The sequence below is a fragment of the Ctenopharyngodon idella genome, chromosome 3, assembly GCF_019924925.1.
Source record: "Ctenopharyngodon idella isolate HZGC_01 chromosome 3, HZGC01, whole genome shotgun sequence".
Classification (NCBI taxonomy): domain Eukaryota; kingdom Metazoa; phylum Chordata; class Actinopteri; order Cypriniformes; family Xenocyprididae; genus Ctenopharyngodon; species Ctenopharyngodon idella.
The window spans coordinates 823565-895653 of NC_067222.1; the positions used below are offsets into that span (position 1 = coordinate 823565).

Below are 72089 nucleotides of genomic sequence, written 5' to 3' on the forward strand. Positions count from 1 at the left end.
AAAGTTCCGCTACTTTAGTGTTGTGTTACAAATGAAGACAAATATAAAGCATTAATAAAACAATTTAAGAGAAGAAGAAAAAGATAAAAATAATACAAATACAGAAGGAAATAAACAAAAGTCAGATTAAATCAATAAATTTTTCACACCAGTTACACTAGCATCTGTAAAACCGCATTCTTCCATCTTAAAAATATATCTAAACTACGACATATGCTCTCAATGACAAATGCAGAACAGTTAGTTCATGCGTTCATGACCTCAAGGCTAGATTACTGTAATGCTCTACTGGGTGGTTGTTCCGCTCGCCTGTTAAACAAACTACAGCTTGTACAAAATGCAGCAGCTAGAGTTCTTACTAGAACTAGGAAGTATGACCATATTAGCCCAGTTCTGTCAACACTGCATTGGCTTCCTGTTAAACATCGTATAGATTTTAAAATCTTGCTAATTACTTACAAAGCACTAAATGGTTTAGCTCCCCAGTACCTGAGCGAGCTCTTAATGCATTATAGTCCTTCAGGTCTATTGCGATCTCAGAATTCAGGCCAGCTGATAATACCTAGAATATCAAAATCAACCGCAGGCGGCAGATCCTTCTCCTATTGGGCACCTAATCTCTGGAACAATCTTCCTAGCATTGTTCGGGAAGCAGACACACTCTGTCAGTTTAAATCTAGACTAAACACGCATCTCTTTAACCTGGCATACACATAACACATTATCAATTTATTTTTTCAAATCCGTTAAAGGATTATTAGGCTGCATAAATTACATCAGCCGGAACCGGGAACACTTCCTGTAACACCAGATATACTCATTACATCAGAAAAAGAATGGCATCTACGCTAATATTAGTCTTTCTGTTTATCCCGAGGTTTACCGTAGTCAACCGGATCCAGGCCGTATCCAGGTGAGATTGAGGACCTACGCCTTGACACGACCACAACGCACCCCTGAAGTGTCAGCAGAGATTGAGTCAACTAGATCATCCATTGTGAAGGCCTCATCGACACGACAGCCAGTGGCACAGTTCCTCAACAAACCGTCCATACCGGCGTGATGAATACGATCCTCAACTGAATTGAACTGGAATAAATACTTTGAATGTTGCGATCCTATCGGGCTTATGATAGCTACCTGAATCGTAACAAAGCACTGTTTGCCAGAGGAGAACTGGCCTCCCGACTAAGCCTGGTTTCTCCCAAGGTTTTTTTGTCCATTTTGGAGTAGAAATATCATTATGTAATTCTAAACTTTATTTATAATAAAAACACCATTGAGTGTAATTTAAGTGTTTGTATATAAATAAGTTAATTTAACCTTCAATATTATTATAGTAGTACCAACTGACTTACATGTGTAGTTTACAGCATTAGTTGAGAGATTTCTTTCCTCTAGAAAATTTGCCATGTACTGTAACTGAAATACCACATCCAAAATAATCGATATCGAATTGAAATCATAATCGAATCGAAAGCATGTGAATAGTAATCGAATCGAATCGTGAAAATTGTGTCAATATCCTACCAACAACATCCGATATACTTGTTTCATCGTAAGAAGAATGACATTTATGCTAACATTAGTCTGTCTGTCTCATTCCATATCCAGAACAGATGGTTGAGATGACCACAACAGCCCTGAATGTCAGCAGAGAACATGACAACTAAACGAGCTCTAGAGACAGATCTGCTGCGAAGACCTCGTCGACCTCGTCTTCGGCACTGATCTTCAGCAAAGACCACGAGAACCAGACGAGTCCTCTGCAAGGCCACTTCAACTCCTCCTCCCTCTACATGCCATTGTGCTATGTTCAATCTTCAAGAGAAGAAATTTGATAAAAAAAATTCTGAATGATATCAGTCCACAATCCAACTTCTGATGCACCTGAATCATAATCACACTGCATTTGTTTGGCCAGAGGAAAACTGGACCTTGACTGAGCCTGGTTTCTCCCAGGGTTTTTTCTTCATTCTGTCATCTGTTGAAGTTTGGGTTCTTGCCACTGTCACCTCTGGCTTGCTTACTTGGACACCTACTATTCAATAACATTGATCTGGCTGCACTGACACTATTGGATGAGAACTCAGAGCTGGAATCTGGATTACAACATTACTGTTTTCTGCAGAACTGCTTTATACAGTGCACAGCATAAATGAGTACACCCCCTCTGAACAAATACAAAAGATGTATTTTCTTTATGATCACTAAAACAATTCATGGAAAGATGGCAAAACTAAAATGTATTAAGCATATACATAATAAAAACTGAGAAATATGTGTCCTTAGCCATAAAATAAGTAAATTAGCCAATTTTGTTTAAATTAAGGATTGCAGAAATGAGTACACCCTAGATTTAATTCAACAAATGTATAATATTCTAGTACTTAGTATGCCCTCCATAATTTTGAATATACTGCTCTGACCCTTCTTGGCACAGAGTGTACAAGTTCATGACAAATTGTCACATCTGTTCTGTTTAACTCCTGGATGATGAGCTCTTTAAATGCCCTGAACTTTAATGGGGAATGTTGCTCAACTCGTCTCTACAGAATCCCCCACAGGTGCTCAAGAGTGTTAAGATTGAGTGCAATACATGTTCACAGAAAGTTTTTCACCTTGAGAAAATGCATATCCTTATTGTCATGTTGAAAAAATGCCCAACAATGCAGGAAATGAGGAAAGGGTAATATCTTCTGTTTCAAGTTTGTTATTAAATTACACAGCGGTGTGGGAATTCATGACAGCATTGATAAAGCACAACTCCCTCACACCTTAAGCACTCATACATCCCTATATAAGAGATTTACTACCACTTAACTTTACTGTACTCCTCCTCTAGCAACACCATAACATTTTGGATGCTGTTAGATCCAAAATAATTGATTTGGTCTCATGAGACCAGAGTATTGATTTCCAGAATCTATATTTTGTAAATATGGGCTTTGGAAATGGCTAACTGACTTTATTGTGCTTTAGCTACAGTAGGTAGTTCCAGTGAGAACAACATACATGCATGTAATTTCTGCAGGCTGCATCTTACTCTGTGAGATAAACAGTCACTCTTTTCATAGCTTTTGCTAGCTCTGAGACACTCGCTTGGTATTTCTCCTGCTCTTTGTCTAGCAAAAAAAAAATCCCTCATCACTAAATGAAAGCTTAAAATGAAGGCCTGATTATTTCAGGGGCCTTGTCACAATGTTACAGTACAGAAGGGTCGGAGACAGGAGATCACAGATAGGGATGTTTATTTGACACACAGCAGAGTATACAGTCGTGCAGGTGAGCATAAGGTGGACTTCAGAGTGAATGGTGATATGTAGATGAATGATACTGCCTTTGTGTTTGTAGAGGTGAAGATCCTGGATGACGGTGGAGATGAACAACGCTGGAGACAGGAGACACTCACGCACAGACTGGGAACACAGGAGGAGACTTGGAAATGCTGGAGACAGGTAAGTAGATCGCTGAGAGTCCTTGAGGTAAGCCTGTAGGTAAGTCTAGATGCGAACGAGACCGGACAGTGACTGAGTGAGTGTGAGTGTCTCTGCTGATTGGCGTGCTGATGAGGTGCAGGTGTGTGTGATCAGTACTCAGGAGATGGAGTGCGCTGTGATTGGAGGGTGTTGGAGCCTGGCGTGTCTGTGACACACAAGTCCATTGTTTTTGAATTTCTGTGTTACTTTTGCTATATTTTCACACTTAAAACAATGATTTGGTAATCCTCTTGTACCACTGTCCTCTTTTGTGCTAAGAAATAAGACAGTTCTCTCCCAAGTGCTTCCATTGTTGTCAGCATTAAGTCTGAGAATGATTCAGTGGGCTATATAACACTTTTAATTGTCAAGAAATTACTTCTCTTTAAATGTTTTGGTTCAACATTCTTACCAGTTGATCAAACATTGCCTTAAACTTACACCAGAAAAATTTTATTTCGTTTTATTCAGTAACTTTTAGGAGGGTGTACTCATTTTTGCTACACAACATTTTATCACCTTGATAAGAAAATCTTATTTTCCTGAATAATTCTGACATGCTTCTTTGGTAATTGATTAAGCAGACTTGCTGGAACATTATATCTCTTTATATACAACCACAAATCATTCAAATAATCTCCAGGTGGACTGCACAGATCCAGGATCAAGAGATCATTCATCATGAAGACCATGTTTCAGGAGAAGCAGCCTATCCTGGGTGAAAAACTATGCCTCATTTTTCCAATATCACTTAGGTAAGACTAAATGGATTTAAATTGATTTCAATCATGGGTTATTTGTTTCAGGTCTGCTCGATCATTTTGTTGTCCTGGATGTGAGAAAGGTCAAAAGGTTTGTCAATCAGCATCCAGCCATAAAAGCAACCTTCTCGCTAAAAGGCTCAGGAGGACAATTAGGAGGCAATTCACAGCGCTGAATTTCACAATTCAATTACTCACAGAGACATGTTAATAATTCTGAATTCGAGGGGTCAGTAATTTTACTATTTGATATGTTTACATTTACACTTTGTTTCATTCAGAATGAAATTGTGATTGATGAATCTAAACATAGTTGATGTGCACATTTATTTATAAATCGGTTTTGATATTTTAAAATGACTGCCTGTCCAAAATTACAGACTTCACGCTGTTGGTGCATATTAACCATCATCCTGTCATTGCTTCTTTTCTGTTTCAAAAAGCAGACTTTATATTTATCATTCCAGGTCCTGATTAGGAGATGCCGAGAACAGGAAGCTATATGCCGTGCTGCTTATATTTATCAAGCAGTAAAAATGCTTAAAACTAAAAACAAGCATTTTGAAATTTTATGACAACAGTCATTTATTACACTGCATTCATTCAACAACGGTTAGTTTTATGCATCATGCATCATTGCGTCATTTCTACATCATTCCACTTGCTTTACCTTTCAAATTTCAGTTTTTAAATCAGATCAATAGCTCACAAACTCCTGAGTGTTCGAACTCACATAGTGTATGCCTGCCTAAAGGGTTAGTTCACACAAAAATGAAAAAATTACTCACCCCCATTCCTAACATTTAAGACTTTGTTGTTCATCTTTGAAATATAAGTGAAGATATTTTAATGAAATCTGAGAGCTTTCTGTCCCTCAGTTTACAGACCATGCAACTAACACTTTGACACTTCAAAAAGTTCATAAAGAGATTGCAAAACTGACCCATTTAATCAAGCAGTTTAGTCCAAATTTTCTGAAGAGACACAATCGCTCAATACAATATACAGACTGAGTTTAGACTTATTTACATATAAACATTAATTAGCGAACATAAATGGAAGCTCAAGTGCACTTGTTTGTATATGCACTTGAGTATTAAATTTGTACATTATATAAAATGATCGAGTTTATTCAGAAAATTTGGACTAAACCTAAATTCATATGGATTAGATTTACAGTCTGTATGAACTTTTGTTTTAAACATCAAAGTGTCAGTTTAGCAGACTGTCAATGGAGGAACAGAAAGCTCTCAGATTTCATTAAATTATCTTCAGTTGTGTTTTGAAGTTGAACGAAAGTCTTAACAGATTTGGAACAACATAAATTCATGTCATGATAAAAACAAATAATGTTGTAACTTACAATATATACATGAAAATATTTTAATGATTTCAAAACACTTTCAAAAATTAAAAAACTTCATAATCACAATTCATTTTGGCTACATGAAATATGCCCTTACTGTATTTTTTCTTAAATTATTTTGTTTCGTGTTTTCGTGTACAGGAAGATATTTTTTTGGGAGGCTGCTATAATAGACGCTAGATTAATGGGAAAGGTGAAAAATCAGGAATTCTGACAACGACTAAAGCCAGGGACACACTTAACGACTGTAAGGCCGATTATGAATGTAATTTAATACTTTTGACTGATCTTGCTCAAATGCGCCGAGTCAGAGCCAGTTGCGTTCAGTCTGTGCTTAAAATCTGTAAGTATTTAAATCCGCTTCAGTCGAAGGAAACAGTTTTTAAGTGTGTTGACTTCTAACAATGTAATCCTCCCTTTCAGCTGCCAGAGGAGCAGGATGATGATGGCAGTGGTGACCAAGGTTGCAGTGCAGCTCAGGATGAAGAAGAGGAGTAACATGTAAGTTAGACATGCTTTTCTCATACCACCGTATATTTGTAGCAGCTGCCTCATACAGGACACTTAGGAAACAGTTTAAAATATTTTTTGCAAATAAAGTAATAAAATATCTGCTGAATCTTTTTCATATCTGTCATTTCCGTGCCAAATTATGGAGAGTAGTAATCATAAGAGTATCTATAAATATCAGTGATAAAATCCTTATTTATCTATACCCATCTCTCTAATGAAAAAACACTTTTTCAATAAAAATAAAAAAATATTAATCATTGGTTACATTTATTCATTGATTGTATTGTTTGATCTATGAATGTGTTTGATTTATGAATTCATGTGTTCAATTTTCTGTACTCATAACTTGATAACATTTACATGGTTAAAACATGGTTACATGGTAATGTTCAAATGTATTGGCTTAGTAATTGAACAAAGTAACAATGCTGATGATTAAATGGGTGTGTGTTTCTAACCATTTTCTATCAGAATTTAATGAGGGTTTCTATTGGTTTCCATTACCTATTTTGATCTGCAAATGTATTAACCAAAGCAATACAATTCCCTATAACAATTAGAGTTTAGTTTTATAGCAGAGAATGAAATATTTTAGTTCTGCATGGATTTCAACATTTTGGACCAAGCACATATCCATTCCCCTGAGTAAAGGTGAAAAGCAGATTTTAAAAATAAAGGTCAAGGTGGTATTTTGGTCGTTAGGACGTACACGTTCCAGCAACGTACCACTAAAACGTTGCCATGACAAATACGAAAATCAAAGTTACGTCGCTGGAACGTTATTAGGGGTCGTCGTTGCAACTAATATGAGCCAATCTGGTTATGTTTTTACAACGTGCCAGTTTGGTCGTTGAGACATTATTGTCACGTTCCAGAGACGTACCGCTATAATGTTGCCAAGACGAATATGGGAATCACAAAGTTACGTCACTGGAACGTTATTTGGGACGTTGCTGCGACTAATATGAGCCGATCCGGTTATGTTTTTACAACGTGCCAGTTTGGTCGTTGAGACGTACTTCTCACATTACAGAGACGTACCATTATAACGTCGCCACGACGAATATGGGAATCACAAAGTTACGTCCCTGGAAAGTTACTTGGTATGTCGCTACAATGAATATGGTCCAGTCCAGTTACGTCGTCACAATGTAACTGTGTTAGCTGGGAACCTGCCAACCTACAACCCCGTTGCGCTGTTGATATCTGCGCAGTCGACGCGGGAAGTTGAATCAAGGCAAGCATCACAATAAACCTCACAAGAATCGAAAATGAGCTACTTTCCCATAAACTGGAGTGAGATCACAGACATCACATCTCTGTCGCAATCTTTCCTGGCGTTCTGTGGCGCGTAACAGTGCCATTAATTTGAGCAGAGCGCACGAACCGATCATCTCTTCCACTTTACTAGTTACAACATGAAATAAACATGAATGAACCTCTGAAGGTATGTTGAAAGATACAGTACAACTTAAAAAAAATATATATCAGTATCATGTCTCATATAATCGCTCAATGAGTGTTTCAACCGCGGAAAGACGTCAATAAAACAGATTGTAAAAATTTCACATTTAGCTACCGTCTGTTACAACACAGAAGGGGACAGCGACACAGGAATACAGGTATTGATGTTTATTGAACAACCAGAATGATGACAGAGTGCAGGTGAGTGAAGGCAGGTTAACACGTTGGCAGGTATAGATGTAGAACTGATACTTGTCTTGGTTTTGCAGGATTGGCAGACGGATGACAGACTTGGAGCTTGAGCAGACACAGATGAACTCACGAGGAGACAACGAGTCGAGGGAACACACAGGAAACAGTTAAGTATCTTCGGAGGAGTCCTTGAGGTAAGCAAACAGATAAAAAACCATGTGCAGACGAGACCGGACAGTGACTGAGTGAGAGCGTGAGTCTTTTGTGCTGCTGTTAATGAGGGTGCTGATGGGCTGCAGGTGTGGGTGATTAGAACTCTGGTGATGACGTGCGCTGTGTCTGTGTGAGTGTAGAGCCTGGCGTGTCTGAGACACCGTCCCATTTACCTCAGAAAATCCGTACAGTGTCCAAAAACTCGTCAGCTACAAAAATGAACAGAGGAGCATTTTGCTAAATGTATGCACTATAGGCTATTGAATATCCCTTGTATTTGTACTTAACATGTGCTTCAATATTGAATGTATGTTTGAATAAATCCGTTTTATGACAGCCACCATTTAAATGTTTATTGGCTAAAAAAACGAGTAGAAATTATTCATTAAAAATGTATTATAACGTTGTTATTAAATATTCTTTATGTTCTTTATAGCTTACAAATTAATTTTAACCTTTAATAATATAATGTACCAGCTGTCGTTCCCTGTATAGTTTATAGAATTAGTTGAGAGATATTTTTTTCTTTGAGGAAATTTGCAATGTACTGTACCTGATAGGCCCCAAATGAATCAATATTGAATCGAACGTAATCAAATCAAAATCAAATCGCAAGCTCCTGAATCAAAATCAAATCCAATTGTGAAATTTGTGTCAATGCCCAGCCCTAGTGTCTATATATATATATATATATATATATATATATATATATATATATATATATATATATATTATATATATTATATATATTATATTATTTATTTATTTTTATTTTTTTTTTTTTTTTTTTACTTGAATCAAATGTTTTTTTCCATTAATTTTCTTGTCAGAGTGCACCAAAACGCTTCGTTTACATGTTAAAATCACAAAAATTTTCTCATGGGGGACAATTCCCCCAGACCCCCCTACAATTATTTAGTTTATCACCTTTTTCACCTCTTCAGAGTTTGCAGGTTTACCTAGGAAAGTTGTATTTACGATAATTCAGAGAGCACATGAAGCCAGCATAAATCACAACAGCACACAGGCCACAACAGGCCATTTCGATCTTCAATGTAATGTTAATGTACAATGTTAAATACATGAAATACATGTGTTTTTGTTTCATGTTCCACAGTTATATTCACCACAGTGTTTCTGTTTATGTAATACAATTTGTAATACAAATAAAAATAAATATAAAAAAACATGAATAATTCATGTTATCATAATTACCGAGTGCAGGCAAGACAGGACAGGACAGAGAATTTCTAGAGCGATTTCACTGTTCTATATGATTTGTCCAAACATGGATATATTAAAATGATGCATGGAAAAGAAGTTGTCAGAATTTTTTTTTTGAGTTTGAGTCATACAATGATAGTTCTTATTGATTATATGATGCAATGAGCAGTTAGCACAGATGCAGCTCATATTAAAATAATTTCCTCTGAAAACTGATTAGCCATTTGTCAAATTCGACTGACGTTTTGGAAATGTTTGGAAATGTTGTATGAGTGAGTTTAAATTGTGTAGGTTACAGATTGTTCATCTGGTTAATTTAATGCACTTGCACTTCAACAGCAGAATGTTACTTTTTTTTAGAGACAAGAAAACTAATTCCAAGTACAGGGGTTTTCAAACCTGTCCTGGAAGACCAACCAGCATAGCATTGCACATTTTGTATGTCTCCCTTAACTGACACACCCAATTCAGGTCTTGCAGCCTCTACAAATGAACTGATTAGTTGAATCAGCCCCAGGACAGGTTTGAAAACCTTTACACAATACAGAGACATTCAGTGACAAAGTCACTGTGAACTCAGCATCTTAAAGCTGATTCTTTTGTTGTTGTTTTTTAGAGGGCCATTAGGGGGCAGAATAGCCTCAAAAATGTTGAAGTTGTCTCTGTATGAGCAATATTTGGTGCATAGGGAGGTTAACTCAGTGGTTGTTTGTGCTAGATGTCTTAAATTTTGATACATGGTAGCCACATTTGTCTGCTACAAATATAACTCACTCGGACGTGTACTACACAGTCACAGTTTATGTGAGTTAATGTCAAACACAAAGAGTTTTGTTGTTACAATCTACCCCACTACTGGGGTGAGTTATAGATGTAACACTGAGAGGTAATTTGCTGAAATGACACCCACACTATCCAATTTTTGCATAAACATTCTTTGTTTTGAAGAACAAAGAAAAAACAGTTTGAACAATGTGATAAATTTAAACTGACAAAAAACGTATGCTAGAACTTAAATGTAGTGAAAAACAATAGCCTTGCATGTTTGTATGTGTACTGTATACCTGTCACATAAGGGTTCAGTCAGTTATGTTTCCAAGTTCCATTTCACATTTTAATGAAAAAAGAAACACTGGATAGAAACATCAAGATGCACATAAATTCTAATAATGTTCACAAAACTTCAGTCATTTTGTATCTGGTAAGAAAACGTGCATATACTACGATGGAAACACATTTACTGAATAAATCCCTTGATACGCAACAAAAAACTCATGTGACTTTGCCTCAACAGAGGGTGTGATTGATAACTGGATTTATTGGAATCATTGGGGTTTTAATATAAATTATAGGTTACTTTCATTAATACAGGCATAATTACTTACATAGGCTACTGCTTTACAGATTTATGTACAATCAGTCTTAATATTATAAACTTGACTTTTAGACAATTTCAGATTTCAGTTGAAGAACCGTGTAGAGACAGAAAGTGATAGAGGAGGACCTAAAAACTTAAGACAAAGACAGTCATGTGACATTGCCAAACTTCTTGCATCAGCTTTCTACTTTCTTCCCTCTGAGCCTCTTATAAACAGGAAATGTTTGACAGGCGTGCATCAGTTTTCTCATAGTCTTTTACTTTTGATTTGGTGACTGATCTTCAGAAGTATGGAGTAAGTCCCTACAGGCCTCTCTTCTCTTTATTTCTCTCCAGGTAAGCCTTATAGAAAGTCTTACAACTTTTGAAAACTTTTTTTTTTTTTTCTCAAATTTGCACTAATATAATAACTGGAAGGACTGAAATTTATTTTATGAGATGTCAACTCACTTTCTGTAATAAGTTTAATGATAGCATTTGCTTGAGAACTTTTATTTCATAAAGCAAAAGAGAGAAAGTCCTGACAGTTAACTTTACAACCCCAAACAACAAGTATTATTTATTTTAAATAAATACATCACAAACACACTTTAAGCAAAATATTTCACAAAAAAAAAAAAAAAAAAAACCAGATAAAATAATATATTTATTGTTATAAATTAAGACAAACAGTATTTTTTTAATATTAGTGGAAAATGTTCATAGTTAATATTATAAACTACACCGTGGTTCACTGTATTAAAAAAAAAAAATTGTGTGGTAAAATAACAGTAAAATAATAGCAGATGTGGGAGTGTACTGTTAATTTACAGCTCTCCATTTTACAGTATGTTATCATAATAACTATACAGTCACTGCCTTTAAATAAAGCAAAACGCAGCATAACATCAACATTTCTTTGCTCATCCTTTGCTCAGGCTCAATGGTGACCCACAAAACTGAGACAATACAGAAACCCTTTAAAGGGAACATTAAACACTAGATCTCATCTATATTATTTTGTGCAAAAACATAAAATAACACTTCAGTTCAACATTTACTCTCCTTATCAGTTATTGACTTTTTTTCTATTAATTTTCAATTTTTAAAAAATTAAATCTTTGTTCACAAGACTTCTGGGTATTGGAGGTTGTAGACTAGAGTTTTTGCTTCAAAATGACGAAAAATTATCCTGCCCACTCGTTCATATAAAACAATATATTGATTTAGTTTTTGTAAGACACTTTTTGTCAAGAAACACAGTATGCGTGGAGGCATGAATCATCATGAATAATGAGGTAATTCACACCTGAGAAGACAAAAGAATTGCATAAAGACCTCTAATGACCTGCATAATAATGAGGCCTTTCAGTCAGGTAGGCTGTGAAAAAACCCTCTGTGATCATGTCTCAAGCTCATCATGGTGTATATCAAACATACAGAAAAAACAGCAATACTGTGAAATATTATTACAATTTAATATAATGGTATTCTATTATATACTTTAAAATATAATGTATTTCTGTGATGCAAAGCGTCTGAACCTTCACGTTACCTCTGTGGCATTTCATATGGCCTTTTAGCTTAAAAGCATGCACATTTGGAGAAGTATTGATGGATTCTCATATGTTTATGTCAGTTTTCTATACAGAGGAGTAATATTTATTCAATATTTATTGAATAAATATTAGCAGATAATGAGCTGAATCACGGACTTCTGACATGTGTCTCTTTTCATACAGATTACATAAACACAGAATTTTTGTTTTCGATTTGACTTAGACGATTTAAAACCTGACAATTTAAAGTTTCTTTAGACATAAGTCTATTTTTTTTGTGGTTAGTATTCACTAAGTTACAGTTCATTTTCTGAGAACTATCAGATTGGACATCGTTCAGAGGGAGACGACAGATCACGCATCATGTTAGTTTTCTTTATTTTGCAAAAAGCACAACATTTTGTTTTAGTGTACACAAATAAAAGAAGATATTCCACAGATTAAAATAGTGTATAACTCTTAATTGTATGTGCAACATTGACGGAGTATTTTGAGTCTCTTTCACACTCGTAAGTCAAGTCAAGTCACCTTTATTTATATAGCGCTTTTTACAATGTAGATTGTGTCAAAGCAGCTTTACATTGATAACTGGTACATTATTTGGCTGCACAGCAGCTCTTAAAAGAATAGTGTCAATGCAGGCAGATCAAAGCACTGTTGAATATCAAATGTCAAGTCAAATGTCAAGTGTCCCCAACTAAGCAAGCCAAAGGCGACAGCGGCAAGGAACCCAAACTAAGAAAAAAACCGAGGTGGTATCGCCGGCGTGACCGCCGACCCGAGGGAGTTAACACCACAGCAAAATCATCAGCGTTTAACCCTTTTCGCACGTAAGTTTAAAATATTCCAGCTGAGCCCCCCAGCGTGAGTTTTTCAAGGCGACCGTTATTTAGAACGTATCACTTTATTGTTTCCATGGTGACGCGTCATTGCTTGTCACGTAACACACCGCAGCGCTGTATGACTGATGGTCTGCTTATTTTATTTTTCCTTTTTTATTCAAAATATTCACAAATTTGTTAACTATAGCATGAAATATCTGATATTCTGATTGTCAAATATGTGCAAGTGGATGTGTTTTGCTGTTTAAACACCTTTATAACGATCGCATTAGTTGAGCTACATGCACGATGGGCACCGCCATGTTAATTTGCGCCAGTACAGAGAATTGGATCTGTTGGATTTACAACATGTGAATTCCTCCACTCCTCCCGAAATACATGAAAGTAAGTTAGTCAGTGAACTGGGGAAGAATAGAGTAAACTTTAAAGTTACTTACACAATGTGTATCTGATATGAATAAAACGTGTTGTCTAATTATAATGGAAAGGAATGTTATTGCCGCTTCTATAGACATCAGTGTGTATTTTACAAACTCTAAATGTATTGTTTTGCTAGTACTCATCTGTATTTAAATATCTGAAACCTCAAACATTATGTGGTTGAAAACACTGCATATTTGTGATATGAAAAGCGCTGAGCGTGTCCGGCTCTGGCTTGGCGCCAGCCAAAGCGAGCAAGCACATTTGAATTTGGAAGTTGATCACGTGATGCGCTGAACGTTCTAATCACACCGGTGTGATCGTACGCTCCAGGGACCAGCCAAGACTGATCACACCAGTGTGATCGTACGCGTCAAAGGGTTAATGAACACTTCTGTGTGTCCACACTACAGAGTGTTAAATTACCACTGAAGCAGTGAAGTTAATGATATGATTAAGTGATTAATCAAGTGATGATTGAGCATTTAGTGATGAACACCTGCTGTTAACAAGCAGAATAACTGAAGGAAAGGGAAACAACAAGAACAGAAAAAAAGAGAAGAGACAAGCAGAAACACAACAACTGACTTCAGCCACAGTTTTAGATGACATCAACTGCAAATAAAAGACATTAAATCTCTCAAGATGATTAAACGACAAAAACAGCATTACTAGCTTCACTTACTAGTAACCAGTTTGGTAATTATTCCCCTCACAAATAAATCTCTCAACAAGTAAAACTGGCTGTGTCTATATTATGATAGACTTCACAACATTATAATATTACTTGCAAATGTATTTTTAAATCATTATTATTGTCCCTGGTTCACATTAGGGTACTATTGTAAGAAAGTAGTGGCTGGGACAGACTTTAAGTATCACCTCTGCTTAAAAAGATGCAATCTAATCCTGTTTACATGAAATAAGCCTGCTCCCGAGCAGGTTTAAGCTTACGGACCCATTGCTATGACAGCAAGTCCAGGATGGGTGTCAAAGAACCAAACAATCCAAGATCATGCCAAATTGTCATCCATCAAATCCAGCTGAGTTAGCGACGTACGAAGAACAGACCCCAGGTCAGTAGTTGGCAATGTCACTTTGTAAAGAAAGACTATGGCCTGTGCACATACGCATTCTTTTACAGAGCACTCACACCAGAGGCACATGCTAAACACGTAATATGCATGTGCATGCCATCACCGTTTTCACAAATTCATGTTTTTGTACTTTACACAGAGTCGATAACAGTATAGTTTTCAAAAACTTGCACTTTTAAACCGTTTTCAAAAGTTTGCATTTTCAGGCCCCCAAAACACCCTTGTGTAAATGAATGGCCAAAACATGTAAAAAGTTTTTCATTTTTACTGATTTCATCTAGAGGCTAATCCCTTATCAGAAGTGTGTTCATTCAGATACACACAGACATCAACCATCAGTATATGAATCTCAACCAGTGAATATTTAAGTGCATCAGTAAGTGCCTTCAATATCCTGCATTTATTGAATTTTATTTATTTTCCATTTCACTTTAAAACTGTACATTTAAAAGGTCACATAGTAAAGTGTACAGTTATTAAGCATGTTATCAATTTCTCTGAACATATTTATTATTACTATATCAGTGCTTTGAATTAATAACTGTTTTTTGAAAACTGCAGACTGACAGACCCATTGTCACAGTGACCAGCTCAGTCAGCTCAGTCACCCTCAGCACAATTCCCAAGATCCTCCCTGCTCACCACCTGCACACACTCCAACATCACCCACACCTGCCAGCATTCATCCTCGTTAATCACACCCTCTATATTAACAGTCACCCTCCACCTCACAAGTGTCTGCGCACAGTGAACGACCATGATTAACCCTTTAGAACCTAAAGCTAAAATAGCCTGTTTTCACATATTATGTTTTTTTTATTATAAAATTCTCTAACAATGTGCTATCTTCAAGTGCAAGGTGTCATTTTTTTCAGAAAACAACTGGCTTTCAATAAATTACCGTTATTGAGCATTAATGTATATGGTGAGTTTGTAAATAGAATTTAAATAGACGAAAATAAAAAAAATAATAATAAATTTTCTGCTTTTTATTTAGAAAAAAAGAGAAAAATGATGATCGAAAGAATCTAACACTTCAAACTTGAAAATTAAACTATATTACATATATACAAGTCATTTTGTGACACTTGGTTGCACAGTTTTCATTCAGGAGAATTTTTTTTCATACACGCATACATATACTACATATGCACGCATCAGCACGCATACATTTACCGCACGGACACGTTATACAGATGCACACACCAAATGAGTCTCGAGTCTCACTTAGCCTCCTCCCAAGTCTTATAAAAAATCATCCCAATTGACTGTGTACTCCTTCCGCCATGTTTTTGTTTGTTTCTTCTATTATTTATGCGATCCAAAACTCCCTAAACTGCCGCGCTCCATTTCTCTACGTTCAAATCCTCCTTCCACCCGCTCTCCCCGAAAGCGGCTGCCATTTGCTGACGGAAGGAACGAAATTACCGTAATAACCCTTATATTGCCGAAAAGCCCATGTTGTCTACTATCTGTAGCAATTTGAATTATTACGATGGCGCAAACGGTTCAAGAGTTACAGTAACATAAATACAGCTTGGTTGGATGTGTCGCCGACGACACATCCGGTTTTAAAGGGTTAAAGTCACAGCGCAGGCCCCCGGCCAGACGATGTCCACCTTGGCGGTCCAGAAGAGCCCCCTGGCTACGTCATCAAAATGTGCTTTCTCGATGCTCCCATCTCACAAGGTTTTTTCGGCGACACCGTCAAGGACTGTGCCCAGCAGTTCTCTGCAGTCAGAAGCAGGCTGAGGCAATCAAGAGCTTGCCCCGATGTGCTACCAGAGTCTCTCTTGGGCTGACCCTCAGTCTGCTCGTTGCCAAGGGCATCTGTCCCCTTCGGCAAAAAAAAAAAAAAAACTCCACACAGCTTCCTCTATTGTGATGTCGAGCCCCCCACAGAAAGACAATGCCACCCGTCTCAGCCGCCATTAAAGCGGTCGGTGAAACATTACCCATGAGACAGGTGACCGAGAGATGAACAGAGCTGCTCTTTCCCTGGTGATGGGCCAGGCGGAGAATCTTTGAAGTCAAATTTATGTTCTGACACTGGCATCACAGCCAGCGGTACCCAAATTCTCAGTAGAAGAGCAGCTACCTCTCTTTTTTCCTCAATACTCGCCCGCCATCTCCTCCTATGGAGTAAGAAGCATCTGAGGTCGCTTCGTGCCATTTGCATTTCAGGCCTGCTCAATCGTGCAGCTGACGAGCTCTCACAACAGCCTGTGCTTCCGGGAGGTCCAGCTGATTTGGAGGTGCTTCAGAGCCGGACAGGTAGACCTGTTTGCCTCTCCGGACATGTCGCACTGCCAGTTGTTTTACTACCTGACCGAGGGGACACTCGCCATGGAAACCCTGGCACACAGCTGGCCACGGGACCCACGCAAGTATGCATTTCCCCCAGTGAGCCTAAGTCAGGGAGGATGAGGAGCAGGTCTTGCTAGTTGCGCTGTACTGGCCCAACCAGACATGGTTCCCAGAACTGATGCTCCTTTCAACAGATCCTCCCTGGCACATTCCTCTGAGGAATGATCAGCTTTCTCAGAGATGGGGTACCCCATGGCACCCGCGTCCAGACCTCTGGAAACTCCATGTCTGGTCTCTGGATGGGACGCAGAGGACTTAGGTGATCTACACCAGAAGATGGTAGACACCATCACTTCCACTAGAGCCCCTTCTAAGAGCCTATTTGTTGAGTAGGCTCACCGAGAAGACCCCCGGAGATGCCCGATCAGAGCTGTGCTTTCCTTCCTGGAAGAAGGGTTGAAGCCTCCACCCTGAAAGTGTATGTTGCCACCATTGCCGCACTTCACAATGCAGTAGATGGTAAATCCATGGGAAAGCACGACCTGATCATCAGGTTCCTGAGGAGGGCGAGAAGGCTAAATCCTCCTCGCCTGCACTCTATACCCTCTTGGTTTTTGTCTCTAGTGCTCATGGCACTTCAAAGACCCCCCTTCAAACCTCTGCAGTCAGCGGAGTTAAAAATCCTGTCAATGAAAACAGTACTCCTGATTGCATTGGCTTCCATCAAGAGGGTAGGGGACCTGCAAGCATTTTCGGTTGACGAAAATACTTCCTATAACACCAGATGTACTCGTTACATCAGAAGAAGAATGGCATCTATGCTAATATTAGTCTCTTTGTTTATCCCAAGGTTTACCGTAGTCAGCCGGATCCAGGCCGTATCCAGATCAGATGGAGGACCTGTGCCTAGCCACGACGACAACGCAGCCCTGAAGTGTCAGCAGAGATTGAGCCAACTAGATCATCCCCTATGAAGGCCTCACCAACATGACAGCCAGTGGCACAGATTCCCAACAAACCGTCCCATACCAGCGAGATGAATACGATCTTCAACTAGATGGAACTGGACCAAATATTTTGACTGTTGCAATCCCAATCGGACTTTTGACCTGTAATGCTGCCTGAATCATAATCATGCACTGTTCGCTGTTGGCCAGAGGAGAACCTTTGGCTTGCTTAGTGGGGGACACTTGATATTATGTTTTTGATCTGCCTGCATTGACACCATTGTATGCGAACAGAACTGAGCTGGACGATGACATCACTGTTTTCTCCAGTGCTGATATATAGATAAATGAACTAATTATTGATTTTTACAACCGAATGAATCAATATTGAATTTGCTTAAGCTGGACAATGACGCCATTTTCTTTAAGAGCTGTTGTGCAGCCAAAATTATTTACCAGTTATCACTGCATTGTAAAAAGCGCTATATAAATAAAGGTGACTTGGCTTGAAGCGTGCCTGGAATTCGGACCGGATATGTGTCCAAGGTTACTACCACTCCCTTCAGGGACCAGGTGGTGAACCTGCAAGACCCAGCCCTAGCTTTGCTATGTTCTAGAACTATCAGTGTTTGGAACTATCGGCTGCTCCACGACACGCGTTACTTCCACATTCCAAAGTTCCTATGGAGGTCTATGGGAGTGTCGCAACTCTGTTTTTCAACGGCTCTGGTGTGTGCGCTTCAGATGTGGGCGTGAAATCTGCAGGAATGAGTAGAATTATGCGCAATCTCGTGCTGAAATTCATACCCTGTCACACCAACACTATTTAACCTAAGTGAATGAGACAACTGAATGAGAGGACAGATAAATTACCGGGCGATATGGGTGAAAATTACGTCATTTTTATTTCTCCGATAAATAAATGAAATCCGATAACTAGATCCGATAAAATATGCTTGCTGGTAAATCAATGAATCAGTCCAAGACTCATCTGCTTTTCGAGTGCAAGTGACTGCAGCTTTAAAACTGTGTCGAGCTCATTACTTTATCATCTGTGAACATGTCTTCACCGGTCTGGAAGTTTTTTTCTGTGGCAGCAGATGACATTTGCAAATCATGTACAGCAAGGATTTCTAGGGGGGGGGGGGGGGGGGGGGGGAGTTTTAACATCTTATATCTCACTTGAATGGTCGTCATCACGGCGAAGCTGTATTAAAAGAATATGATGCAGCTGTGGCAGCAGCAGCTACTAGCATTAAAAATAAAACATGGAGCGTTGATGTCCCCATTCAGCAGGCATTTGAAAATTATATAAAGTTTTCCAGAGACAGCGAAAAGGCTAAAGCCATAAACAGCAAAGTAATGGAGTTTATAGTCCTTGATGATCAACCTTTTTGTGTGGTAGAGGATCCCGGTTTTCGCGGGTTAGAAGAGCATTTGGAGCCACGTTACACCCTTCCGATCCGCCGCTTCTCTGATGTTTCCCTCCCTGCCTTGTACGATTTGGTCGCCATACACATTCATAATTTGATCTACAAGAACGGACTAAGCATAAGTTTCACGATGGACATTTGGACATCTGATGTTAGTCCAGTCAGTATGCTTAGCTTAACTGCTCAGTGGTTGGAAGAATATTTTAACATGCAAAAAGTCTTGCTGCACGAACAGGAGTGCTCCAAGATTGCATACAGGGACAATAATATGCCAAGCTTTTAAAAACCCTGTTCAAACAGTGGAATATTACAAAAGGCAGAGTGTATGTTGTGCTCAAAGATACTGCACACAATATGATTAAGGCGATGGAGGAATGTGGGCTTGCAAGCTTGGGCTGTATGGCACACACCTTACAGCTCGCTGTAAACAAGGCTGTGCTGAGCCAAAAAGCATCACAGAATGTGTTTCGATTTGCAGGAAGATGGTAGGCCACTTCAAACACTCCCAGCTTCCCACCTCCCCACCTCCCATCTTAACTCTTTGACGCGTACGATCACACCGGTGTGATTAGAACGTTCCGCGCATCACATTATCAACTGCCAAATTCAAATGTGCTTGCGCCCTTTGGCTGGCGCCGAGCCGGAGCCGGACGCACTCAGTGCTTTTTAGATCACAAAAATGCACTGTTATCAACCACATAAAGTTTATTTTAGGTTTCAGACATTTAAATACACACAAGTACTAACAAAACAATACATAGAGTTTGTAAAATACACACTGATGTCTATGGAAGCGGCAATAACAATCCTTTCCATAATAATTAAATACATTTTATTCATATCAGATACACATTGTGTATGTAACTCTAAAGTTTACTCTATTCTTCCCCAGTTCACTGGCTCACTTACTTTCATGTACTTCGGGAGAAGTGGATGAATTCACATGTTTTAAATCCAACAGATCCAATTCTCTGTACCGCTGTGCAAACATGGCGGCACCCATCGCGTGTATAGCCAGTAGCGTGTTTACCCACCAAGCAAAGCACTAAAGGTATGTTAAAAGATACAGTTCAACTTATCAAAATCCATATCATGTCTCGTGTAATCGCGCTCAATCATTGTTTCATAGGCGGAAAGACGTTAATAAAAACGCTGGTAAACAAACAAACGTAATGTCACATTTACCTCAGAACAAACATATTCATCATGACCATAAACTCGTTAGTCAGCTAGAAAAATGAACCCTAGAGAGGAGCATTTAGCTTAATATATTCACCATATTACATATTAATTATATTTTTTAATGTTCTTTAATCCTTTGACGCCTACGATCACACCGGTGTGATCAGTCTTGGCTGGTCCCTGGAGCGTACGATCACACCAGTGTGATTAGAACGTTCAGCGCATCACGTGATCAACTGCCAAATTCAAATGTGCGTGCGCGCTTTGGCTGGCGCTAACCAGAGACGGACGCGCGCAGCACTTTTATATATAACATTTATGCAGTGTTTTCAACCAAATAATGTTTATTTCAGGTTTCAGACATTTAAATACACATGAGTACTAACAAAACAATACATTTAGAGTTTGTAAAATACACAATGATGTCTATAGAAGCGGAAATAACAACCCTTTCTATACCCACATAACACACATACGTCGGGCCGATGTTGTCTCGATGGACAAAGTTTCATCGCCGGGACGTAGCTCACGGAGCGTTTGCTCATCGGGAAAATGTCGCCGAGGCGTCGGCCTCTGATCGCAAATGCTCTCCGGCCGATGTGTGGACGATCCAAAGCTGTAAATACTGGCCGCTGTGCAGGGGCTTTCTAGGGCCTTTATTTATTTAGGCTGAACCTTTCAGGCTACACCCAGATAGCACCCTGACACAGAATCAACCTAGAATCGATGTTTCTCACGACATCAAAGACCAACGTCAGACACGCCATTCAAAACTAACGGGAAATCGACGCGGATCGTTTGCTTACCTCATGCTGAAACGATGTTGATTTCAGTTGGGCTGAAGTTTTACACAGTTAACACATTTTCGTTTTTAAAAATCTCAAATACTTAATACTAATAGATAAATGATCATGTTTATGTAATAATCACACATCACATTCAGTTAACATTGTTTTAATATTTACAAAATACAGTTACAGATAGCCTGCATGTTTAAGGCATACATCCTCCTATATACAACCCGTCAATATGACTAACAGAGAAGGCATTTACATTCAGATACACGCAAAGGTATACAGAAAATTACAGGCTAAACAGTCTCAAGTTAAAAAATTAAAAGCAATATTTACTCATGAACAAAACTGGTCATGTTCTTTTGTACCAAACATGTTATTTTTATTGGCGCACTAAAGGAGATATAAGGCAGAACATCAAGAGACTGACAGCCTCAGTCACAATTCACTATCAGTTTCTTTTCTAATGGTGACTGAGACTAAGTGACTCTCTCCTTTTGTGTTCCACAAAAATAAAGACACATGGGTGGGTAGATGGTTTATAAAGAAATCTTACCCTTGAAAATGGAGGACAGAAGAATATAGCAGATGAATTGGTTTTCCTTTGTAATTAAAATGTAAGTTCCTCGCTCTTGTATTATCAGGAATGTAAACTCCTTGGGTGAAAAAGGTGACAAAGATGTAACCCACAATTTCAATAGCATAGACAAAACTATTTTTAATTACTTTTAAAAAAAATACATATTATGGGCCAAAAAAGAGGTTTAACCCACACTAAAAAGTCATGAAATGCCCATGAGAAGGATGCAATACTAGAGAAACCGGAAAATTAAAGTATGACCATTGGACGAGAAATACTGATTGGGTCAGCAGAGTCCAGCCAATCCCTCGTTAACAATTAAATATCACTTGTTTATATATTGATTATACACAAAATGAATAATAGAAATTTAATCAGAATATTGTCTCAAATTATGCATGTGCTGTATAATATATAGTATTATTGTAGCAAAACTGAGCACCTGTGACAGTGGAATTTGTAGAGAATATTTCAGTAGTCACTGAGAAAATGTATTAGGATCTGCAAACTTGTAGTTCTCTTTTCTCTCTCACAAACACAACAGTTAAATTTGTACTAATCTTATTCTATGAATTCAAATTATTAAACTCATAGGCTCAAATTTTTGCTGATCATTCAAATAAATGACCTGTTATGAAAAAATCCTATCATCCATAAAAATGGCTTCTATCCCTCTCTAACATAGTCTTAAATATTAATTGTAAAATAGTAGCATTTATAATAAATAATTGGCTATTTTTCATTTCTTGCCAAAACCATAATTCTACAGTGCAAGGCAATTTCGGGGTGGTGCTGTGTTGATTACTGATTGATTAATAACGACAAGAACATGTTTATCACTGGATAGAGCACGTGTTTGAGTGGGATGTCACATACTGATGTGTCATATGCGAGATCTCGCATATCAGTTCACAAATAAAATCTGTCCATGACTTCACACTTTTGATACAGGTGTACTGCAACTGTAAAATAAAGGTGCGGTCACACCACGCTTTTCATTCCATTGACCTCCATTCATATGCACACAAATGCAGGAGACCAGAAATGCAAGCTCATGCAAAAAGTTTGGTTTGGAACTCTGACCTGCGAATTCACATCACACGACTATGTGTAAAGAGTACAAAATTGCTACATGTAGGTGTGACCTCTTGGCTAAATTAATAAAAAAAAAAAATGTAGTAAAGTCGAGTAGACTGTATATTTTTATATTTTGAATATACTATTTGTTAAATGTTGAATTCATGTTTATAAAAAGACTCTACAGACGTCATATCACGCCAGTTACAGTGTCTGAAGAAATTTTGCATGCTCAAAGTAATGTGTCCGCAGCTTAAATGTGAGCATATGAATCTCTTAATTTCTGTTTCAAAGAATAGGACTTGTGCACCACCAGAAAAGAATTTGAAAAGATTTAGCTGTTGTGTTGTTTGTAAGAGAGAAAGAGAGAGAAAAGTTTGCAACTTCTAAAAAACATTGTGTGATTATTCTTTACAACTGGAAATCCCAGTGTCACAGGTGCTCAGTTTTGCTATAGTAATACCCTCTCAGAACATGGTAGTAATCAGCCATCCATGCAAAAGCAGAGGTCGGTGTAGTGTACTGTTGATACATCTGTCCAGGCCAACATCTGATGTCTTCATGCCTTCAGCTGGGGATCCCAGAGACCCTGCAATAAAAATAGTAGAGTTCAAAATCCATTGTACATGCCCATTACAAAGTATCGCATGGCAACATAAATCAACATTCCAGGTTCAATTTAACTTCAGCTCAATAGACGATATTTGTAGCATAATATTGCCCAAAAGAAACAGTTTTGACTTGCACTCTGAATATTCCTTTAATATGGCATTTTGTGAGAGGCCTTGTCACATTTTCTTCTATAAGTAATTTTTATTCAAAATTAATGATTAATATAAAATATAAAGAATTCATGCATTTACAAACCTCATTTGGATAAATATGATGGTTTACACAGGAAAGCCTGTCAGTTATGGGCTGTAATGAAAAAGAAAAGACACATAACATATATACCTATCAAAATAGACTAATACAGATAGACTAATACAGTCTCTTGATCTGGGTAGTGGCAGCTATTGGGGAAACTCACCATCTTCATGGCATCAAGGCCTTTGTCCTGAAGAATCTCAGCGCCAAATGCTGGGGATCACATCTCATCTGGTAACAAGAGCACAGCCATAATTGTAAGAACTCTAATTACATCTTTACCCCCTGATATTGTATTGGTAATTCAATTCAAACATTTTAGAGGCTGAGTATGAGCAGTGTGTAAGCTGACCAGATTTATGTGAAAAATAACTTAAATGCCTAAAGTTCTTGACCCCCTGAACCAGTCAGCATTTAAAGTATTTAAGTATTTGGTAACACTTTAGAATAAGGTCCATTAGTTAACCTTAGATACTAATACATTATTAAAATTTTGTTAACATTAGTTAATGCACTGTGAACTAACATGAACAAACAATGAACAACTGTATTTTCATTAACTAACATTAACGAAGATTAGTAAATACAGCAACAAATGTATTGCTCATAGTTCATGTTAGTTAATAATTAACTAATGTTTAACTAATGAAACTTCTTGTAAAGTGTTACCAAATATTTAGTAAAACATATTTAAGAATGTATCAGTAAAAAATACATACAAATAAATAACTCAAAAAAGACCTAGAAAAAATATATTAATGACCATAACATCCTGTTATCATAATAGTTTATCATAAATACAAACAATATAACATTATTTGTCACCTAATCTCATTTCGCTGATTATTTTACCCTAAAGGCTTTTCACAGACACTCTCACTGAAACAATCAGGGGTTAAAGGGTTAGTTCACCCAAAAATGAAAATTCTGTCATTTATTACTCACCCTCATGCCGTTCCACACCCGTAAGACCTTCGTTCATCTTTGGAACACAAATTAAGATATTTTTGTTGAAATCCGACAGCCAGCAATGACATTTCCTCTCTCAAGATCCATTAATGTACTAAAAACATATTTAAATAAGTTCGTGTGAGTACAGTGGTTCAATATTAATATTATAAAGCGACAAGAATATTTTTGGTGCGCCAAAAAAAACAACAAAATAACGTGATAGCCGATTTTAAAACACTGCTTCAGGAAGCATCGGAGCGTTATGAATCAGCCTATCGAATCATGATTCAGATTGCGTGTCAAACTGCCAACAGCTGAAATCACGCTCTGAACAGCAGATTCGATACACTGTGCTCATTGTGCTCCAATGCTTCCTGAAGCAGTGTTTTGAAATCGGCCATCACTAAATAAGTCGTTATTTTGTTTTTTTTGGCGCACCAAAAATATTCTCGTCGCTTTATAATATTAATATTGAACCACTGTACTCGCATGAACTGATTTAAATATGTTTTTAGTACCTTTATAGATCTTGAGAGAGGAAATGTCATTGCTCCCTATGAAGGCCTCACGGAGCCATCGGATTTCAACAAAAATATCTTAATTTGTGTTCCGAAGATTAACGAAGGCCTTACGGGTGTGGAACGGCATGAGGGTGAGTAATTAATGACAGAATTTTCATTTTTGGGTGAACTAACCCTTTAATAGACAGTAAGGTAGTTACTGTTAGCAGTTAAGGGTGGATATCAGGTAGGATTTAGGGATGTTGTAGAATAAGTTCATGCAGAATAAGGCATTAATATCAGCTTTATAAGTAATAATAAACAGCCAATATGCAAGCTAATAAGCAACTAGTTTAAAGTGAGAATTGTTCCCCATACCGTTACCCTTTGTGGAAAAAATGCGTATGAAGTTATTTAATGAGCTTCCTCAGTTCACCTGAGTTTCCTAAAGTAAAAGTTACTCCTGTCAGCAGCTCTTTCCCCTCCGGTGTTGTAGATTTGTTCACTCCTGAAATCACAGAACATTTTTTCTTTAATGTGATTGGTATTAAATTATTAAACATTAAATGTAATCGAGGTAATTTGTTTACCATGAAAGATCACTTCATTTCGTTTCATTTGATTTTCGCGCTTCCTGTAAGGGATGTCAGTACAGCCGTTTAAATAAATTAGCTCACTTCCAATTAACGTTACCCATTGACAAATTACCAACAAAACCTTAACAAAACTATCAAAGCCTCTCTTCTGAACATAAAGATGTGATTAAAAACGCAAACTTTCATAAGAGCTCAGTATATTAGCCAAACAGTTCTGAAAACAGTTATGCTAACGAACTTTTTCGAAGAAAATAAACTATTTCAGTAAAGTAAATATTCGACAGAAGCGTGTCAATTACAGGTAAGAAACTATCCAGAACAGTTTTATATTATTTATGTGATTTTGGGGACTAAACTCACCCGAAAGCAGAGAAAACAACTGCGAGAGACGGAGATTTTGCAGCTTGTCGGTTACTGCTGTGCCGCCCGTTACCATGGTAACTCCTCCAGTGTTTGAATGTTCAAAACGCGCGCCCATTAAAACACTTCAAAGTCATGCAGTATTTACATAAATAAACATCACATTATGACCTAATCCGTTTATTTTGCAGAGGACGAGATATGTTCAGATAATTTGGCTACTTACAAAAACTTTTCTGAGCTAAAGAAGCTGGGCTGACCTAGCATTCCGCTGCTCATCTGGCCCTTCGCCTCCGAGAAACTGATTACAAACTGCCTGTAGTAAACCGAGTTTCTTAGTAAGTTTTAAGTGTCACAGAATTAACAAAAGATTTTTCTAATTCACTTAAAGTGAAAACTTACCTGAAAACCACAGATGTCGCCGGAGTCGCCATTTCTCTCGTCGGTTGCAGAGATGAATGGTCACGCGCAAACAGATAAGCGCGGCATCGGCCTGCAGCTGGAAAGCCGACAAGCTGTAAATAGAGCACTGACTGAAGACACGCGCCTATGCCTGGCCGATCCTTATTAGATGTTACAGATATGAGCCCGACGTTCCGCTCTGGGGCCGACGTCGGCCACATGTATGTGTGCTATCTGGGTAATAATTAGACGACACGTTTTATTCATATCAGTTACACATTGTGAAAGTAACTTTAAAGTTTACTATATTCTTCCCCAGTTGACTGGCTCACTTACTTTCATGCATTTCGGGAGAAGTGGAGGAATTCACATGTTGTAAATCCAACAGATCCAATTCTCTGTGCGGCGCAAACTAACATGGCGGCGCCCATTGCACATGTAGCTCAACTAACGCGATCGTTATAAAGGTGTTTAAATAGCAAAACACATCCACTTGCACATATTTGACAATCGGAATATCGGATATTTCATTGTGAATATTTTTAATAAAAAAGGAAAAATGAAATAAAAGCAGATCATCAGTCATATGGCGCTGTGCTGTTTTATGTGACAAGCGATGACGCGTCACCATGGAAACAATAAAGTGGTACGTTCTAAATAACGGTCGCCTTAAAAAACACAGCCAGAATATTTTAAATTTACGTGCGAAAGGTTTAATATATAATGCATGTTTGAATAAATCTATCAAGGTGACAGCCAATTTAAATGTTTATATTTCAAAAAACGAATTGGAGTAGAAATAATTTTAGTACTACCAACTTTATTATTATAAAAAAATTTCTTAAGTGTAATTTAAGTTTGTATACAAATAAGTTCATTTTAACCTACACTATTAATGTAGTACCAACTGATTCCCATGTATATTTTACAGCATTAGTTGAGAGATTTGTTTTCTTGAGAAAATCTGCCATGTACTGTACCTGATATACAGTATATAAAAAATAACTGATATCGAATCGAATTGCAAGCTTGTGAATCAAAATGCATAACTATGATGACAGACTGGCAGGAAATTATGCAAAACAGAAAACAAAGTGATACAGGGTGATATTGTGACATACTGATAAGCCTAATCTTTACATTATTGTTAATAACAGTTGCAACCTGCACTCTTAAATGTGCACTGAAAATTGCCAGCTGATAAACCCCCGGGAACGCGATCACGGGGCCCCCTCCTGGAGATTTGCTTAGGGCCCCCAATAACCTAAACACGCCACTGAATATAGCTCAACTAACGCGATCGTTATAAAGGTGTTTAAACAGCAAAACCCATCCACTTGCACATATTTGACAATCAGAATATCAGATATTTCATGCTATAGTTAAATTTGTGAATATTTTGAATAAAAAAGGAAAAATGTAATAAAAGCAGATCATCAGTCATACAGCGCTATTGTGGCTGCGGTGTGTCACGTAACAAGCAATGACGTGTCACCATGGAAACAAAGTGATACGTTCTAAATAACGGTTGCCCTGAAAAACTCATGCTGGGGACTCAGCCAGAATATTTTAAACTTACGTGTGAAAGGGTTAAAGACTTACAAAAACAACAGGGCATGAAAGACACAAGGCTTCAACAAGACACCCATGAGATGGAACAGCACATTCTATATGCTGAGAAGTTTGTTGAAGCAGAGGCGAGCCTTTGCAGCATATGCAGTAGTTTTTCAATTACCTGCTTTTCTGAGCATACACCAATGGACATTAATTGAAAACATGATGACCATTCATGTGAACAGCTGATAAGAGACATTACCTCATCTACAGCCAAAGTAGCTGATGTGATCCCCTCCAATGAAGCCTTAAAACGTCTGTTAAACAAGACTGTTGCAACAGATCATGGAATTAAAACTTCAAAGGCCACTCTACTGCAAGCCATAGAACAGCAATTTAGTCATATCTACAGAGAGCCCCTGTTTTATCTTGCCACATTCTTGGATCCTAGATAAGGACTGCAATTTTGACCAAGCAATGAAAAGGGAAGTAACAGAAAAATTGCGGGCCAGGGTGAGCTGTGCATCAGAGAATGTGGATGAGCCGAAAGTGAAGACGACAAAGACAGATGGTGGCAATGTTTCCTTGCTGGCAATGTATGAAGAAATCCTTCAAGAAAATTATGATGTCACAAAAGAGCTGACCCAAGGCCAAACAGAAGGGCAAGTAATTAAATTATTGTTTCAATAAAGCCTTGAATGTCAGTGTGTATTTTACAAACTCTAAATGTATTGTTTTGTTAGTACTTATGTGTATTTAAATGTCTGAAACCTAAAATAAACATTATGTGGTTGAAAACACTGCATATTTGTGATGTGTGAAAAGCGCTGCACGTGTCCGTCTCTGGTTTAGCGCCAGCCAAAGCGTGCACGCACATTTGAATTTTGGCAGCTGATCACGTGATGCACTGAACGTTCTAATCGTACGCTCCTGGAACCAGCCAAGACTTATCACACCGGTGTGATCGTACACGTCAAAGGGTTAAAATAGACCAAAAAAGTAACATAGCCTAAAATTTTTTTTTTTTTTTGTTTGTTTGTTCATGGTCTACTTTAGATAAATGTGTATCTCTCAGAGCCCCTGATTCCTACATCCAAAAGCCCCCTGGAATACTGGAGAAGCAACAAATCCAGGTTCCCAGACCTTGCCTCAATTGCAAGGAAATACCTGTCAGCCCCTTGGCACCAGCATAGTCAGTGAACGTTTATTTTCTGCTGTTGGAAATTTTATGGATGAAAAAAGAAACAGAATTGGGTGTGATAAGGCAGAGATGCTTCTTTTTGTCAAGAAGAATCTCCCACTAATGCTCTCACATAAACAGAAAAGACAATAGACATTAAACAGAGACAAGTGAAAAGATGTGTACTTTTGTTGAGTAGTGCAAATTGGAAATCATTTTAAGTTTATTATTATTATTTATTTTATGTTAAACTATATAATTTCAGAGAAACCTCAACTATGCCCTATGCACTTTTAAGGATGCACTTTATTTTTGTTGAGGATGCACTTTTTTCCCTCTTTTTTTTCCTCGAGTTTGTTTCTCCTAAAATATTTATTTTATTTTAAACAATATAATCTAAACTATGCCCTATGTTGTTTTGTTGAGTATGCACTTTTGTTTTTCATTTTGTTTCGAAGTTGACAAATGTCAATGCATTTCATTTATTATGTATTTTAAAAAAAATGTGACTTTAAGTCTAAATACCTATATACTGTGAACCTCCTCATGCACTAAAGGTTGAATAGATGCATTTCTTTGTTATGCATGAAATACTTGAATATAAATTTGTTGTTAATGAGTTGTTAAGTGCAGATAAACCATAGTTCTGTCATAGTTCTGTTAAACCCTTTCTGTTACTAAGTATTGTGGTGCCTTACACAAATGTTTTTATTTTTTTTGAAGAGTCAGGACTGATGTTTGCTATTATAGTTAGGCCAGAGCTACGAAAATATCAGTTTCATCAGTGCATCTTAGATTTTCTAATCTCCTGGGTGCACAAACTGCAGATTATATTAAACTTATAATATAAAACATAAACTTGGTTATCGGAATCAGGCCATGAGAAGGACTTAATTATCAGTTACCGGTATTGGTTAAAATTGTTCATATTGTGCATCCCTAATCAATAATATAAAATTAATAACATCACCCACTTAAAAGGTTAGACTCTGGAGGACATTGTTGAATCAGGTCTGTAATTGGTGATGATTTAATACCTCCAGGAGTTAACCAAAATCACCTGATCACATTTTCTCTAGCTTTTTTGCCATAACAAATGTGTTTTGTTAACACAGTTACAACAGAGAAAAACTAATATCAAGGGTCAAGAGCCCAACTAAAGCAAACACTTATCTCTATCATTGTGATTTCAAACGAAACAATAAAACATCAACATCTAAACCTCTTTTAATTCTCAATCAGAACTTCTGTAGACCTATGACAGAAATAAAGTCAATATGGTTAGTAATTAGTGAAGCTGGTAATGCTAATCTGAGCAGAGAATTATTAAACAACTCTACAATCAGCTTTACCAGCTTCATGTATTATTAACCAGTTTGTCTTTATTTATTTCATACTTATTGTATTTTCATACTTTATTAATGATCAATTTATCATTTCTAAATTAAGTACTACATTATTTACAAACCAGTTATTTAGGATTTGTCAGTGGTTCATAAGATCATTGAGGAAGTGTAAGGAAATGATTAACAAACTATTTAAACATATATTTATACATATATTAATAGGGTAACACTTTAGTATAGGGAACATGTATTCACTATTAACTACGACTTTTCCCTCAATTAACTCCTAATTTACTGCTTATTAATAGTTAGTAAGTTCGTTGTTAAGTTTAGGTATTGGGTAGGATTAAGAATTAGAAGGATTAAAACGTAGAATAAGGTCATGCAGAATAAGGCATTATTATGTGCTTAATATGTGCTTAATAATTACTAATAAACAGCCAATATTCTAGTAATAGGCATGCTAATAAGCAACTAGTTAAAAGACCCTAAAATGAAGTGTTACCAGTAATGGTTACTCAGTGTGTTAATAAATGCTTTATTAGCACATATTCCTACTGTAATTCATGATTAATTCAGGTAGTTATAAAAACATTTAGAAGTGGTCAGTTAACTATTTTTGTGAGCTGATCTAAAGTGAGGACTATTTATGCCTCGTAAAGCTTTTATAAAGGTAAAGCTTTTATAAAGGTAAAGCTGAAGCGTTAATGATTAAAAAAAGGTAATAAATTCAGCTGTTGTGATAAAGATCACTTGAGAACTTCCATAAATGTTATAATCTCTTGTGTAAAAGTTGAGATACACTTAGATATCAACACATCATACAAACCTCAACAATGGTGACAATTTAAAAAATATTCAAATCTAATTAGTAAAAGAATTCAGCTACATAAATTATTCATGCCGCAATGCATGCTGGGAGCCATTAATGAGTTTTGTATGCTGGCATGAAACATGTCACCATTGTTGAGTTTTATATGCGGATCGCTTAAGTCTGTGAGTGTCTAAACTACGTTGTAGTTAATTACTTCATGCTCACAATATGTTTTCCTAATTTTTATGAACATTTGACTGTCATAGTAGTGTTCCATGGTCAGTGTCAATTGACGTTCTTCTTCTTCAACTTTTTTTGACATAATAAAAGTGTTTTCTGAACACAGACAAAACAATCAAGAGTCAAGAGCCCAACTACAGGAAACACTAACCACCACAATGGTGACATCAACTGTTTGTTCCTCTTTCCTTTAATGCGTCATCACTAATGGTCAATCATCACTTAATTATCTAATAAACTACAGCACTGCTTCAGATTTACATTTAACTCTGTAGTGTGGACACATATGATACACAGGGGATTTTGCTGTGTAGCATCCAACCATTTTTTTAGCCAGAAAGTTAGTAATCCTTAATATTTAAAGGACAAAGACTGTTGTTCAAAGAATGTTTTCTGCCAATATTGTGAGAACATTCATCAAATACTAATCACAATATTGATTTCACGACCATTGTTTTGAAAGTGTTTAATTCTAACACTTGCAATACCTTTACATAAATTTAAGAGAAAAGTTAGGACTAATAGCTATGGGCCAGGCTACAAAAATGTCCCATGTTCCAAGGATGTTCTTTTAAAACAGAAAACACAACCTTATTCATTTGAAGTTTGTTACATTTAAGTGTCCAAATTCTTTCTGTGGGGTTACTGTATATTACATATCGGCTTTCTATTTTTATCTAGAACTTCCTCAAGATGGCTGACTGGAGTGCATTGGTAAAACTTCTTAACAGTGTGCAGGCCCACTCCACAGCCGGAGGGAAGGCCTGGCTGTCTGTGCTCTTCATCTTCCGGATCCTAATTCTGGGAACAGCAGTGGAGTCTGCTTGGGGTGATGAGCAGTCATTTTTTAAGTGCAATACCCAGCAGCCTGGTTGTCAGAACGTCTGCTATGACAAATCTTTCCCCATCTCACACGTGCGTTTATGGGTGCTTCAGATCATTTTTGTGTCCACTCCCACGCTTCTGTTCCTGGCACACGTGTTCTACACAATGCGCAAAGAGGAGAAGGACGGGCAGGCTGACGATGGCAACAAGAATCATCAAGTCTCAGAGACCCGCAAGGTGAAGATGAAGGGTGCTATCCGGTACACCTACATTGTTAGCATATTTTGCAAGTCTGTCCTTGAGGTGGTCTTCCTAGTCATCCAGTGGTACATTTACGGCTTCAGCCTGTCCGCTGTGTACATTTGCGAGCGTTTGCCTTGCCCCCATCAGGTGGACTGTTTCCTCTCTCGACCCACGGAGAAGACTATCTTTATTATCTTCATGCTGGTGGTTGCTCTGGTCTCACTTTTGCTCAACATCATAGAGCTCTTATATGTTGTATACAAATGGATCATGGGCCGTGTGAAAAGCATACAAAACCAGTCCCCCACTGATCAGCAGTTTCTGGTACTAATAGAAAATCAGAAGGATGAGCAGTCGAGGTGCAAGAGCAGTCGACAGGGTAGGGTAGCACATGTACCGTCGTTAAGTATTTAAAATACAAAATATGAGTTACTGTTACAGTTACAGCTAAAATAATTGGTAATCAGATTAGTTACATTCAAAAAAGTATTTTGATTACTGAATTAATTATTCAGAGTTTAAATTTGAGATTTATGTATTTGAATTCCATGTAAAATTTCCATCCATGTGGATTACACAGTTTTAACAAACTAATAATCTTAATTCATGATTCATATTTGTCAATCATACATAAATGAAACTTTTTGTAATAGTACACAACAAAATCCAGTGTTAAATTAACACTGCTTAGTGTTCATACACAGCAAAATTCCCCAGATTTAAATCAACTCTGCTCAGAGTACATACGGTCCCTCTCTAAATAGTGTTAAAGTAAGGCTGGCCACACACTTGAAGATTTTAAGCCCGATTTTAAGCCTGATTTGCACCCCCAAAGATTCGATTCGAGGCTTGGCACAAACGATTTTTTGTCCAAAAATCCTCTATTGTGTGGTGTTATTACGATTATTTAACTGCTCCCGATCAAGACAGAGCGTGTCCGATCTCAAATTGTAAATATCAAACATGTTCAATATTTACGACTCTTGATCGGCTGCCGTGATACCTGTGATAGCCAATGAGAGCGAGCAGTCGTCACATACCGGATGTTGCGTGCTTCTTTAGCTAAAACTTGGCAGCCACAAACATGCCACGAAAGGGGAGTACTGAGAAAGAAGTTAACCCATATTCTTTTTTTTCTATTTTGTTTTTCACTGTAAAGCAGCGTGTGGCAGGAGAGCCTGCTGACAACGTTGATTGTTGATCTATATGTTTTTCTTCTCAAGTCACGTTTGATCTTGCAAGTCTCTGTGAGATCTCGTGTCACTGTGAAATCGTTCCTGATATCAACAGGTGTGTGGTCTCACAGTCCAGTCGAATCATCTAGTGTGTGTGTTCAGAGGATTATAATGATAAAAATCGGTTGAAACTGCCATTATGTCTGTGGTTTCCCACAGTTTTAAAATCGGTTACGATTTGAAAATTGTCTAGTGTGTCCCAGGCCTAACACTGAAGCGGAGTTAAAGTTAAATATATAATTAAGCGATTAATTAAGTGATGATTGAGCATTAGTAATGAACACCTGCTGTTAACAAGCAGAATCAGTGATGAAAAGAGAAACACAATAACAACAACTGACTTCAACCACAGCATTAGATGAAATCAACTGAAGATAAAAGACGACATTAAATCTCTGAAGATCTCAGCAGAGGAGCATTAAACAACTCCACAAACAACATTACCAGCTTCACTTATTACTAACCAGTGTGGGATTACAAATTTAAGAATCTGTTTAAGATCTGCTGATCCTACATCCTGACATAACCTCACATGAAATACTAAGGTGAAGTATATTGTATTTAACATTTTGAGGTAAAGATAATGACAATTTAAGGAGATCAAGGCAGGCAGCCCAGGTGTCTGTAACATTAACCTTTTGTCTTCATGCACTTCCTAACCATTTGGCAGGACAAAGCTCAAGATACAGCGGTGCCTTTGTCTCTATGATAATATAAAGGTATGGCAATACTGTCAGACTGAGTGGATTAGCACCTATGCATTTGAATGACACCGTTATGCTGATTAGATCATGGCTGGGAAATGTAGGGAATGGGCTGATTCCTGCACTGCATTTGCATGCTTTGTTTAGATTGTCTCCACCTCTACTCTATGTATCCCTCCCCCTTGAATGTATATGAACTACCAAGTACACTGCCTTAGTTAGACTTGGATGACTACAGCGACGCACAGCGCGCATGTTTGTGTTCTTCTCATTCTCCATGCTCATCAGAGTGTTACGGGTGCAGCTGATTACATGGACGGGTTGGAGTGGCTCGATGCCTGCCTGAGGATGTCCACTATTCGAGTTCCCCTCTCCTGCTTCGGAGACATTCTGTGTGTGTTCTTGGAGCTTTGGTTAGCTTTTGTATAATGCACTAATCTTGTACTGTGTGTGCCTTCAGGCCTTGTGCCATACTTTAGGCTTAGTTAGCCACACTCCTTGTGGGGAGCTGTATTGTTTAAAGGTGTAAACTCATTTATATTGAATTAAGTTACTGCTTTTAAAGAAACTGACTTTGTAGGGAGTGGGGTGCCCATTTAATTTACTATGCATTTTCTCCTGTTTTTGAATAGCAGGGAGGTAAGAACGTGTCATCTATTTTCACACTTTTGTTGTTGATTTAGGAAAGAAAAATAACCAGAACTAGAGGTTTTCTGTTTGTTATTTTGGCCTGTCCCCCTCCCAAAGTTTTTTTTATTTTCTACAAACAAAAATAAATGATTGTTCAAAATAAATGCCTACTTTTGCTGCATTCCATTGCTTGTGGGGAGTGTTTGTGGGAGCAGGAGATGGGACTCTGGGTGACTCTCTCTTACGGGAGTCACTCTTTAATGTTACATTTTAGCATATTTGTAACCCTACGGCAATTTTTTACAGTACAGCTAACAGTTTTTTGGGTAACACTTTATTCCAATGATCCACTTTAGATATTCTACTAAATATTTGCAACTACCTGTCATCAGAGAGTGAGCAATATATATATATATATATATATATATATATATATATATATCATACCAGTGTTATGCGAAAGTTTGGGAACCCCTTGCAGAATCTGTAAAAATGTGAAAAAATTAACAAAATAAGAGAGATCATACAAAATGCATGTTATTTTTTATTTAGTACTGTCCTGAGTAAGATATTTTACATAAAAGAAGTCTACATATAGTCTACAAGACAAAAAAATAGTTGAATGTATTAAAGTAACCCCGTTCAAAGGTTTGGGAATGCTTGGTTCTTAATACTGTGTGTGGTTACCTGGATGATCCACGACTGTTTTTTTTTTGTTTTGTGATGGTTGTTCATGAGTCTCTTGTTTGTTCTGAGCAGTTAAACTGAGCTCCGTTCTTCAAAAAAAATCCTCAAGATCCTGCAGATTCTTCAGTTTTCAAGGATTTTTTGCATATTTGAACCCTTTCCAGCAGTGACTTTATGATTTTGAGATCCATCTTTACACACTGAGGACAACTGAGGGACTCAAACACAACTATTAAAAAAGGTTAAAACATTCACTTATGCTCCAGAAGGAAACACGATGCATTAAGATCTGGGCTGTGGCTTAAGTCAGTTGTAGTTCTTGTTTCTCTGTCCTTCAGTGATTCTGCTTGTTAACAGCAGCTATCTTCGAAAATGCTTAATCATCGCTTAATTAATCACTTAATTACCTCATTAACTCCAACACTAATTCAGTGTTACATTTAACAGCCTCTAGTGTGCGCACTGAGCAGTGTTCATTTCATCGGGGCTAACCCATGTGGGGCCTACACCGAAACTGCGGACAAAACTGACTGGGCCCCAGTTAGACAGCCTAGGTCAAACCCAACTAGGCCACACATAACTGTGTTGGCTGGGAAGTTAAGGGGTTAAACAAGCCATTCTTACTTTGAACAGCACTTCAAACAAAACAGTCCCTGAAGACGAAAAGAGGATGACTTGTTTTCTATGTGCCCCTTACGTACGTTCTGGTCGCACTAGTAGTGACGTCATAGGCTGTCGCCGGCCAATACGATTGCCATAATTTGATAAGCGTTTCAGACACTGATTCACGCTGAGACGTTCCCTATAATGTATTCGACGCAGTGCGAGTTCCCTTCGAAAGGGAACATCAGTATTTCTTGGTCTTCTGCTGGACTGAAGCACAGGCTTTACTCTTCAGCACAATGGTAACCTCACAAGACTCAGACAAACAGAAATCAATTCCAACAGAACATTCAACACTAACAGATCTCTTCCTTTATCATTGTGTGTAAAATCACATAGAATAGGCTAACACTTCTCTTCAGAATTTACTCTCCTTTTATTGAGTTCACATAACTTCACTCCACTTAACTTTTTTTTTTACAGTGCAAATCCAAGTTAGATGTTAGGCTATTTCAAAAACTCACTGGCGTTTTGAGCTCACGAACGTCACAAATGATCATTCAGATATAACATTACAGGCGCGATTACATGATACGATTTATTTCCGCTTAATATCATGCAAATTGTACACTGTTAAAAAAAAAAGTTAAGTTGAGTAAATGAACTTTTTGGAGTTATCTTTTTGCATTGACTCAGTAAAGTTGTATTTACGTAGAATATTAAGTATGTTCAACTTGACATTTAATGTTGTTTGAACTTATAAAGTTTAGCTGGATTAACTTTTTGAAAGTAAGGTGAACTTTTTCAGTATATAAGGTGAAAGTTCTCAGTACAAATGTTCCCTGTAAATTATGTTTTTTTTTTCACTCAACTTTCTGAGGTACTAATTTCCACTGACTTATTTCTGTTTTTGAACTTACAGTTCAATAGTTTTCAATACCAAAATTCATGTTCATGTAACCTAATTTGGCTTATGTTATTAATTCAGCCAAATAAATATTTTATTTAAATTGAACTTTTATGTCATTTGTAAATATTACTTTATTTCAAATGTGTTAGCCATGTTTCGGTTGAGAACTTTATTCCCATTTAAATTAATTTCTACTGCAAATAATACCTGATCTGATTTCAGTCACTGAAACATCATCTGCAAATCAAATCAATTACATTTCTCAAGATCTGAGCAGAGGATGATTAAACAACTCCAAATACAGCTTCACCATCTTCACTTATTACAGACCAGTTTGACTTTATTTCTTTCATAAGCTGTTTCTGAGAATTAACAGAGGTTTAGCTCTAATTAATGATTTTTTTATTGAAAAAAAAAAAAATTGTTAGAAGTCACCATTATAGTGAAACATGTTTGCTTTAGTTGAGCACTTGACCCTTGGCTTTTCTAAAAAAAATAAAATATATATATTTTATTAAATATTTATAAAATATAAATAAAATAATAAAATTGTTTTACAACAATTACAAGTGTTTCATTAAGAACACTTGTGCTTTGAAAAAGTAGATCAGCTGAAGTTGTCTGCTTTTATGACTTTCAAATGCTTGTTGTACAATGATTTAAATTCTTGTTTCAATGCAAATACAGAATTAGTAATGTTGAGGCCCTACTGAATTATGAAGACATTTTCTTTTTACTAAAAAAATGTAGCTGGATAGAATCAACATGAACATCTTATTAAAAAAACACAACTTGATCCTAGAGAATTAGTCAATTGCAGGCCGATCTTGAATCTACCTATTCTGTCAAAAATACTAGAAAAGGCAGTTTCATCACAACTATGTTCCTTTTTAGAAAGAAATGGTATCTGTGAGGATTTCAGGATTTAGACCGTACCATAGTACTGAGACTGCTCTCATTAGAGTTACAAATGATTTGCTCTTATCATCCGATCGCGGCTGTATCTCTCTATTAGTGTTACTAGATCTCAGTGCTGCTTTTGACACTATGGACCACAATATTCTTTTGAATAAACTTGAAAATCATGTTGACATTAGTGGAATTGCATTGGCATGGTTCAAATCTTACTTATCTGACCGTTATCAGTTTGTAGTAGTAAACGAAGAGATGTCATATCGATCACAAGTTCAATATGGAGTACCGCAAGGCTCAGTACTAGGACCATTGCTTTTCACTCTGTACATGCTAACCTTGGGAGATATCATTAGGAAGCATTGCGTTAGTTTTCACTGTTACGCTGATGATATTCAGCTCTATATTTCTTCGCACCCTGACGAAACCTACCAATTCACAAAATTAACGGAATGCATAGCTGACATAAAAAAATTGGACGACCAGTAATTTCTTAATACTAAATTCAGAAAAAACAGAAATCCTAATTTTTGGACCAAAAACTTCTTCACGTAATAACTTAGAATACTGTCTAACACTTGATGGCTGCTCTGTTAAGTCTTTGTCGTCAGTTAGGAACCTGGGTGTGCTCTTTGATACCAATCTTTCATTTGAAAGCCATGTTTCTAGCATCTGTAAAACCGCATTCTTCCATCTTAAAAATACATCTAAACTACGACATATGCTCTCAATGACAAATGTGGAACAATTAGTTCATGCGCTCATGACCTCAAGGCTAGATTACTGTAACGCTCTACTGGGTGGTTGTTCCACTCGCCTGTTAAACAAACTACAGCTGGTCCAAAACGCAGCAGCATTAAACATCGTATAGATTTTAAAATCTTGCTACTTACTTACAAAGAACTAAATGGTTTAGCTCGCCAGTATCTGAGCGAGCTCTTAACACATTATAATCCTTCACATCTATTGCAATCTCAGAATTCTGGACAGTTAATAATACCTAGAATATCAAAATCAACTGCAGGCGGCAGATCCTTTTCCTATTTAGCACTAAACTTTGGAACAGTCTTCTATCACTGTTCGGGAAGCAGACATACTCTGTCAGTTTAAATCTAGACTAAAAACACATCTGTTTAAACTTGCATACACATAACACATTATCTACTTCTATAATTCAAATCATGTAAATTGTTAGGCTGCATAGATTAGGTCAGCCGGAACCGGGAACACTTCCCATAACACCTGATGTACTCGCTACATCATAAGAAGAATGGTGTCTATGCTAATATTAGTCTCTCTGTTTATCCCAAGGTTTGCCGCAGCCTGCCAGATCCAGGGCGTATCCAGATGACATGAAGGACCTGCATCTAGACATGATGATAACGCAGCCCTGACGTTTCAACTAAACTATCCCCTGCAAAGGCCCCTTTCCTTTCCTATGTATAGATAAAACGTTATCAAAATTATTTCAGTTCGCATAGATCCACGGACACAACTCATTTTTCTGTATTATGCGGACCAGTAAAGTAATTTGGCAAATATCACTTTTTAAAAAAGTCCAAGCTTCTGCACACATACACACTCAAACACGCAAACCTATAGACTAAACACGTAAATGAACGGCAAGAATGCATTAAAGGTATTTGGTTTTCAGGAGGAAAGGTGTCATTTAAGCGGCCCCTAAAGTAATAATTAACAATTTTTACAACGGAAGTGATTCAATCAAAAACCAACTTTAGCTCGATAAGAATTTTCCTACTGTCACTGTGAAGCTGCTTTGAAACAATATGTATTGTGAAAAGCGCTATATAAATGAAGATGACTTGACGTATAGAAAGAGCACTAATGCATTAACACCGACACAAAGTGAAAATATCTGAAACATCTTTTGTGCAGCATTTTTAAACTGGGCATTTAGACACACTTTGACATTAACACGTAATACAATCCTCAACAATTGTGACAAAAACTACTAATATTCATGCCGCAGTGCATGCTGGGAGCCATGGATGAGTTTTCTATTACCCAGTATGCATTGAAGCATGAATCGTTTTTTTTTTTTAATAGTCACCATTGTTGAGATTCATATGCTGATTGTTGATGTTTGTGTGAGTCTGAGTGATTAAAATTTTTTTGCACAAACTGCTTGTAAAATCCTATCTATTATCAGATTGCCACAACACTGCTGGCTCTTAAGCTGTAGAATCACAGTTTTACTACAATCAATAAAACGTCTCGGGTTACTGGCGTAACCTATGTTCTCTGAATAGGGAACGAGACACTGCGTAGCTATGATGCAATGGGAACGCCCTCTGGGTGTGCCGATTGTCTGAAGCCCGTATAGAATCATGCCAATTCATTGGCTGATGGCGCGGGCGCCACCCCGAAGCTCTTACGTCACCATCCTATACTGACGAACGCGCCATCTGCTCCTCAGATTTCTCTGCCAAAAAAGGCCACTTGTCGGCAGCGCGAGGAGCTTGGCAGCGGGCGTAGCGTCTCGTTCCCTATTCAGAGTACATAGGTTACGCCAGTAACCCGAGACGTTCTCTTTCATAGGTTCACTCGATGCTGCGTAGCTATGATGCAATGGGAACGATATACCAAACACGCCAAGCTAAAGTGCTGCCGTATCTGGCACAATGAAAAACCAGATAGCAACCATGGCCGGTTCAAACAGACAGAACCTGGGAACCTGGAGCCATATCGAGATCCAAACTATAAAATTTAACAAACATGTGCGGGGCGGACCATCCATACACGCCTCGCTAACAGAGAGAGCTTGCAAATCCCCCACTCACTTTAAAGAAGTTAGAGCCAACAAAAGAGCAACCTTAAGAGTCAGAATCCGCTCTGGAGCTGACTCCAAGGGCTCAAAAGGAGCCTCCATTAAACCCTCCAGGACGACTGACAGATCCCAAGAGGGAATTCCAGGGGGGCGTGCTGGCTTCAGGCGCCGAACCCCACGCATAAACGCCAAGACCAACCTATGTTTGCCCAGGGGAATTTCATCTGACTCCCTTCGAGCAGCAACGGCTGTGACAAACTCAAGTAAAACAAAGTAGTAGCAGCTGCCCCTGCAGCAAATTTTTCTTGTAGGAACTCCAGCACTGAATCCACAGGGCAGTTGACTGGATCCACAGCATGAGCTGAACACCAAGACTCAAAACCCTCCACTTGGAGGAATACAGCCTCCTTGTGGAAAAAGCTCTCGCACTCGCGATGGTCTCCTGGACGTCGGCAGGAAGACTAGAGATTAAAGCTGGCGGCCTTTGATGGGCCATACCCACAGCTTCCAAATCTCGGGACGAGGATGCCATATCTTGCCCTGAAGCTGAGACAGCAGGTCTTGTCTGATCGGGATTTCCCATGGAGGGGAGTCCAGAAGAAGAATCGGCTCTGAGAACCATGACAGCCAGAATGGGGCTACAAGTAGGAGAAGGATCCTGCTCTCCCTCACCGTGCACAGAACAGCCGGGATCAGTTTGACAGGCGGGAAAGCATAGAGTTTCAATCTCGGCCATGAGTGAGTGGGGGGCTCAGGGAGAACCAAAGCGGGCACTGAGATGACTCCTGCGATGCAGAGGTCCACCTCCGCTCTGCCAAACACTTCCTAAATCTGGGCTACTGTTTGAGAGTTTAGCATCCATTCTCCCGATCTGAGTTTCTGCCTCAACAGAAAATCTGCCATGAGGTTCAGGGTCCCGGGTACATGAACCGCTCTCAGGGAGAGGAGTTTGTTCTGAGCCCAAAGGAGGAGACGACACGCATGCCTGTCCAGGGTGCGCGATCGCGAGCCCCCTTGACGATTTACAGTGGGTACGGAAAGTATTCAGACCCCCTTAAATTTTTCACTCTTTGTTATATTGCAGCCATTTGCTAAATTAATTTAAGTTCATTTTTTTTCCTCATTAATGTACACACAGCACCCCATATTGACAGAAAAACACAGAATTGTTGACATTTTTGCAGATTTATTAAAAAAGAAAAACTGAAATATCACATGGTCTTAAGTATTCAGACCCTTTGCTGTGACACTCATATATTTAACTCAGGTGCTGTCCATTTCTTCTGATCATTCTTGAGATGGTTCTACACCTTCATTTGAGTCCAGCTGTGTTTGATTATACTGATTGGACTTGATTAGGAAAGCCACACACCTGTCTATATAAGACCTTACAGCTCACAGTGCATGTCAGAGCAAATGAGAATCATGAGGTCAAAGGAACTGCCTGAAGAGCTCAGAGACAGAATTGTGGCAAGGCACAGATCTGGCCAAGGTTACAAAAAAATTTCTGCTGCACTTAAGGTTCCTAAGAGCACAGTGGCCTCCATAATCCTTAAATGGAAAACGTTTGGGACGACCAGAACCCTTCCTAGAGCTGGCCGTCCGGCTAAACTGAGCTATCGGGGGAGAAGAGCCTTGGTGAGAGAGGTAAAGAAGAACCCAAAGATCACTGTGGCTGAGCTCCAGAGATGCAGTCGGGAGATGGGAGAAAGTTGTAGAAAGTCAACCATCACTGCAGCCCTCCACCAGTCGGGGCTTTATGGCAGAGTGGCCCGACGGAAGCCTCTCCTCAGTGCAAGACACATGAAAGCCGCATGGAGTTTGCTAAGATGGTGAGAAATAAGATTCTGGCCTGATGAGACCAAGATAGAACTTTTTGGCCTTAATTCTAAGCGGTATGTGTGGAGAAAACCAGGCACTGCTCATCACCTGTCCAATACAGTCCCAACAGTGAAGCATGGTGGTGGCAGCATCATGCTGTGGAGGGAAAGATGAATGCGGCCAAGTACAGGGATATCCTGGACGAAAACCTTCTCCAGAGTGCTCAGGACCTCAGACTGGGCCGAAGGTTTACCTTCCAACAAGACAATGACCCTAAGCACACAGCTAAAATAATGAAGGAGTGGCTTCACAACAACTCCGTGACTGTTCTTGAATGGCCCAGCCAGAGCCCTGACTTAAACCCAATTGAGCATCTCTGGAGAGACCTAAAAATGGCTGTCCACCAACGTTTACCATCCAACCTGACAGAACTGGAGAGGATCTGCAAGGAGGAATGGCAGAGGATCCCCAAATCCAGGTGTGAAAAACTTGTTGCATCTTTCCCAAAAAGACTCATGGCTGTATTAGATCAAAAGGGTGCTTCTACTAAATACTGAGCAAAGGGTCTGAATACTTAGGACCATGTGATATTTCAGTTTTTCTTTTTTAATAAATCTGCAAAAATGTCAACAATTCTGTGTTTTTCTGTCAATATGGGGTGCTGTGTGTACATTAATGAGGGAAAAAAAAATGAACTTAAATGATTTTAGCAAATGGCTGCAATATAACAACGAGTGAAAAAATTAAGGGGGTCTGAATACTTTCCGTACCCACTGTAGAATCACGCCAATTCATTCGCCAATTCCTATACTGACGAACGCGCTCCTCAGATTTCTCTGCTTCACGAAGCGGCCATTTTAGCCCTTCTGCTATGGTTTATCTGACCCGAATTTTGGATTATTATTCGAGTGTTTCTTCATCTGCACTTCAGCGACTGCGATAGTGGAGCTCAGTTCTCCTTGTGGTGAAGTGCCATGGAGTTTCGTTGTTGTATTCCGCCGTGTTCTCGCTTCATTGCGAGTGACGACCCACACAGTAAGTGTGTTAAATGTTTGGGTTTTTCGCACGCGCGTGAGACTGTTCATGGCACTTCTGCTTGTAAATTCTGTGAAAATCTCTTTCTCAAAACTCTCCGTTCTAGACTCGCGGTTTTTGAGAAGGAGTCATCCATTTTTTTCCGTCGTGCTCCCGAAGCCGCCGAGGCCTCACGTGAATCCGCGACCTGGGGTTCGTATGTACAGCTTTTTTTTTGAATCTCAACTGTCACTTTCTCACACATGCACACACACGCAGGGCCTTAGAACCCTTTCTCTCACTCACTCACATCTCTCACTATTGATCACAGTGTCATAGAGACAAGGGGGCGGGCTCATTTCACTCAGGCAACCAATCAGTCTCTCAGGATCAATGTGACGCTATTAAGCCACACCCTAGCAACCATATAGAGCACCATAGCAACAGGTTCCATAGACTTCCATTCAAAAAGATCAAAGATAGTCCTTTGGATAGAAGTGTCATAGGAACATGAGGGTGGGCTCATTTGACTCGGGACAGCAAACGGCCAATCACGAATCACCTTCAAGACTTCATAGCCACGCCCTAGCAACCATTTAGAGCACCCTAGCAACCCAAAGCATAGAGGGATATCTTCAAATCTGAATATCATAGAGGCATGGGGGTTGATTTATATCATTCATACTGGCAAGCAGCCTTTGGAGTATCATCACTGGCAGCTGCCAAGCCACTCCCTAGCAACCAAACAGAGTACCCTAGCAACCGTTTAGCAAGACCTATATCTCTGCATCAGAGCATCGTAGGGACATGGCGGTTGGGTTATATTGGCAAGCAGCCTTTGGTGTATCATCATTGGCAGCTGCTAAGCCACTCCCTAGCAACCAAACAGAGTACCCTAGCAACCGTTTAGCAAGACCTATATCTCTGCATCAGAGCATCGTAGAGACATGACGGTTGGCTCTTTTGACTCATGCTAGCAAACTGGACTTCCAACATGCTACACATGCTAGCAGTGAATAGCTACATGCTAATAGTGATTAGCTAAGTGCTAAAGTGTCTAAGAACATGCTAAGAACTCTATAAAAACACCATAGTAACCATCTGTGACAACTACCAACCACCTAGTAACATCATAGCAACCACCTAGGTTACCATAGCAACTGCCTAGCAACCACCCAGAACATCCTAGCAACCGCCTAGCAACACCTTAGCAACCACCCCAAGTACCTTAGCAACTGCCTAGCAACACCCTAGCAACCACTCGTGTTACCATAGCAACCGCCTAGCAACCACCCAGAACACCCTAGCAACCGCCTAGCAACACCTTAGCAACCACCCCACGTACCTTAGCAACTGCCTAGCAACACCCTAGCAACCACCCAGGTTACCATAGCAACCGCCTAGCAACCACCCAGAACACCTTAGCAATTGCCTAGAAACACCCTAGCAAATGAGTGCTGAGTGTTGCCACTGCAAGGACCATTCACATTTTCTTCAGGAAATGTACATTCTAGCATGGAGACGAGATAGGGCATCCGCCTTGACGTTTTTGGAGCCGGGACGATAGGAGATGGAGAAGTCAAAACGGGTGAAGAATAATGACCAGCGTGTTTGTCGAGGGTTCAGTCTTTTAGCCGCTCGCAGGTACTCCAAGTTCTTGTGGTCAGTAAGAACAAGGAAGGGATGTTTAGTCCCCTCCAACCAATGCCTCCACTCTTCAAGGGCCAACTTCACGGCCAGGAGCTCGCGGTTACCGATGTCGTAGTTGGTCTCCGCCGGGTTGAGCTTGCGGGAGAAGAAGGCACATGGATGGAGTCTACTTGGGGTCCCCTGCTGCTGAGATAGAACCGCTCCCACTCCAGTGGTGGAGGCGTTCACCTCCACTACGAAGGGCAGGTCTGGATTGGGGTGGACGAGGAGAGGAGCGGTGGAGAAGTCTTCTTTGAGGGTTTCGAAGGCGTTGGTGGCAGCTGGTGTCCAGGACAGAGACTTGGGCTTATTCCGGAGAAGGTTGGTGAGTGGATGGGCGATGGAACTGTAATTCTTGATGAACCGGCGGTAGAAATTAGCAAAACCAAGGAAGCGCTGGAGTTCTTTGATGGTGGATGGAGTGGGCCAGATCTTAATGGCTTCCATCTTCCCCTCATCCATCCGGATGCCACTGTGGTCGATGATATATCCCAAGAAGTGCACTGAGGGTTGGTGGAAGGAACATTTTTCAGCTTTCAAGAAGAGATGGAATTTTCTCAGGCGTTGGAGGACCTCCGCAACGTGGTGGCGATGTTCGGCCAAGCTCCGGGAGTAGATTAAGATGTCGTCGATGTAGACTAGCACGAACTTGTGGAGAAACTCCCGGAGCACCTTGTGTATGAAGTCCTGGAATACGGAGGGGGCATTGACCAGGCCATACGGCATAACAAGATATTCATAGTGGCCGGTAGGTGTCACGAAGGCGGTCTTCCACTCGTCCCCCTCACGTATCCGGATGAGGTTATACGCGCTGCGGAGGTCCAGCTTGGTGAACACAGTGGCACATTGGAGATGTTCCAGAGCAGCTGGGACGAGAGGAAGGGGGTATCGGAACTTGACGGTGATTTTGTTGAGGGCACGGTAGTCAATACATGGCTGCAAGCCTCCGTCCTTTTTTGCCACAAAGAAGAAACTCGAAGCAGCAGGGGAAGTAGACTGGCGGATGTAACCTTGAGCTAGGGCCTCCTTGATGTATTCTTCCATGGCCTTCTCCTCCGGGATTGACAGGGGGTAGATTCTTCCCCTGGGCACTGACTCACCCGGAAGCAGATCGATGGCGCAGTCCCATGGCCGGTGTGGAGGCAGCTTGGAGGCTCTTTGCGGGCAGAAGACGTCACTGAAGGGGGCGTAACATGATGGTATGTCGACAGAACGTTTCTCAACTGGGCTTTCGATGGAAGTGGCACAGATGGAGAGATCTTCAGAACGAGGAGACGAAGGAACTGGAAACTCGGAGATGCAGCTGGAGAAACAGGTTTCGCCCCACTTCAGGATCTCGCCGTTACTCCAGGAAATGACGGGGTTATGCTGCTCCAACCAGGGGCACCCTAGAATCACGTCAGAGGTGGATTCCTCCAGAACCAGCAGATGTATATTTTCACGGTGCAGCACTCCGACCCGAAGCTGGATAGGTCCAACACAGCGACGTACGTGCCTTCTACTGAGGAGTCTGCCTGTCACTGAGTGGATCTGGTAGGGGGTCAGAGATGGCGAGGTCTTGAGCTTGAGTTGTCGACAGAGTTGCCCACTGAAGTGCTTTGCCTTGAAGTTGAGAGATTATGAACGCTACCTTAGTGGTATCGGTGGGGTACAGGTGCGGTTGCATCTCCAGGACCAGCGCACACTGCAGGAGGAAACCGCTGCAGTCCTCCGCCGAGCCAGAGTAGGGCGCTGGTTTGGCCATGGGACTGGCGTGAACAGGAGGTGAAGGAGCGGTGACGGTGTTTGCGGAAGTGATCGCTGGAGGAGGTGACGATGTGCTGGAGGTGAGAGCTCGGCGCAGGGCGTCAACGAGCTCTTGGAAGGGATCCGAGTGGCTCATGCTGGTATCTGGATGTTAAGGTCCGGTCTTCTGTTACAACACAGAAGGGTCGGAGACAGGAGATCACAGACAGGGATGTTTATTGATACCAGCAGTCTTCTTTGGGGTTTTCGGTCTAACCATGAATCAAGGGCTATATTAAAATCTCCTCCTATTATCACATTATCTGACTTGTAGATTATTTTCCATTCGTTAACCAAATTACCCAGCTTCTCTAACATTTCTCTGTTGGCCACTTTGTTATTATAACCGTAAATACATAATAATATATAACATATGTCATTTATTTCCACAGCTACCATTAACCAGTGACCTTCTTTGTCCCCTTCATGAACAATTACAGAGCCTTCAAATCTGTCAAATAATAACATCACTCCAGCTGAATGTAAAGTTCCATGTGCAAACAAGGCTAAATCACCCCACTGTATTATCCAAAATTTTTCATCATTCAAAACAGAATGAGTCTCTTGTAAGAAGACGCAATTTGCTTTTTGTTCCTTGCAAAATAAAAAAAATAGCTTTACGCTTAACACTATTTTTTAACCCCCTGACATTCAAAGATAGAAAAGAAACAGACATAGATGAATAATATAACTGTTATATGAACTCAACTTCGTTCTAGTATGCAGGAGTGAACATGTTGTCCTTTAGAACACAATACAAAACCATACCAACTTATTGCAAATGAACTGTTTTTAACTATATTTTCTTTGACAGCGTTAACAGATTATTTACATCTGATATAGTGACAAACTTTGAATACTTTAACCTTAAATTTGGACGTTACCTTTCGGGATCATTAGTTACGGGTCAACTCTCAACTCTCTGAGTGCATAGCTTTCTTTTAAGAACGCTCTTTTCCCATTTTTTCTAGCTTCTTGCACTTTTGGCCACAACTTAGCACGAGCTTCACGATCTTCCTTTGAGAAGTCTTCTTTGAACTGGATGTTCATCTCTTTACACACTCTTGCTTCTCTCGATTTTTTCCACACTTCGTCTCGAACAGTTTGCATTGCGAATTGAATGATCACTGACCTGGGTAACTTATTAGTAGCGGCGTTGTTCCTCTTTCCCAAACGATGCACTGTATCCACCGACCCCCGGAGTTTCTCCACTGACAGCGGAATCACCCGGGTAAGGATTCCAATCACTACTTCTCTTGTGTCTTCTTTTTCTTTTTCTGGGAGGCCGATTAGTCTGAGATCCCATCTTCTCTTGTATCTGGCTTGCTCCAAACACTGTTGTTTTAGTGAGACGTTTTCCTTCCTCAAGTCCATTATTTCATCTTTCATTCTTCCAATGTCTTCTTTGTTCTCTTTAACTGTGTGTGCATTTTCCTCCATTCTTTTTTCAATAATTTTCAATCTCTGATCCTGCTTGTCAAATCTCTTAATTAGAGTTTGAATTGCGTCAAAGATCACTTTGTTTGTGATTTCATCAGCTTGTTTACTTTTGACTTTCTCCTGTATTCTTACTTTCTTGGGGTTCGGACTGGGCACAGGTGTGTGTTCATGTCTTACTTTGGCAGTTTCTTCCATCATTGCTTCAACTACTTCTTCGTCACATGCCTCCATGAGAACGCTCATGTTATATTCATGGTCGGCTTGTCCGGTATCGGCTTGGTTAGCCATCTTGTTTAAATTTAAAGAACCGGAGGACTCTTTATAGGTTGTACACCAAAACCAAAATTCAGATAATGATGGATATAATTTCTACACTTCTGGTAGGTTTCTTTGCCGGATGTATCAATTTTAGGACATTATTAAACTAATTTATCAGAGCCTGCATAAATGCTACCGCTCACTCCGCCATCTTGGATTTCCCCTTCTAACATTTTCTAGCATGTTGCTAGCCTGTTTAACACTTGCTGTCTCATTTTAATATGCTGTTAGGAGTCCATAACAGTGTTAAACCTGTCACTTCCTGTTGCCAGCAGGTGGCGCTATGACTATAACTGAATATGGGCATGGACATGTGTTAAGGACAGGACTCTTATCAAACATATGAAGTTTGGGGCAGATCAGACATTGTTTGCCTTAGTTACAGCAACTTCCTGTTTCATGGCGAAACATCAAATTTTGTCAGGCCGCCAGGGACACGCCCTTTTACGAAAACTCAAGATCTTCGCAATTTAGCGCCGCACAAGCCTTATGATTACACAAACCAAATTTGAAGATGATTGGATTAAAACTGTAGGAGGAGTTCGTTAAAGTACGAGGCCTGAAAAAAGCAAAAACTGCAAAAAAAAAAAAAATCGCACAGGAAATTCAAAATAGCTGACTTCCTATTGTGTTTAGGACTTAGCTCCAAGAAACTTTTTTGTAGGTAATGGGACGGTACACATACATACTTCAATAATAATAATAATTAAAGCTGCCAGCAGCGATGAAAGGGCCCTCGCACCCGGGCGCACCGCCACCCGTTGGCCTTAGGAAAACAGTGAACAATGGGTTACATGCATGTAAGCGAGTAAATACAAGGGAAATATGGCAAAGTCATTTCAAAGTGCCACACTTCCTGCTGAAAACTCTATATCTCTGCAATTTACCATCCCTAAGGCCTTAAGATTAGACTGACCATATATGATGATGTTCTGGTTAAATCTTTATGAGGAGTTAATCACAGTGTAAAACATGTCATTTCCTGTTGCCCGCAGGTGGCGCTATGATTGTAACTGAATATTGGCATGTAGATGTCTTCAGACCAGGACTCTAATAAATCATGTGAAGTTTGGGGCAGATCGGACATTGTATGCCCGAGTTACATCAACTTCCTGTTTCATGGCCAAACATCAAAATTTGTCAGGCCGCCACGGACACGCCCTTCAGCGAAAACTCTAGATCTTCGCAATTTAATGTCGCAAAGGCCTTTAGATTAGACCGACCAAATATGACGTTGATCTGATTAAAGCTCTAGGAGGAATTCGTTAAAGTACGTCTGGAAATGGCAAAAAATGCAAAAAATTTGCAGACAAAATCCAAAATATCTCACTTCCTGTTGGTTTTCAGATTTTGCACCAGGAGACTTTTTTGTAGGTATTGGGCTGTTACATGTGTCTACTGAATTTCATACCTGTATGTGAAACGTGGTGCGAGGGGCACTTCGTTGAAATTTTATAGGTGGCGCTATCGAGCCACTTTGCCACGCCTAATACTGAGACCCATAACAGACGTAAATTTTCACCACTTCTGATGCGTGTGCAAAGTTTCATGAGTTTTCGAGCACGTTTAGGCCCTCAAAAATGCGATTCATTTGGGAGATGAAGAAGAAGAAGAAGAAGCGGAATAATAATAAACGGAGCAATTCCAATAGGGTCCTCACACCATCGGTGCTTGGGCCCTAATAATAATAATTCTTAGAAAAACAATAGGGCCCTGCACCTTAGTGGCTTGGGCCCTAATAATAAACGGAGCAATTCCAATAGGGTCCTCACACCATCGGTGCTCGGGCCCTAATAATAATAATCCTTAGGAGAACAATAGGCCCCTGCACCTTAGTGGCTTGGGCCCTAATAATAATCCTTAGAAAAACAATATGGCCCTGCGCCTTAGTGGCTTGGGCCCTAATAATAAACGGAGCAATTCCAATAGGGTCCTCACACCATCGGTGCTCGGGCCCTAGAAATACAGTAGTTTATTTTGATACATGGTGTGGCTGTTATATTTTGTAGTTTATTTTGATGCACTTAAAATTAAGGAATTTGGTGTTTTATTTTAAAATATATTTTGATGTATTTTTGCCCAACCCTGGGTGCCTGTACAAATAGGAAATATGAATGTGAAGTGAATTTGTGGTCTCGTTTCAAATGCATTGATCAATATGCTTGCGTCGACTTCACTAGCCTATATGTGTGCTGCTTCCTTTCCGTGTTCTGACCGGTGTCCGAGTCTCAATCAAACACAAGCTCTTATCAGCCACATTCATTCACGTCACCAAATGATTAATAATGGAAAATATCAAACGCTTCCATTTCAGAGTCCCTGTTATCAGATCTGCTGAAGATGTTGCTGTTCATGTTTGCCAGCCTAGGACATTTTACAAATCCAGACCAGACGATGTTCTAAGGCCATGTCCGGAATAAAGAGTAGCCTATCCACGTCACACAGTACAGTTATGGTGATATTATATGGCTTAATCCGTGATATAAGATTTTGGCCATATACCTATCCAAGTCATTCATCCCAGTATCAACTGGCTACACTTGTATTTCGGGTACACCACAAGGTGTCACTGTGGCCTCAACGTTTCACCCTCGCCTACTCTGAGCTCGATTGCTATGTCTGAGGTAAACCATGCCCTCCTCATTACCCTACAGCAGAGCCAGCCCTCCCTATAAGCGAACTAAGCTGCTGCTTAGGGCTCCGCCGCCACCAGGGGGCCCCCAAGAGCAAATTAAATGACAGCTTTATTTTTACATTGCGCATTCTATCAGTTGCAGTTCTGGCGCATCCGTCCCAATACTGTACGACTCAACGTACATTCGCATCACATGTTACACTCACTCACAGGACACTGCACTTATTCGCAATCACAAAAGTTCATTATTTGCATGTGCTTTAAAGCATTGTCGGTTAAACATTTCATTCGTGTGCTGTTCTAAACCCGAAACACACGCACACGCTAACAGCCTCCGATTAGTGGACTTTATCTTTTGCATCTGCACTAATACTGTCAAATACACACAAAGTTTACATAAACAGTTGGTTATGTCTAAAGTGAAAGTAATCAGTTGAGAGAAAATCGGATATGTTGTTGGATTTTACATGTGTGCTGGTCTTACATAAGCCTAATAGTAAACTTGCTGCCCTTGTTCTTAAAGGGATAGTTCACCCAAAAATGAAATATCTGTCATCATTTACTCACTCTCATGTTGTTCCAAACCTGTATTAATTAATTTCTTCTGCTGAACACAAAATAAAATAAGATATTTTGAAGAATGTGGGTATATTCTTCAAAATATCTTATTTTGTGTTCAGCAGAAGAAAGAAATTTGACTTGGGCATTCCATACTCATGCAGATACAGCATGCAGTGTAGGTTTCGTTTGAAAAAAAATGACGGAAAGAAGCGAGAGAGAGTTTTAAAACAGTTCTGAGGGAAATTATATGAATTAAATTATGAATGAATTCAATGAATGTTTCTCTGAAGGGAACTGACTGCCTTGAGAAAAGTTTTGATGGCATTTTCTTTTCATCGTCCCTCTGTGTAACGTGTAGTGTTTATACGTGCAGCTCTCATTCACAACCTGATTGGTCGGATCTTATGACGTATTGCCTATTTTTAGACGGAACTTACCGAACATCCAAAACAATGCTGTGTGCTGAGGTAAATGCACTCTTTGTGTGTACATAGCCTGCATATGATGGTATTTTGGCCAGCTGGGAACTCGTGAAGAGCTTATAAAATGTATAAAAGAGTCAAAACAGCGGCGGGAATCCGTCCGTCACACACGCAAACGATCTGCTGCTTGGAGATGCGCGTCTGATGCCTGTGACCACAACGCAGCCCTAAAGTATCAGCAGAGATTGAGTCAACTAGATCATCCACTGTGAGGGCCTCATCGACACGACAGCCACGACACAGTTCCTCAACAACCGTCCATACCGCCGTGATGAATACGATCCTCAATTGGATGGAACTGGAATAAATACTTTGAATGTTGCGATCCTGTCGGACTTATGATAGCTACCTGAATCGTAACAAAGCACTGTTGGCCAGAGGAGAACTGGCCCCCCGACTAAGCCTGGTTTCTCCCAAGGTTTTTTTCTCCATTTAAACACCTATTTGCCACTTGTCTGCCACCTGATGTCACCTGATGGAGTTTGGGTTCCTTGCCGCTGTCGCCTTTGGCTTGCTTAGTTGGGGACACTTGACATTTGATTTGACATTTGATATTCAACAGTGCTTTGATCTGCCTGCATTGACACTATTTTTTTAAGAGCTGCTGTGCAGCCAAATAATGTACCAGTTATCAATGTAAAGCTGCTTTGACACAATCTACATTGTAAAAAGCGCTATATAAATAAAGGTGACATGACTTGACTTGACTTGATGGGCAAACTTGTGACTATGACGAGAAAAACCAATATGCATGAGGATTCTGTCCGTTTTAGGGTCTCATCTTCCTGTTCCTGTCTCAAAATAATCAACACGTCATAAAATCCGACCAATCAGGTTGTGCATGTATCCCTTATGCCTTTAGGTTTGACATCTTTTGGTTCGGTGATAAAATTGCCAATCTGAACGCTAATCGGACCAGGACTAAATCTTTTTTTTTTTTTTTTTGGTCCGGACCAAATGAACCAAACGAACCGAACCGCACCAGAGTTCGTTTGGAAGTGGACCGAGACCGCTGAAAAGATGGGTCTCGGTCCGCTTTCAAACAAGCTCTGCTTGTTTGGTGCGCACCAGGGTACGGATGGCAGCGTTCACACATGTTCAAATGAACCGCACTAACAGAGCAATCGCACCAGAGTTCGTTTTAATCGAACCAAACATGCCAAGTGTGAACGCACCCTCAGACTACAAGTGCTGTCTGTGGCTGCTCTTTTTTTCACTGGTAACATAAAAAATGTTTACATGTGAATTATTGTATTTAATAAACAGTCATTCTAATGTTATTTCAACAGAATCATATGAGGTTTGAGTTATCAATTAAGCCTGAGCCACAGTAAAACCTTACTCTAAGAGAGAGCTATAGGGCAGTAGTAGATTTTCCTTAATAATAATAAGCTTTAATAATAGCTTAAAAAAAGCAATTTTTTAGACTTTTTGTTTTTCTAAATAAGTCAAAATAACTGTTAATTATTAAATCTTGCCAAAGAAATAAATACATTAAACAGGGAAATATAAAGTAAAGGCACATGAAGTGAAAGCCAAAGGACACAGCATTCCTTATAGATCTGTTTGCCCTTTATCTTCATTTCTATAGAGCTGAAGAGTCATTCAGGGAAGTGATGTTACATTTCTGAGCTAACTGGGAATGTATTGAATGTAAAGAATTTGACTGCTGACTGAAACGGATCTTCTGATCTCAGCTTGACTATCAACATCATCAGTAGTAATGTTGTAGACTCACACTGCATATAAAAGTGTTAATAAGGAAACTCAAGAGATTTACATATATTTTGCATCTCACAATTGCGCCTTATATTTTACAGCTCTCATGCTCTTAGACTAAGCCTGCATGAATGTCATGCCATACCGCATCTCTATTTAAAACAATCAAAATACAGTTGTGACTTTTAATTCGAGTATATTGAAATTTGATAAATAAAGACAATTTGTTATAAATATTGTTAGCCTTTACATGCATTGAATAAAGTTTTTATGGTAACACTTCAGTATGGGGAACAATTCTCACATTTAACTAGTTGTTTATTAGTGTCATGTACTGCACCGAGACACAAAGGTTGAGAATCCAAACACAGTATTCATTAGAAGGGTAATCCACAATCGTAATCCACAAAACAGGCAAAAGGTCATAAACACGGGCAAACAGTCCAAACAGATACCAGGGGGCCGTTCTTCGTACGTCGCTAACTTGGTTTGCTGGATTTGATTGTTGACGATTTGGCATGATCTTGGATTGTTCGGTTCTTCGATGTTCATCCTGGACTTGCTGCCATAGCAACAGGTCCATAAGCTTAAACCTGCTTGTGAGAAGGCTTATTTCATGTAAACAGGATTAGATTGCATCTTTTTAAGCGGAATTGGTACTTAAAATCTGTCCCAGCCTATGCTAATTTATTTCAAAAGTACTCTTATCCTGGGACAATAATTTAAAATGATAATAATTTACAAATTAATTTGAAAATAATATTAAAAGGTTGTGTAGTCTTTAACACTATAGACACAGCCAGTTTTACTCATTGAAAGATTTATTTGTGATGGAATAATAACTTTACAGTTGTCTCACACACATGCTTGCAGTTACTCTGAGCCGTGCAGGCAAAGGATTATGGGTAATGAAGTCATTGGAGTGACAACAGTCTGGGGTGGAGTGCCCTCTGGTGGGTATCAAGGGCACTGCAGCTGGTGATTGTGACAATTAGCTTGCATATTGGCTGTTTATTAGTACTTATAAAGCACATTTTTCTGCATGACCATATTCTACATCCCTTAATTCTACATATTCTACATCCCTTAATTCTTATCATTTCTTTTCCCTTTTTTCTCGTTTTGTGTAACATGACATGTGTAATGTGTTTTGTACTGTCTTGTATTGTTTTATGTTATAGTTCAAAAGCAACAATAAAATATTCCCAAAAAAAAATGTTGTGGGCGTGCTCGAAAAAAATCGCGCCATACACAACCCTTTACGCATGTAAAAAACGCGAAGGCGCCCCCCAGTGGCGCCCCCCAGATCGGAACGAAACCTGTTTGACTCATGGCCCTAGAGGCCTGTGAGAAATTCAAAAGAAATCGGCCACTGGGGGGCGCCTTCGTCCCTCCGGGACGGTAGCGTTGCCCGAGGCCGATCCCGAGCTGACGGCTATGCTTTCCCGGGCTGCCGAGAAGGTCGGGCTTGTTCCGAACCTTCTCGGCTGCATGATTGGTATCTCGGGTCGGCCCGCGCTGGTCCTCAGCATCCTGCCCCAGTGCCATTCTTCCCAGAAGTGCATGAGGAAGTGACCAAGTCCTGGAGAGCACCCTATAGCGTTCGTGCCAGGCCTGGCCCCTCCTCCGCCTTCACCACCCTGGATGGCGGAGAGGCCAAGGGGTACACTGGGATCCCCCCAGTCGAGCGGTCCGTTGCGATGCAGCTGTGCCAAGCCAGGTGGCAAGAGGTCCAAGAAGCGGCCCTGAGACGGGCGACCTGGAGGAGAGGGATTCAGCTCTTCGGGAAAGGATACCAGCATCTCTCCCGCCCCGGAGGAGGGCCGGGGGGAATTTGTGTGTTGTCATGTCCTGCCGCTGGCTCTCCGGAGTCCGGCGGTACCCACTTTTGCTGTCTGTGGCTGCTCTTTTTTTCACTGGTAACATAAAAAATGTTTACATGTGGATTATTGTATTTAATAAACAGTCATTCTAATGTTATTTCAACAGAATCATATGAGGTTTGAGTTATCAATTAAGCCTGAGCCACAGTAAAACCTTACTCTAAGAGAGAGCTATAGGGCAGTAGTAAATTTTTCCTTAATAATAATAAGCTTTAATAATAGCTTAAAAAAAGCAATTTTTTAGACTTTTTGTTTTTCTAAATAAGTCAAAATAACTGTTAATTATTAAATCTTGCCAAAGAAATAAATACATGAAACAGGGAAATATAAAGTAAAGGCACATGAAGTGAAAGCCAAAGGACACAGCATTCCTTATAGATCTGTTTGCCCTTTAGGGCAAATGGAAATTATCCAAACTTACTTAGAAGTCAAAACATCAAATATGTTTCTATAGAGCTGAAGAGTCATTCAAGGAAGTGATGTTACATTTCTGAGCTAATGTATTGAATGTAAAGAATATGACTGCTGACTGAAATGGATCTTCTGATCTCAGCTTGACTATCAACATCATCAGCAGTAATCATGTTGTAGACTCACACTGCATATAAAAGTGTTAATAAGGAAACTCAAGAGATTTACATATATTTTGCATCCCACAATTGCGCCTTATATTTTACAGCTCTGTACTTGCTCTTAGACTAAGCCTACATGAATGTCATGCCATACCTCATCTCTATTTAAAACAATCAAAATACAGTTAGTTGTGACTTTCAATTCGAGTATATTGAAATTTGATAAATAAAGACAATTTGTTATAAATATTGTTAGCCTTTACATGCATTGAATAAAGTTTTTATGGTAACACTTCAGTATGGGGAACAATTCTCACATTTAACTAGTTGTTTATTAGTGTCATGTACTGCTCTGAGACACAAAGGTTGAGAATCCAAACACAGTATTTATTAGAAGGGTAATCCACAATCGTAATCCACAAAACAGGCAAAAGGTCATAAACACGGGCAAACAGTCCAAACAGATACCAGGGGGCCGTTCTTCGTACGTCGCTAACTTGGTTTGCTGGATTTGATTGTTGACGATTTGGCATGATCTTGGATTGTTCGGTTCTTCGATGCTCATCCTGGACTTGCTGCCATAGCAACAGGTCCATAAGCTTAAACCTGCTTGTGAGCAGGCTTATTTCATGTAAACAGGATTAGATTGCATCTTTTTAAGCGGAATTGGTACTTAAAATCTGTCCCAGCCTATGCTAATTTATTTCAAAAGTACTCTTATCCAGGGACAATAATTTAAAATGATAATAATTTACAAATTAATTTGAAAATAATATTAAAAGGTTGTGTAGTCTTTAACACTATAGACACAGCCAGTTTTACTCATTGAAAGATTTATTTGTGATGGAATATTAACTTTACAGTTGTCTCACACACATGCTTGCAGTTACTCTGAGCCGTGCATTAATTTGAATGGTGACGCTATTATGGGAGTGGCTTGATGCAGCGCAGGAGATGCAGATAACTTGATCTTGACTTTAATTATTTTTTAATTAAAACTTTAATTAATGCTGTCACATAACAAATCTGCTTCAAGTATAAAACTAAATGAATTGCGAATTACAACATTGAAATAAAAAATGTAATGACTGTACAAATGCTTGTGAATCTAAATAATTGGGAATTATGTAAAAAAAAAAAACAGTGCACATTTCATTTATCTATTATAACATTTATGTCATTCTGTCATTTTGTTCGCTTGGCTGTTTCATTATAAAGGTCCAGAAATTCGTCAAGTTTTTCGTCCAGTGTCTTTTCTAATTACATGATGTCATTATGTTGCCATCTTGACTCCAGCCAATCGCTGCATTGCTGATCGTGGTTTCGAGTATCGATACATCTGCCCTTTTCAAGGAACACGAGAACGCGCAGTAATCTCAGACAAATTAATCCTGATATTTTAATCCAATATACAAATTCGTTTGAAGAACCAAATTAGTCAGAGATCAGTTATCACGATTAGAAGATCTAGCATCTGTCAAATCTCAGATGTATTAAGCAAGGTACGAAGAACGGACCCCAGGACAGGAACTCAGGCAGACAGGGTAAACCAAGAGACAGGGAAACAGGGTAAATCCAGAGAACAGGCAAATGGTCAAAACCAAGGAAACAGATAAACAATGGAGCATTCAGAAATGCAGTGTAGACAGGTACAAGACTTCACAGAGAATAACAGCTGAAAAACAATGAGTGCTAATGAGTCCAGGCAAAGGATTATGGGTAATGAAGTCATTGGAGTGACAACAGTCTGGGGTGGAGTGCCCTCTGGCAGGTATCAAGGGCACTCCAGCTGGTGATTGTGACAATTAGCTTGCATATTGGCTGTTTATTAGTACTTATAAAGCACATTTTTCAAGTGCTAAAACCCTATCGTAATGGTTAGGATTTTTAGGAGTTCGAGCACATAGTGATGAAACCCTATTGTAATTGTTAAGATTTTTAGGGGTTCAAGCGCGTAGGATTCGCTCGTCGTTCTGGCAAAATTTTCGGGTATTTTGGATTTTTTGAAAAACCTACTTTTGCGAACTAGTCCTAGGTTTTTGGCCCAATCAGAACCAAACCAGTGAAGCAAGATTCTCCAGAGTCTGATTGTCAATAGTTATCAAAAAAAAGTTGAAATTCCAATTCACGGTCCCCAAGGGCCGCAAAAACGTTCAAGGTGGGTGGAGCCACTTTTACTAAAATGGCTATAACTCGTGAACGGAATGAGATATTTTCACCAAACTCAGTACTGGCCACTTGGTGGTGCTATAACAGGAAAAAAAAAACATTGAAAACAGCTATAACTACTTCACTGTTAGTCTGATCGACTTGAAAATGGGCATGCAACCTCAGACAAGGTTAACGGAGGCCAATTGGAACGAAACCTGTTTGACTCATGGCTCTAGAGGCCTGTGAGAAATTCAAAAGAAATCGGCCACTGGGGGGCGCCTTCGCGTTTTTCACATGCGTAAAGGGTTGTGTATGGCGCGATTTTTTTCTAGCACGCCCACAACATTTTTTTTGGGGAATATTTTATTTTTGCTTTTGAACTATAACATAAAACAATACAAGACAGTACAAAACACATTACACATGTCATGTTACACAAAACGAGAAAAAAGGAAAAAGAAATGATAAATTACTTAAGCATAAAAACAAAAATACAAAAATTATGATAAGATGGGTGCAGGCTAATGTTATATACAGGGTATATTTAAATACATGGTATTGTTATTAGTACAGTGTGAGACCTCAATCAAAAAGAGAGTCCATCTGTTCTATTGAAATATCTTCCATATAGCGGATAAAGGGTTGCCAATTTTTTTTAAAACACTTTACTTTTATTCCTAAACCAGTATGTTAGTTATTCCAAGGCTATACAGTTGTTAACCTCAGATAGTTACAAAATGATGGGAATAGAAGTATCAGATTTCCACTTCATTGCAATGCACTTCTTGGCAATTATTAGCAGAATTTCTGTAAGTTGTATGGTGTGAACCTGTTGAAGATTAGAATTGTTATAGTTACCCAGTAGGCATACTTCTGGATCCATTGGAAAATTGACTCCATGAATATCAGAGATAATGTTGCATTGTAATGTTTGTTACTTTTTGCCAAAATAAATTAACTAATGGACAGGTCCATGTGGAATGTAAAAATGTTCCTTCACCCACTCCACATCTAAAGCAGAGAGGTTAATTTTTTCTTCTTCTTCTTTTTTTTTTTTTTTTTATATTAAACTTATGGAGTTTTGATGGTGTCATATAAAGTTGATGAAGGAAGTTAAATTGAATCATTCTATATCTAGAGTTCAAGTATGATGTAGCACCATCCCTGCATAGTTCACCCCATGTTCCCCCAGGTGAAAAAAAAAATGCAGTAAAATACACTTTATTTTAGTACACTTAATACACTTCCATAATGTACTTAAAGTGTTCTATTTTCGTGCACTAATTTTGTACTTAATATACTAAAAGTTCTTCTTTAGTACTTCTTAAGATAATCTTAAGAATATCTAAGTGTACTCAACTGTGCTATTTTAAAATTGTGCTGGTCCCTCTACGGAGCGACCAGTCGTTTCCTTCGGCGCGCCTGCGGATGATCAGATGTCGTTTGCGGCATCGGAAGGTGAGCAAGAGTCCTCGGGAGATGAAGACTCAGCTGCGTTGCCTCCCTCCGGGACGGTAGCGTTGCCCGAGGCCGATCCCGAGCTGACGGCTATGCTTTCCCGGGCCGCCGAGAAGGTCGGGCTCGTTCCGAACCTTCTCGGCTGCATGATTGGTATCTCGGGTTGGCCCGTGCTGGTCCTCAGCGTCCCGCCCCAGTGCCATTCTTCCCAGAAGTGCATGAGGAAGTGACCAAGTCCTGGAGAGCACCCTATAGCGTTCGTGCCAGGCCTGGCCCCTCCTCCGCCTTCACCACCCTGGATGGCGGAGAGGCCAAGGGGTACGCTGGGATCCCCCAGTCGAGCGGTCCGTTGCGATGCAGCTGTGCCAAGCCAGGTGGCAAGAGGTCCAAGAAGCGGCCCTGAGACGGGCGACCTGGAGGAGAGGGATTCAGCTCTTCGGGAAAGGATACCAGCATCTCTCCCGCCCCAGAGGAGGGCCGGGGGGAATTTGTGTGTTGTCATGTCCTGCCGCTGGCTCTCCGGAGTCCGGCGGTACCCACTTTTGCACAAAAAGAGCAGTTTCTCAATCCTCCAGGTCTCAAAAAGGCACGGCTGTCAGTGTGCAAGGCCCCGCCTCGCCACTCTCAGGCCCCTCTCATCTCGCCAGCAGGTTCCAGTGTGATGGTCGAGGCCGCCTCCCAGCCGTCTCCCATGCACACTGCCACCTCGCAGAGTCTGACCCCGCTTCGGGCTGCTATGCCGTCCGAGTCGGGTCCCAGCACTCTGCTTCGCTGCCCCACGCCCGGTACGTCTGTGGTGCCTTTGGTCCCGCTGGCTCGGTGTCTGGAAGCCTGGTTAGCGCTCCCCAGCCCATCCCGCTGGCTCATTCGCACTATCAGACTCGGCTATACGATTCAGTTCGCCCGGCCTCCCCCGGTCTTCAGGGGTGTCCACTACACTCGCGTGTCTCTGGACAATGCACCTGTTCTCCGGGCGGAGATTGCTGTCCTCCTGGTGAAGGATGCAATCGAGCCGGTCCCTCCAGCCAATATGGAGTCAGAGTTCTCAGCCCCACTTCATTGTACCCAAGAAGGCCGGTGGGCTACGGCCAATCCTGGATCTGCGTGTCCTGAATCGGTCCCTTCACAGGCTGCCGTTCAAGATGCTTACGCAGAGGCACATTTTCGAATGCATCCATCCCCAGGATTGGTTTGCAGCAATCGACCTGAAGGACGCGTACTTTTATGTCTCGATTCTGCCTCGACACAGACCCTTTCTACGGTTTGCGTTCGAGGGTCGGGCATATCAGTACAAGGTCCTATCCTTCGGGCTGGCCCTGTCGCCCCGCGTCTTTACGAAGGTTGTGGAGGCGGCCATTGTTCCGCTCAAGGAACAGGGCGTTCACGGCCGGGTCCCGAGATGGGCGTGGCAGCGCGGTACTTTCCGTGTCCCCGTGACACCGAACTGCCGTCGCACTCTCACCAAGTGGTCGGACCCTTCGTTCTTGCGGGCTGGAGTTCCCCTCGAACAAGTGTCCAGGCATGCTGTGGTCCACACAGATGCTTCTGCCACGGGGTGGGGTGCCACGTACAACGGGCATGCAGTGTCAGGTCTGTGGACGGGGCCTCAACTGCATTGGCATATCAATTGCCTCGAGTTGCTAGCAGTACGTCTTGCACTGAGCCGCTTCAAGGAGCTGTTGACAGACAAGCACGTACTGGTCCGCTCGGACAGCACTGCGGCCGTTGCGTACATCAACCATCAGGGTGGTCTACGCTCCCGCCACATGTCACAACTCGCCCGCCATCTCTTGTTATGGAGTCGCTTCAGGTCGCTTCATGCCATTCATGTCCCAGGTGTGCTCAACCGTGGAGCCGACGAGCTCTCACGGCAGCCTCCGCTTCCGGGCGAATGGAGACTCCATCCCCAGGTGGTCCAGCTGATTTGGCAGCGCTTCGGGGCTGCACAGATAGATCTGTTTGCCTCCCCGGACACTGCCCACTGCCAGTTGTTCTATTCCCTGACCGACGGCACGCTCGGCACGGATGCTCTGGATTCAGGGAATAACCCAGCAGACGACATAACCCATGGAAAGTCCATAAAGGAGTTGACACAATCACAATTCTTATATCAGAAGCTTCCTGTCCAACCATGCCAGCTGCTGACCCTGAACCACATGCTGAATTAAAGAAGTCAGCACTCTGCCTGCACCTGTGTTCTAGTCCTGATGTACAACTCCCAGATGCAAATCAGTATAACACCTAGAAGGACTTGGTTAAGGCCACAGTGGCGTGCCTACATGGGGCGGCTCAATCTTCTGCAGAAATGGATGAAGTCGAGCATTAAGTTACAGCAGAGAGGCTCCTCATCCAACAAGCCCAAAGAGATTCCTTTCCAGAAGAGCTTAAGGCTCTCTCAGCAAACCGACCGTTACCATCTAATAGCCGGTTAGGTTCCCTGTCTCCTGAATATGATGAAGATGCTGGGCTAATTAGGGTTGGAGGGAGACTACGTCATGCTGAACATATAGACATGAATGCCCTATATCCTATAGTCCTTGATCCACATCAACAACGAACCAAGCTCCTTATTAAGGAATATGATGCCAACCTAATTCACCCTGGGCCAGAAAGAGTCTTGCAGAGCTCAGACGTCACTGTTGGATTTTGAGAGGCAGAGCAGCCATCAAAAAACATCAGCTCACCTGTATTGAATGTCAAAAGTGGCGTGCCCAACCTGACATTCCCATAATGGCAGATCTCCCACCAGCTCATCTTAGGCTTTACAAGCCCCCCTTCTATATCACTGGAATGGACTGTTTTGGCCCATTTACAGTAAAAATTGCACAACGAACTGAAAAGAGGTGGGGAATAGTCTTCAAATCTATGATCACCCAATGCCTCCATCTGGATCTACTTGAGAGTCTGGACACAGATGTCTTCTTGATGTCTTTACGGAGATTTATAGCTAGAAGAGGCAAGCCTTTCGAGCTCTTCTCTAATAATGCCACCAATTTTGTTGGAGGGAACAGATAGATTAAAAAGGCATACAAAGCTATGGCACCTCAATTAAAGGAGCAATTAGCTGAACAGAAAATCTCTTTCAGATTTATTCCTCCCAGTGCTCCGCATTTTGGTGGAATTTGGGAGAGAGAAGTAAAATGAGTGAAATAAGTCCTCTAATGTTAATTAGTAAGACCATCCTCTGCACTGTTCTCAGTGAAGTGGAGGGCATCATGAATGCTAAGCCTTTAGGCTATGTATCATCCAAAATTACAGACCCAGACCAAATCACACCTAACATCCTGCTCATGGGTCGCCATGACCCCTCCCTCCCACAAGTAATGTATGACTCCAGCAATCTTCTAGCATCCAGGAGGTGGAGGCATAGTCAAATACAGGCAGACCAATTCTGGGCTAGATTTATTAATCACTACCTGCCCAGTCTCCAGGAAAGACAAAAATGGCAAAGGGACGATGACAAACTCATGGTTGACCAGGTAGTGCTCTTCATGGACCCACAACTTCCATGAGCCCTCTGGCCAATGGGCAAGGTGACCCGTATCTTCCCTGGACCTGATGGACGGATAAGGACAGTTGCAGTTCAGGTTCAAGATCGAACTTATGTTAGACCGGTGGTCCGGTTGATCGCACTTCCCAAACTGGAGGATGATGACAACTCCAATCCTGCCACTTAGGTAGGGCTTTCCACCATGTTCAAATGTTACGAGCAACATTTGAGGGTGGCTATGTACAAAAGCCCAACGATGCCCCCTAGAGGCATCTTAATGTATATACATTTATTTTATGTCTGGACAAGTAAAGACATGCCTGAACGTAGGGCTGGACGATTATGGCCTAAAACCAAAACCTCGGTAATTGAACATTTTACCTCAATTACGATTAATGAACAATTATTTTGTTTCTGGGTTGTTGTTTTTTTTTTTTTTTTTTTTTTGCCCTCATAGTTCACTTCAAAGTTTGTACTGTAAATATGCTTGACTATTAAAGGTGGGATATTTTTTCCTATCGAAAGAGTGATCTGACATAACAGCTCACTTTCAGCAGTTATTTTATCTATGGTTCATAACATTTCTTACAGATTTCTGCTCGTTGTAAATCAGATAAAGATAAATTAGCACAGTACCAGTACGTAATGAGAGCGATTGCGTGTGTGCATTAGTCATACTGTCTCTCTATTAATTGTGAAGCTGTGGGTTGTAAATAGTTGCTTCAAAAGTAGAAAAATATATGCTATAACTTTTGAGTTTGAGCTACTTTAGTGATAAATCACAGGACAGCGCTGACAACTAGTTTCTGCTCCTCTCAGTGCGCGAGATCTTCACGTTTTGTGCAGCTGCTGTTTGTATGAGTGTTCGTGCCACAATGCAGCTGCGCGAGCATGGTAGCTCGATATAATAATACACATCCGATCGTCTAATCGCTTGCATGTCCAAACTGGCAAATCTTAAAATACATACAACTGACAAAGTTTAGTGAAGACGCAAGGCTCACTGCTCGTGCGCCGTATCTGTGCATTGACTCAGCGTTCACGGGGCGGAGTCACGTGGCTACACACACGGTAGTATGTTTTTAAGTGAGAAGTATGAACAGGATTTAAATGTCAGTTAGAGGTTCTGAATTTCGGTTTCGATTACTTTTCGATTAATCGTCCAGCCCTACCTGAACGTATCAGGAGGCAGTATATAGGTGGATAGGTGGAGAAACTGACTTGTTCTTTGTGCCAGAATAAATACTACTGCATGTTTGTTGTTCCTGTGAGTGAATGATCAAGAAGTTATCCATTTTATATTCTAAGCTGCTCAACTTAAATATTTTGTACATCCTGTTATTGTTATTTGTGAACTGTACTAGTTCAAATATTAATTTGTATATTTTCGTGTAAATCACATGCTAACCAAGTCCATGTTGAAGCTTGTTTAATACTGCATAGCTGTGTATGTTCCACAGTATAAGCTAGTTTAAGTTAACTTTGTACACCTATTTACAATATATATATACATATATATATATATATACACAAAAATGATACACTTGAATGCAGCTATTTAAATGCAACTTAAATATACTTTACCAAAGTAATGTGAAGCTATGGTTTACAGATACTACCTGTACCTCATATTTGACTTTTTATAATTTGATTTACTGTTACTACTGCTATGTGTAATGTTTATTCTCTTTATGCTAGTGGTAATACTGTTTATTATATTGAATTTTGTTTCTCTGTTCATTGTAGACCATACACACACACACATACATGCCTACCCTATGGGCAAGTGCCTGTAACACTTCATACATGCAGAGATAAATAAAATTCAAATAAAATCCTTCAACTGGGACACACTCTCTCGCTCCAGTTTCTCTAATCGGAAATTCCCACCACCATTTCTACTAGTGCCTAACGGAACCCTTTGAGCGTACCTTACGCTCGTACAGTTGGATTTAATTTATCCTGGTAACAATGGATTTTTGTTTTATCTTGTTCTAACAAAAAAATGGAGCGCAGATGGAAGAAAACCAAACTAGAAGTTTTTCGCATTTCGTGGAGAGAGAGAATGATTGAGTACAGAAAGGCCTTAAAAACTGCTAGATCTGTCTATTTTTCAAAACTTTTAGAAGAAAATAAGCACAACCCTAGGTATTTATTTGATACAGTGGCTAAATTAACAAGAAATAAAGCTGCAACTTCTGATGTTTCCAAAGAGCACAGCAGTAATGACTTTATGAACTTCTTTACTTGTAAGATTGACAATATTAGAGAGAAAATTATAACCATGCAACCGTCTACTACAGTATCGCGTCAGACAGTGCATTGTAGTGTCCCTGAGGAAAAATTCAATTCGTTTACTGCTTTAGGAGAGGATGAATTGTCTAAACTTGTTAAATCATCAAAATCAACAACATGTATGTTAGACCCTATACCGACTAAGCTATTGAAAGAGATGCTTCCAGAGGTCATAGATCCTCTTCTTAATATCGTTAATTCATCTTTATCACTAGCATAACGTACCGGAAACTTTTAAGCTAGCTATTATTAAACCTCTTATTAAAAAAACCACAACTTGATCCTAGAGAATTAGTCAATTACAGGCCGATCTCAAATTTCTCAAATAATGTTGGCATTAGTGGAATTGCACTGTAGAATTGCACTATTGCGATCTCAGAATTCAGGCTAGTTGATAATACCTAGAATATCAAAATCAACTGCAGGCGGTAGATCCTTCTCCTATTTGGCACCTAAACTCTGGAACAATCTTCCTAGCATTGTTCGGGAAGCAGACACACTCTGTCAGTTTAAATCTAGACTAAAAAACTAAAAATCTAGACTTAACCTGGCATACACATAACACATTATCAATTTATTTTTTCAAATCTGTTAAAGGATTATTAGGCTGTATAAATTAGGCCAGCCGGAAACAGGAACACTTCCTATAACACCAGATGTACTCATTACATCAGAAGAAGAATGGCATCTACGCTAATATTAATCTTTCTTGTAGTGAATTATAGGTATTTAATCAATTAGCTCAAATCATGGGTGCAATATATATATAATAAATCATAACGTGTTATGATTAACTATAATATAGATGGACCCAAAGAGGGAATTATACACATATATTGTGAATTAATTACAACGGATTATAATCAATTGCTTATATGATTAGTTCTAGTTTAATAGTTGTCTAGAAAACTATCCTAGTTCGTCCAGCAAACTATGGGTTTTTCATAGACTATTATAAAAGAAATGTTATTCTCTGGCCACGAGAACAACTTCCTATTATAGCATTAAAGTGTAAAGCAATGTTGCAGAATCAACGTAGAAGTGACTTGGTTTTCTGAATGAGCAGCAGAAACAATCGAGCATGAATATATTGTATTTAATATATGAAACTACGGATACAGAGGCTATACTACTAAATATACACAAATAATACACATATATAGAAAACGAAAGTAAAGTCAAGAAAACAGAGGTGATCAAAGAAATGGCAACTTACGAACAGATAAAACCATTGAGAGCCAGCAAGGAAACTCAACTTACACTTCGAGCTTAGAAAAGAATGGTTCTATACTTGCATAGGTTCAGGTGCTGTGGTCGTTTCGTGTTTCTGCAGGAGTTTCGGTGCGTGCGGCTGAAGCGATTGGTCCTTTTCCGAGAAGGTGTTCTTTGGCGGGGTTTTCAAACAAGGGTTTAACTTAAGAGTAAGATAACCGGAAAATAAAGAAAAAGAGTCCGTCTCCTAGGCGATGAAAAGTGAAGACTTCGGGCGACGGATGAAGAAGGTTTGACAAAAGAAACTTGTGTCAAGAGACGCGTGTCATTGTGTTTTAAGGACAACAGACCAGAACGCCTCCTTGGGTACGTCAGCCAATGATGAGTGTGCGATTTTGGCGGGCAAACTTTTTCTTTGTCTCCATTTATGACCTAATTTGCATGGTCTATGAAGTGTCAGATCTGAGTACATTTTCTTCAAAGTACCATTAAAAATAGAAAAATGCATTTTACAGTGATGTGACATACATTTTCAATTAGGGCATAATGAAAGCTTTACAATGAGACCAAACTTGTCAGATGGCAAAGACATAAAAGGGGAGATACAGTTTATTCTTGAATTTTATCGTTTAGAATAAAACTAATACAACTACAGTCATAGCTAAACTTATATACTAGGGATACATACGTGTACCTTGAACTCAACGACAGGTACACTTTGGCACAGTCATATTTGGAGGATAAATGTATATTCACAATCTCCATGCATGTTTGTGTCTGTATGTGTGTGTGTATTGGGGTTGTGGCCGGTGTCTGTGACCACATGGCCCTTAGCCCCACCAGGGTGACTCTTTGAAGTCCCTGGAGCCGGTGAGAATATGTTCTGTTTTTCTTTACTGGGGTAACAAAGGTGCCAATGGGGCAATTGGTCCCGGACTTGCCGGAGTAGATTTGTGATTTACACACACAATTCAGGAGGCTAAAAGCGTTCTGAAGATTCTAAAGTTGACAGGCAGATCCGATTTTGAACAGACGCTACATTCTGTTTATCCCGAGGTTTACCGTAGTCAACCGGATCCAGGCCGTATCCAGGTGAGATTGAGGACCTACGCCTTGACACGACCACAACGCACCCCTGAAGTGTCAGCAGAGATTGAGTCAACTAGATCATCCATTGTGAAGGCCTCATCGACACGACAGCCAGTGGCACAGTTCCTCAACAAACCATCCATACCAGCGTGATGAATACGATCCTCAACTGGATTGAACTGGAATAAATACTTTGAATGTTGCGATCCTATCGGGCTTATGATAGCTACCTGAATCATAACAAAGCACTGTTTGCCAGAGGAGAACTGGCCCCCCGACTAAGCCTGGTTTCTCCCAAGGTTTTTTTCTCCATTTTAACACCTATTTGCCACCTGTTTGCCACCTGATGTCACCTGTTGGAGTTTGGGTTCCTTGCCGCTGTCGCCTTTGGTTTGCTTAGTTGGGGACACTTGACATTTGATATTCAACAGTGCTTTGCATCTGCCTACATTGACAGCATTTTCTTTAAGAGCTGCTGTGCAGCCAAAATTATATACCAGTTATCACTGTAAAGCTGCTTTGACACAATCTGCATTGTAAAAAGCGCTATATAAATAAAGGTGACTTGACTTGACTAACATACTAGTTTTGAAATTGTCGCTCAACACTAAGCATAAGATGGAGTTTTACTATTTCTCACAGTATTGAAACTGAATTGTCAATTTTGCATTGACAGTGGTTGACAAACTTTTCATGCAATTACATGCAAAATCAGGATTGTTAATCATCCTTATTTGGAAGTATTTGTCAGCCTGGATGAGCCTTTAAAACTATACAGCTGTAGTTTGTTAAAATTGATCCTGGAAATACTGGACTTTTGTTGCATCTTGTTTGAAGAAGTTTCAAAATTGTAGCTTATGTGAATATTTTGAACTAAGAGGTGAGCAGATATAATTGTGACTTTTTTTATTGTGAAAATGTAATGAAATTCAGCAGTGGTTTAAAATCTACTCCTCATCCGCACTTTCATATGAGCAGCAGAACATACACTAGACTCTTATTTACACTGGTCTAAAAGAGTCTGTTATAATCATATAGAAAAGATGCAGATGTTTTCTACAAAAGATGTAGATCTTTTCTAATATTGCTGCCAAATCAGGCCCAAAATCATGTAAAAACCCATTAACTTTTGAAGTAGCAATAATTATTTAAAATGATGTATGCTTTGATTCATTATTTTACCTTAGTTCAATTAATTGTGGATTGTAGACACCATTTAATACACTTGTGTGGAACAACTTGTTACTCCAACATTCTGTTTGTGAGTGTTGAAAGGACTGATGACGGATACCAATCATGTGTAAATTGTAGACTTTTTATGACATTCTAAAAATGTAGCCAAACAAGGAATGATCATCTACCAGTCCAACACACCCAGGGCACATTAACTTATTGAAATCAGTTGCTGCCACCTCCTGACTCAACTAAAATACAATAGTGAATTGCTGAGACTCTCAGACTACAAGTGCTGTCTGTGGCTGCTCTTTTTTTTCATTGGGAACATAAAAATGTTTACATGTGGATTATTGTAATTAATAAACATTCATTCTATCGTTATTTCAACAGAATCATATGAGGTTCGAGTTGTCAATTAAGCCTGAGCCACAGTAAAACCTTACTCTAAGAGAGAGCTATAGGGCTGTAGTAGATTTTTCATAATAATAATAAGCTTAAATAATAGCTTAAAAAAGCTATATTTTTTTTTTCGACTTTTATTTTCCAAAAAAAAAGCCAAAATAACTGTTTGGCTTTGAAAATTATTATTTAGTACTATTAATTATTAAATCTTGCCAAAGAAATAAATACATAAAACAGGGAAATTTAAAGTGAAGGCACATGAAGTGAAAGCCAAAGGACACAGCATTCCTTATTGATCTGTTTGCCCTTTAGAGCAAATGGAAATGATCCAAACTTACTTAGAAGTCAAAACATTAAATATCTTCATTTCTGTAGAGCTGAAGAGTCATTCAGGGAAGTGATGTTACATTTCTGAGCTAACTGGGAATGAATTGAATGTAAAGAATATGACTGCTGACTGAAACGGATCTTTAGATCTCAGCTTGACTATCAACATCATCAGCAGTAATCATGTTGTAGACTCACACTGCATATAAAAGTGTTAATAAGGAAACTCAAGAGAGTTACATATATTTTGCATCTCTCAATTGCGCCTTATATTTTACAGCTCTCATGCTCTTAGACTAAGCCTACATGAAAGTCATGCCATACCGCATCTCTATTTAAAACAATAAAAATACAGTTAGTTGTGACTTTTAATTCGATAATATAGAAATTTGATAAATAAAAGACAATCTATTATAAATATTGTTAGACTTTACATGCATTGAATTAAGATTTTCTGGTAACACTTCAGTATGGGGAACAATTCTCACTTTTATCTAGTTGCTTATTAGTGTCATGTACTGCAACGAGACACAAAGGTTGGGGATCCAAACACAGTATTTATTAGAAGGGTAATCTACAATCGAGTCCAGGCAAAGGATTATGGGTAATGAAGTCATTGGAGTGACAACAGTCTGGGGTGGAGTGCCCTCTGGTGGGTATCAAGGGCACTCTAGCTGGTGATCATGACAATTAGCTTGCATGTTGGCTGTTTATTAGTACTTATAAAGCACATACACTATATTGCCAAAAGTTTTGGGACACCTGCCTAAAACATGTCAGAGCAAAAGTAGCACGGAGTATTGGAGTGATGGGGAAAGCAAGGCATATGTTTAATGAGAAAGCACTTTATATTTTGTATTGTTCACTTGTCTTGCCGTACTTAAATTACTGTGTTGAAGTGTGGGGCAACACCTACAAAACCACCTTACAAACATTAAGCACAATACAAAAAAGAGCAATTAGGATAATGTAGGATATTATGAGCATACCAATTTACTGTATTTAAAATTATGTACTTAAGATTAAAGATATGGTAGAATTTAAGACTGCACAAATAATTTATAAAGCAAAAAATAGACAGCTGCCTGGAAACTTACAATAAGATAAAGAGGGGGGTTATAACTTGAAGGGGCTTTAAATTTGAGACAGCAGAATTCTGGGACAAAGCTCAAAAGTATATGTATTTCGATTTGTGGGGTGATTTTGTGGAATAGTTTGAATAATTCTATCAAAGAAAGTGTAAATATCTTGCAATTTAAAAAAAAAGGTGTAAGAGATTTATTTTTGATAAGTACATAAGTAGGGAGTGAGAGATAGTTTAACTGTTGTTAATGCTGCTTGAATTTTGTTTTGGTTTGTTCTTCCTTATATTAATAGCTAGATAAGGTAGGATGGAAATTTGAGTAGCATTTTTGT

The 72089-nt window shown here is 39.6% G+C and overlaps 1 protein-coding gene and 1 long non-coding RNA gene across 2 annotated transcripts; one reads left to right on the forward strand and one right to left on the reverse strand.

Annotated features, from left to right (window-relative positions):
• Window positions 1-10805: 10805 nt before the first annotated feature.
• LOC127509473 (gap junction alpha-1 protein-like) lies at window positions 10806-35418 on the forward strand. The gene is made up of 2 exons (XM_051888264.1): window positions 10806-10926; window positions 32299-35418. Exon 2 carries the CDS (start codon window positions 32311-32313, stop codon window positions 33097-33099), a length of 789 nt encoding a protein of 262 aa, XP_051744224.1. The 5' UTR covers window positions 10806-10926; window positions 32299-32310; the 3' UTR covers window positions 33100-35418.
• On the reverse strand, window positions 21295-26580 carry LOC127509490 (uncharacterized). Its single transcript, XR_007929251.1, has 5 exons — window positions 26484-26580; window positions 25562-25633; window positions 23838-23905; window positions 23675-23725; window positions 21295-23396 (listed from the first exon to the last, which is right to left on the reverse strand). It is a non-coding gene; the product is annotated as an uncharacterized LOC127509490 (long non-coding RNA).
• Window positions 35419-72089: the final 36671 nt, after the last annotated feature.

Bases quoted from the DNA above. Each gene is read 5' to 3' on its own strand.
- LOC127509473 (XM_051888264.1), top strand. From the start codon at position 32,311: ATGGCTGACTGGAGTGCATTGGTAAAACTTCTTAACAGTGTGCAGGCC.